The sequence below is a fragment of the Diadema setosum genome, chromosome 9 (genome assembly GCF_964275005.1).
Source record: "Diadema setosum chromosome 9, eeDiaSeto1, whole genome shotgun sequence".
NCBI lineage: Eukaryota > Metazoa > Echinodermata > Echinoidea > Diadematoida > Diadematidae > Diadema > Diadema setosum.
In genome coordinates, this window is record NC_092693.1 from 37418930 (window position 1) to 37491018 (window position 72089).

General features: G+C 37.8%; 2 protein-coding genes across 2 annotated transcripts; one reads left to right on the plus strand and one right to left on the minus strand.

The window, feature by feature from the left end:
- Positions 1 to 285: 285 nt before the first annotated feature.
- On the plus strand, positions 286 to 37396 carry LOC140232817 (b(0,+)-type amino acid transporter 1-like). The gene is made up of 12 exons (XM_072312932.1): positions 286 to 442; positions 1936 to 2083; positions 3934 to 4182; positions 4758 to 4883; positions 23887 to 23992; positions 24526 to 24570; positions 25435 to 25558; positions 26187 to 26290; positions 27019 to 27115; positions 31420 to 31569; positions 32228 to 32396; positions 36977 to 37396. Exons 1-12 carry the CDS (start codon positions 344 to 346, stop codon positions 37039 to 37041), a joined length of 1482 nt encoding a protein of 493 aa, XP_072169033.1. The 5' UTR covers positions 286 to 343; the 3' UTR covers positions 37042 to 37396.
- Positions 37397 to 54132: 16736 nt separating this feature from the next.
- LOC140233366 (uncharacterized) lies at positions 54133 to 60212 on the minus strand. The gene is made up of 2 exons (XM_072313472.1): positions 59989 to 60212; positions 54133 to 55732 (listed from the first exon to the last, which is right to left on the minus strand). Exons 1-2 carry the CDS (start codon positions 60210 to 60212, stop codon positions 54133 to 54135), a joined length of 1824 nt encoding a protein of 607 aa, XP_072169573.1.
- Positions 60213 to 72089: the final 11877 nt, after the last annotated feature.

Below are 72089 nucleotides of genomic sequence, written 5' to 3' on the forward strand. Positions count from 1 at the left end.
TTGAATGTTTTTGTTATTTTAAAGCAGCAAGAAAAGCTGTTTCTTGCTTCATTATCCAATAGGCGAGCTAATAGAGTGACTGAAGAGCTTAATGCTAATAGAAGCACAAATTACCTAAAGCTGTATTAGGAAACTCCTGTAAATGGAGATTCATCACAGTTGTGCAGATTTGTCAAGCAAATCATGGTATTTGGTCACTTCTTATTCTAAAGAAAGAAATGTCTTCTCTCTGCAGACTTGAGGGAAGTCTTGCATCAGCACGTACATCACATCCATAGAGGGAGCTTGAGTTACCAGGACAACACACCCGTGATCATCCAGACCCAGAAGACATCCCGTCGCCATGGAGATGCAAGAGAAGCAGGGCTTGAACGGAGAGGCTGACAAGAGCCGGGAGGCCGAGGCTGAAGGCAGCAAGGAGAACGTCAAGTTGAAGCAAGAGGTGAGGTTGAGCGCCCCAGATCATAAGCAGAAGCTTCGTGTATCGAGATTACCAAAGCAATCATTTAGGCAATTGTACATGTATGTAAACTTGGTCATGAAATCATTATGATATGAGACCAATGGTACCAGTATGTTCTAGGTGCAACAGGGTACCCTTCAATTTGGTTTCAGACAGGGAACAGGGACTTGGAAGATTAACCAAAATAACATCAGTATTGGGTTTTCTGCCCATCATTTGCATTTCTGCCCAGTCGGTCACAAATTATTGCATTGCAGCTTGGGGGGGGGGGGGGGGGGAGGTAAGGGATGAGGGGAACAATGATTAAGCCTCCTCCAAGCCCTTTATAAAGATTTGAGGATAATTTATGGCTAAGAGAATAATTAAACAGAAATCCAAACAGTCTGAAAAAAAAAGTTGTAAATGGTGTGATGTTTGACTTGGCTAATTACAAAATGTATGTTACTAACTGCACAGTATGGTACCTATCCATGATGATGGCTGCACTTTTGTCTTTCTATCATGGACTTCAGTATTTTACTAGGCCTGTAGCACTTTTAAGCAACGATATCTAGAATCCATGTGTGTGTTATTATCAAAGCTGGTGAGAAAATCAGTGGGAAGAAAGGCACCATTAAACCAATGGTCTCCCAGCACTCTCCCGAAGGAGACTGTGGTTTTAATTAACATTGAGAGTCAGTTGTAAACACGCTCTGCTTATTAGTGAGGAAAATATGAATCAACGCTACCATGATGACCAAGCTAGACCACAGGTGTTTATGACAGCTCTTGATCACATTGATGTATATCTCAGTTCGTGTTACTGTAAAATTCAATTTGAAAGCATTCAGTTGTCTTGCTCTGTGTTAAAATAAAGGAAAGTGATGCAATGTTTCAGGAGTAATTCATCTCATTTTATCCTGCAGTCAAGTTAAATCTTGTGTTGCCACAGACAAATCAAATACTGTAATTCTCTAGATGGATGCAGATTTTTCAACACTTCTATCAATTTCCCTCTAATATCTTTTCCATGGATGATTATTATTGTGTAATTTTTTTTAACCAATAGAATCACAAAAACTATCTATTCTAATATCAGGATCTTGTAGACAAAATGCTATAGTAGAACAAGAATTGTTTGTCTTCCTCTCTATATTCGTAATGCTGAAAATGTTGATAAGTTCAAGTCATTGTTGAAAACTTATCTGTTTACTCAACTTTAATTCTGTTGTTTTGTTGCTGTTGTTATATTGTAATGTGTACATGTATATAATGCTGTATTTTATTTCAATGTCATACTTCTTCTTTTTTTCCGGATTGATGCGCTTAGAAACATCAGTATTAAGCGCTATATAAATGTTATTCATTATCATTATCATTATCATTCATTTGCCTGTTGTTCTATTTTGAGTTTAATGCCACTGTATGCACATTGTAACTTGTGAATCTTTGTGTAACTTCTGCAACAATTTTCCCGTCTGTCGTCTGTCCAGGTTGGCTTGTGGAGCGGCATCGCGCTCATCGTTGGATCTATGATAGGGTCTGGTATCTTTGTATCGCCGAAGGGCATCCTACGTGAGACACAGAGCGTTGGCATGAGTATGATTATCTGGCTGCTCTGTGCCATGCTGGCAATGACAGGTGAGTTGTTGTTGTTTTTATGCCTCCGCCACGAAGTGGTGCCGGAGGCATTATGTTTTCGGGTTGTCCGTCCGTCCGTCCTTCCGTCCGTCCGTAATGAATTTTGTGGACAAGGTAACTATCGAAACCTGTTGAGGTATCCTAATGAAACTTGGCATGTATGTGTATTAGGGGGTGAAGTTGTGCCTATCAACTTTTGGGTGCACATGCTCAAGGTTAAAGGTCAAAAGGTCAAGGTCAAATACATAAAATTTCACTATTTCCACCATATCTATTGAATGCCTGAAGAGATTTTGTTGAAACTTAGTGTATACATGTATTACCCAATTAAGATTCTCTGGTGAAAGTTTGGGTCATGAGGTCAAAGGTCAAAGGTCAAAAGGTCAGGGTCAAATACATAAAATTTCACTATTTCCACCATATCTATTGAATGCCTGAAGAGATTTTCTTGAAACTTAGTGTATACATGTATTACCCAATTAAGATTCTCTGGTTAAAGTTTGGGTCATGAGGTCAAAGGTCAAAGGTCAAAAGGTCAGGGTCAAATACATAAAATTTCACTATTTCCACCATATCTATTGAATGCCTGAAGATATTTTCTTGAAACTTAGTGTATACATGTATTACTCAATCAAGATTCTCTGGTGAAAGTTTGGGTCATGAGGTCAAAGGTCAAAGGTCAAAAGGTCAGGTAAAAATATTAAAACTTCTTTTTTTTTTCCGTACCTTGGAAAATTGTTCAAGGTATCTTCATGGAACATAGTATGGTGTACTGTACATGTACTGACTGGAAGTGATTATCTAGAGAATGTAGGGTTCATGGGGTCAAAGGCCAGGGGTCAAAGGTCAAGTGCAAGACTTCAAAATTTTACTATACCCTCATATTTATGCAATGCCAGCAGGGTTATTTTTTTACACTTGGTGTATGCATGTGTAACCTAATAGAAATTCTCTGGAAAGTTTTTTTTTTTTTTTCTCTTTTTGCCTCAAAGGTCAAAAGGTCAAAGATCAAGTGAAAGTGCTGAACTAACTTTTTCCTCCATATCTCGGAAGTGACTCAAGTTACCTTGAAACTTAGTACATATTATGCATGTTCTACCTGAAAGTAATTATCTTATGAATTTTAGGGTCAAGGGCCAGATGAAAATGGTAACAATTTACTATTCAATTCAGAAATTGCACTTTTTCTCCACACCTGTACCTTGAAAATTACTCAATGCCTAAATGTATGAATGGGTCAAAGTCAAGTTAAAGTCCTTAAATCCCTAGATACATGCTCTCCTATTCATCCAATTAAACCTACATCAAGGAAGGTGAACATTCAACACATTTGTGACAAACTTGTCATTCCAATATTTTGCCAATTTTGTGAAAATGTAATCACACAGTGTCCACATGTACTATCTAGACCTATTGGGAAAATCATGCATTATGGCGGAGGCATACCAGTCGCCAAAGCGACATTTCTAGTTCTTTTTAATCTTGTAACTACAGGATCGATAGACACACCTGTGAATAGTCATTTCCCAAGGCAGGGACATGACTGTAGCTCTTACCAAATCCTGGTTAACATGAAGTGAAACACTGCCCTGTGTTCAAGTCAACTCTAAGAAACAGAGTTAAATGAAACAAATATGATGGTGAAAGTTTTGGTAGAATGCATTGGCAAGAAAAACTACACGTTGAAATGATTTTAAAGTTTTATATTCACATTCAGTAATCAGTAATATCACTCAAAACCTCATTTAAAAAAACGAAACTAAAACATAGCTCTCATGGTGTTGTTATGAATGTGTTTGTAAGAGATTACTGCTCCCATTTGAAGTCTTCATGCTCTTTTCCTCATGAAGGTGCGCTGTCGTATGCAGAACTAGGCACACTTATACCAAAGTCCGGGGCGGAGCACGCCTACCTGAACGAAGTCTGGGGTCCCCTACCGGCATTCCTCTTCGCCTGGACGTACACCATCGTCATCAAGCCGTCCATCATATCTATTGTGTCGCTGATCACGGGTACCTACGTGGTTGAGTCTGTCATGACCACCTGTGATGGCAACGAACAAATCGTTCTGATGAAAGTCTTTGCGGCACTCTCTATCGGTAAGCCTGAAGAGCGCCCCCACCCATGTTATATATCTCAACCCATTGAGAACGGACTGATATTGCTTTAACCCGCATTTCCCATAGACACCTGCCCGAGTATTTTCAGGACTAGTCTTCAATGGATTAAAGGACTCTTCTGTGAGGATGTCTCAACTGTACCCTGTCAGAAAGTGCAGATTGTAGCCCTTCTAGCATGGTTTGTCACCCAATTCGTCCTGTACCAATTTGGATGCAAGCTAATAGATGCTAAAGTGTTTGCTCATTTTTGCATGCATTTTCTTTGTTTCACTCTGTTATTGGGCGAAAATATCAAGTTGTTCAGACTGAAAAATATAGCTGTCTGTAAAGCATGCCATTCATTTATCCTCTTCAAGCGTTGATGCAGTGTGAATATTGGTGGTTGATGCTGCTTATGAAATGCCTTATTTGGATATGCGATCATATCAAAAGAGGAGATCTGATGACAAGTCATATGAGAATATTTATCATGTGCTATTGAATTATGACTGAACGCACTGAGAGATTTTTCTTCGTTTATGTGTAAAATCTTTGTATTTTGTTCCCCTGTGCAGGTATTATATGCTTCATTAACTGCTATAGTGTGCGGTGGGCCAACGCGGTTCAGGTCATCTTCACTGCAGCCAAACTATTTGCTCTTGTCATTATCGTCATAGTGGGCTTTGTGAAGCTGTTTCAAGGTAAGACATCACATGATACATCGATCTATTGAAAGGGATATATCTAGTCAGTCCCTTCCCAAACCGAACTGTTACTTGCAGCTACACGCCAGTGCCATTTGATAGTGTAAGACAACTGGGTTTTCTATTTGTCTTTGCACTCTAAAGTGAAATTCATCTCATCAGTTCCATGTCAATTTTTTTTTTTGAAATTGTTAAATAGATAATCTTCATGGACATTGGCCATGGCACTCATTACTCATAAGAGCGAGTCACTTTCCACACAAACACAAAAAATATGTGGCAAAATGTTATTTTTAATACTGGTATATCTACAGGCTTTGGAGCTTTTAATAGTGCAGACCACATATGGAGTATGTATTTGTCATTGTTCTTGGCTAGGTCCTGCACTCCTGACCTTCATTTGCATTTGAGCCCAATTCACCACTCTGTTGTGAAATGAAAAGCAAAATCTTAACCCGTTGAGGATGGTTTGATTTTGCTACAACACACATTTCCCACAGAAGCTTGCCTGAGTATACTCTGGACTCATCCTCAATGGGTTAAATTTCTGGCCTGTGTGTATCACTGCAGGTTCACCACATGCTACATGCACCCTTCTTGCTCCAACAAACTCATAATGTGTGTCTGTGACCATTATTTTGTTTGACTGCGTATGACAGCTGGGGGGTAGTGACTTCTAATCACTTTAATAGGTAAATGGACTGGCATCTTTGTAGAGCAATGCTGAGATAAGACAGCCCACGATAACCTGACTAGTGTTGCATCTGTGCTTTAATATCAGCCCCTTCCCAGGCCCTTCCATAATCCCTGTCAGTTGTTACGTATACATCAGTGCTATTTGCTGTGTATGACACCTTAGGGGGAAAGTATAGCTTTTTATGTGGTGATAATCATCATCGGCTCTACAATGTACGAAGCAATTTGGAGGTTAGACACATTGTAATATCTCATTCTGCCAGTTGGTATGCCTGTGTTTTATTGTTTTCCCCGAACCCCCAGTCACGTTTTTACTCCTCACAAGTGGCATATGATACATGTACGTATGAAACCTTAAGGGGAGAATTAGTGTGTAGTCATTTGATAATAAACCATGGCAGCTTTGCGAAGTAGTGCTGAAGTTAGACACCCATAATATCTCATACGGACGATTAGAATGTCTGTGGTTTTTTTTTCTGTCTTTCCCAACCCCCTGTCATGTTTTCTTTACCAGTGGTGTATAATACAAATAATATGTGTGAAATCCCTTTGAGGAATAGGGGGTCGTCAATTTGGTAATAAACTCTGGCAGCTCTGCCACGCAGAGGCAAAGTGAGACACCCAGTGGTACCATGGTTAGTCCAATAGTTCTTGGTTCTGTCACCACTCCATGTGCCCCCCACCCCTCATTTCTTTAAACCCTTGTCACATGGTACTCCACACCAATAACATGTGACATGCATGATACAATTGGAGATCAGATGTTCAGTCTGTTAAATGAATAAATAAAACATGAATAAAAACAGAAAATCTTCAGCAGAAATACTCATTTATAGTATACATTGATACTTGAAGCTTTTAATTCTTGCCCTGTTGGCCTACTGATTGCATTGATTCCTAAAGTAGTTCTGTTTTGGATTGCCTAGCTTTTGAGAATGAGAACTAGCTATTGTTGAACACCACTGTTATAACTACAGAAATGCCTGTTGATACTGTAAATGTGGACAGAATGTCCTCATTGTTATCCTTCTTTTAAGCTATGATGACCATATTCTATTATTTCAACTTCCCACCATTAACCGTTTGTTCAGGACTTATGTTTGATATGTTCACCATTGCAAAATAAAGACTGGAGCATATCTGTTGTATCAACATTAAAGCATTTGATGGATGTACTGGCAAGCACCATTAATGCATGAATAATCATCACATCGCAGATGCTTAAATATCTAAGTATGAAGTCAGAAACCAACATGCCTGTTGTCACAAACAACACTTTTCTACTCGTACAAGTGGAACTATGTACTGGCTCATTTAATCCTTTCTGTGCTCAAGGGACTGTATAGCAGTGCTATTGGATTTTTTATGCCAATCGGCACTCACATCACACAAAAGGCTAAGTTGGCATGAGTATGTTTTTATGTATAGCAATGTATACATGTTTTGTATACAAATACATACGTGTAGCTTATGTGAAGCTCATAGCAATGGTTGAGATGGGATTTAGGTGTTAGTGTGTAACAGGTGTCAGATTCAGCGGCCATTAAAGACATTGGAAGCCTTTGTACAACATCTGACAATGCCATGGCATTGACCTATAAAGTGACGCACACGTGTGCCGATGCATACACATCTCCACATACACACTGTATGGGGCTATTATATGTACTGCATCTGTACACATACAAGAAATATGATAGTGGAACCATGTTCATTAGATTGCCACTTCTGTGTCGTAACAGTTGTCATGATTTGCATTTAAGTGAAAAACAAATGTCAATATATATGAAAACAAATACACAGAAAGCAAGTTGCATTTAGATGAATTGATTCCTTGGTTATACAACTTTTAAATTTTCTCCATTAAATAGTACAATCCTCAAACGCATGACTTGGAATCTAACAAAGCCTGTAATGCAGCCATTCATTAGTTATGCACATGTATACTTAGCAAATTTTAGTTTTAGATTTTAAAAACTTAGCGGGGGGGGGGGGGGGGGGGATTCGAGAACCCTGAAAGGGCAAGAGGTTTGCCTGCAGTGGGCTAACATATATTTTGAGCCTCACCTACACTAATACCCCCCCCCCCAAAAAAAAAACACAAAAAAAAACAAAAAAAAAAAAACAAATATGCATCATGTCCCCCCAAAAAATTACAGATTTTCGCATTGATAACACCCAATATGATTAAACTGTCTAAATGCTACTTCAGAGTCTTAAAATATAACATTTTAGCTCTATTTTGCAGAAAACCCCATTCGATTTGGTTAAGCGGTCACAGAGAAATGCGTATTGTTCTAAAGAATGTCATAAGTCCGATTCTTCCAAGCAGGGACAGTCTGCACTTCGATGATCTTGTGTGTGAATACAATAGACAGAACTTGGACTTTGGAGGGAAGAGATTCCCGACATTTTCCACAAAATTCCTCATTTCTCTTTGACCACTGAAGCAAATCGAATGTGGTTTTCTGTAAGATGTGGGCAATGAGTTATAGTTTCATACCCTGAATTAGTATTTAGATTGATTCAATATTTGTAAAGATATCATTGCAGAGGTTCCCGTTGTAATTTTTTTTTTTTGACATATGGTATATACATGTATATACTAGCACTTATGCCTCTTAGAGATTTTCTTTATTCTTTTTTGTGCTACTTGTTTTCTTCTGTGAGCCAGTAAATTGTGGTTTTAAAATCTTCATTTATGAAGTGATCTGAAATGGTCAAGTACTCTGTCACTCTATGACTCCATCACACACTTTTTACTCTATGAAAATAATACAAAAGTACACTGTAATTCTCAGATATCAACTAGAGATTGTAATTTGTCATCACTGACAAATTAAGGTGATCCGATTTTTTTTTTAATCAATGATTCAAGTCCTGATCGCAATAGGCATGACCATGCAGGTTTCTCTGTGTTCAGAGACATTGGCCGTGTGATGTTTGGATTCTCATTTAGAAAAGGGAGTCATATCTGCCATCTTTGGTACCAAATCTGTATACACTATAACGAAGATACAGCAACAAGTACATATGACCTTTGACCCCACTTTGCACAACCTAGATGGCATCTGAGCAAAAAGTGGTTATTTTGTGAAATGATTCTTGTAACATGATCTTTGCGTGTGCAAAATATGGGAAAGATAAGACATGTATTCACCAAGATACAGGATGAAACATTTGTGACCTTTGACCCTAGTATACATACCCAAGATGTTGTCCGATCAAGTAGTTGTTATTTTATGAAATAATGTACGTGACATGAACTAAACATGTGCAAAATATGAGGGTGATAGGGGCTGTTTTTCTTGAGTTATTGCAAAGAAAGTTGCAGAAACATAGAAATATCTCAGTACATCGAAGATAAGCTTTAATTTCAACCAAGTATTTTAACATGATCCCGACATCATATGAATGAACAAAGGGCACGTAACGATAACGCAAAGTCTGAGTTACAACATATTAAAATCTGAGAAAAATTCACCGAAGGGTAAGTGAGCTAGTGCTCGATAAAGACAATCGTGTCAATATTAACATCTAGAAAAATTCCCTCCCATAGAGATAACACGTCATAACGAAGATACAGAAAAAAGTACATATGACCTTTCACCCCACTTTGCACAGACAGGATAGCATCTGAGCAAAAAGTGGTTATTTTGTGAAATGATTCTTGTAACATGGTCTTTACGTGTGCAAAATATGGGAAAGATAGGACATGTATTCACCAAGATACAGGATGAAACATTTATGACCTTTGACCCTAATTTACATACCCAAGATGGCGTCTGATCAAGTAGTTGTTATTTTATGAAATAATTTACGTGACATGAACTAAACATGTGCAAATTATGGTGGTGATAGGGTATGTTTTTCTTGAGTTATTGCAAGGAAAGTTGCAGAAAGAAAGAAATATTCCAGTACATCGAAGATAAGCTCTAATTTCAACCAAGTTTTTGGACGTGATCCCGATATCGCATGAAAAAACGAAGGGCACACTTAAGATAGCCCAAAGTTTCAGCTACAACATATTAAAATCTGGGAGAAATTCACCGAAGCATAAGTGAGCTAGTGCTCGAAAAGAACAGTCATGTCAATTTTCATTTCCAGAAAAACTGCCCTCCCGTAGAGATAACACGTAAACTGGTCAAATTTGACCAGGTTACATTCAATCCATTTTTACGAGGTGATGCCGTCATCTAATCAAAATTGTGTAATTACATTTATGAAAGAGCATTTCATAAGCTACAACATATTGAAATTTAGGTGAAAATTAGCAAAGGATAAGTGAGATACGCTCGAGCAAACTTGAAATTTGATGACGTCATTTTGAAAATTTACTTTTTTTACTTTATTAAGAAATTTGATATCTTTTAATCATTTTGTCAGCATAGCCAGCCCATGAAATGACATGTACAACTCATCAGCTTTCAGAATATGTCAAGAAAATGGGGGGTCACCGTCCATCCTGACGAGTAAAATCCGATTTAAAATTGGCGGTTTTTTGGCATAGTTGCACTGTGTATCCCCATTGACGCACGCGCGGAATTTTGAATTTGACGGGCCCGTATGACGTCATATTGAATCGGATCCACTTGAAACTTGGTATAAATATTCCTTGGCATTTCGGACATCCGATCCGTGTGAAAAAATTGAAAATTTCTATTTCATATGAGCTGTGCGTGCGAATATGTGCGCGCGCGTACGCGTCCGTCCAATTTTTTCAATTTTTCAAAAAATGCTCCAAATGGTCTGAAACGTGTGCAAAAAAATTTGGAGCTCGATTTGAGCATACAAATATTTCAACGCGCGCGTACGCGCGCGTTTTGAGATAAAAATGAATTTTGAGAATATGAGTAGAATTCGCATGACTTGAAATATATGTGACGTAAATTTCATTGAAATATTCTATTCCATTAATGAGATATGCATGAAAATGTGTTTTCATATAATGACGTCATAGTGACGTCGCGGTCGACTGATCACTATGATTTTACTTGCGCTGTCGTCTTTGCGACATGATACATATATGGTATAAGTTTGACATTGAGAGGCAATGCACTTTCTGAGCTAACCTCTGCACAACTTTTGAGGAGAAATAAAGAAAGAAACAAAGAAAGAAGAAAGATTCAGTACAGATACAGAAGGTGATCCGAGAGGATACTCGGATCACCTAAATATGATAATGCCTTTGTGCGATAGCATCGTTGGCAACAGCATGCATGAGGCCCATGATATTCTGTCGCTGTGGAGTCTCCCAAAATGTTTACATTTGGCCATGCCCTATTTGCAGACTGTCCGTGCTGGAAGAGTGATGCAGTGAAGGCAATCAATAATTGTCACATATCTCAGTGATGGTCCATGCATTACCGCTGCAACTGCTCTTAAGGTCAAGGTCAAAGGTCACATTTGCAGACAGATGTGTGTGTATGATGGGAGAGGGGAGAGGGGGTCATCTGTTATATTTGGCTTTCCATATCATCCCATGCTCATATAGGTTTAGGTGGTTGGAGAATTGTGAATGATAGACATATGTTTATTATGTATTGTAAAGATCAGATAGTTTGTGAAGTTTACAAAGCCAGAAGGATCATGTTCAAATAGAACATGATGTAGTAAGGTGTGTGTTAATGCATATCCATCTGTAAAATTTTGATTTTTTTCTATGTACACAGTTAGATTTGTAATGTTTGCATAACTCTTGATGATTGCTGACACATATCTGAGACTTGAAATGAATTTAGTTTTACTTACTAAGGTTAGTGTGTTTGAAATTTAGTCGCAATATAAATGAAATATGAGGTAAGTCAGGTGGTATCAATGTATGCGGACAAAATGACATTATTTTGACTTGCAGACACTTCTCTGTTGTCAAAAGATTCTGTGGTGAAGATTTCTTATGCACGAGGCCTATGTGTTCACAATTATTGAATTGAGTAATAAAAGATTCAAACATACATGTACGATATTGTACTTGCAGTCATGTTGTACTTCAATTCACTCAATTTTTTGTTCTTGTTTTTGTTTTGTTTGTTTTTTTGCCTAATGAGAACTGGTATTAACATCAGTTGCTGATGTCATTGATTGATGTCATTAATTATTGCTTGTGATATCAATATTATCACAATTGTCATGAAGAGCAAAGGCACTATCTTCGTAAAAGTAGTAACAGTACCAGCAGTTCCAGCAGTAATGAAAGTTTAAGTCCATGCTCTATTTAGAATGTGTATATTCACATTTGATATTTGCTTTTATGCATATTCATTTCTGAGAAGATGTAGAGCCCTCTCAAGCTCAAGATGAACTAGAAAATAACATCTAGGACAAGTAGATGTATGGAAATATATCTATATGGCCAGAGGTTTGTCAGTGACAGAAAAAAAAAAAAAATATTGTATCTTAGAGGGTAAAAAAAAAAGAAAGAGGAAAAGTGGTTTAAGGTTACATGGAATGAAAACAAATTGTATACAATATGTTCCCATTCCTGTATTTGAAAAAAAGAAAGAAAGAAAGAAAAGAAATGCCTGGAAGATGATATGCAGGAGACGGGAGATAAGTGGGAAGGGGAAAGTTAAGAAGAAAGATGGGGGAGAGTTGCTGGGATGACCTCGAGACAAAAAGCGAGGACGCCAGACAGAGAGTGATGAAGTGGGAAACAGGGTTGAACCAGGAGAGTACTTGACTCTCAGACAAGGGGGGGGGGGAAACTTGAGACCTCGCAGTCACATTTATAGTCATGAATTCAACACTTAATCCACGACCTGAACCAGGATACTGTCGAAACAGGCTGTTAGAGATGCGGTTTAACATTGCAGTGACAGAATTGGAAACAACAACAAAAACTAGACTCGGAATTTGTCAAGACTGACAAATTAGGTGATCCGATTTTTTTTTTTTTTAATCAATGATTCGAGTCCTGATCGCAATAGGCATGACCATATAGGTTTCATCTGTGTTTAGAGACATTGGCCGTGTGATATTTGGATTCTCATTTACAAAAGAGAGTCAGGTCTACCATCTTTGGTACCAAATTCGGTATAAACCAGGGAGGTACCTCCCTGGTATAAACTATAACGAAGATACAGAATGAAGTACATTTGACCATTGACCCAACTTATTGCACAGCCAAGATGGCATCTGAGCAAAAAGTGGTTATTTTGTGAAATGATTCTTGTAACATGGTCTTTGCGTGTGCAAAATATTGGAAAGATAGGACATGTATTCACCAAGATACAGGTTGAAACATTTATGACCTTTGACCCTAATTTACATACCCAAGATGGTGTCTGATCAAGTAGTTGTTATTTTATGAAATAATGTACGTGACATAAACTAAACATGTGCAAAATATGGGGGTGATAGGGGCTGTTTTTCTAGAGTTATTGCAAAGAAAGTTGCAGAAAGAAAGAAATATCTCAATACATCGAAGATAAGTTTGATTTCAACCAAGTTTTTTGACGTGATCTCGGCGTCGTATGAAAAGATGGAGCGAATACCGACGATAGCCCAAAGTCTCAGCTACAACATATTAAAATCTGGGAGAAATTCACCGAGGAGTAAGTGAGCTAGTGCTCGATAAAGACCGTCATGTCAATTTTCATTTCCAGAAAAATTCCCTCCCATAGAGATAACACGTAAACTGGTTAAATTTGACAAGGTTACATTATATCCATTTTCACGAGGTGAAGACATCATCCGATTAAAATTTTGATGAACAAAACTTAAAGAGTATTAAATTGGCTACAACATACTAAAATCTGGAAGAAATTCACCGAAGGGTAAGTGAGCTAGTCGTCGATAAAGACAATCATGTCAATTTTCACATCTAGAAAAATTCCCTCCCATACAGATAACACGTCATAACGAAGATACAGGAAGAAGTACATATGACCTTTGACCCCACTTTGCACAGCCAAGATGGCATCTGAGCAAAAAGTGGTTATTTTGTGAAATGATCCTTGTAACATGGTCTTTACGTGTGCAAAATATGGTAAAGATAGGACATGTATTCACCAAGATACAGGATGAAACATTTATGACCTTTGACCCTAATTTACATACCCAAGATGGTGTCCGATCAAGAAGTTGTTATTTTATGAAATAATGTACGTGACATGAACTAAACATGTGCAAAATATGGGATTGATAACCATTGTTGTTCTTCATCTATTGCACAGAATGTAGTAGAAAGAAAGAAAAATAAAGAAAAAATTATGTTATTTTATAGAAATTTGAAGGAGAAGCATTAAAAAATCAGAAAAAGATAAAGTTAGGAAGGGAGATTAAGACTAAATAAAGAAAAAGAAGAAAAAAGAGTTTGGAAAAAAAAAATAAAAAAATATTGGCAAGGGTGAGGCTCGAACCAGGGACCTTAGGATTACGAGTCGGATGCGCTATGCAATGACCTATTTCATGCTCCATAGGCCCTGTGTATTAAGCAAAATGACGCTGCATCGAAGCCACGTGCCATTTTCAACCAAGTTTTTCGACGTGATGCCGGCCTCGTATGAAAAAATGGAGGGCACACTTACGATAGCCCAAAGTCTCAGCTACAACATACTAAAATCTGGGAAAAATTCACCGAAGCATAAGTGAGCTAATGCTCGAAAAAGATAGTCATGTCAATTTTCACTGCCAGAAAAACTGCTCTCCCATAGAGATAACACGTAAACTGGTCAAATTTGACAAGATTACATTTAATCCATTTTTACGAGGTGATGCCGCCATCCAATCAAAATGTTGTTATTACATTAATGAAAGAACATTTAATAAGCTACAACATACTGAAATCTGAGTGAAAATTGGCAGAGGATAAGTGAGATACGCCCAAGTAAACTTGAAAATTGATGACGTCATTTTGAAAATTTACTTTTTTTACTTTATTAAGAAATTTGATATCTTTTAATCACTTTTTCAGTATCGCCAACCCATAAACTGACATGTACAACTCATCAGCTTTCAGAATATGTAAAGAAAATGGGGGGTCACCGTCCATCCTGACGAGTAAAATCGGATTTAAAATTGGCGGTTTTTGGGCATTGTTGTACTGTATATCGCCATTGACGCGCGCGCGGAATTTCAACTTTGACAGTCCCGTATGACGTCATATTGAGTCGGATTGACTTGAAACTTGCTAGAAATGTTCCTTGACTTTTCAGACATCCGATAAATGTAAAAAATCGGAAAATTGCTGTTGCATATGAGCTGTACGTGCGTATATGTGCGCGCGCGTACGCGTCCGTCCAATTTTTTCAATTTTTCAAAAAATGCTGCAAATGGTCTGAAACGTGTGCAAAAAAAATTTGAGCTCGATTTGAGCATACAAATATTTCAACGCGCGCGTACGCGCACGTTTTAAGAGAAAATATGAATTTTGAGAATATGAGTAGAATGCGCATAACTTGAAATATATGTGACGTAAATTTCATTGAAAAACTCTATTCCATTAGTGAGATATGATTGAAAATGTGTTTTCATATAATGACGTCACAGTGACGTCACGGTCGACTGATCACTATTATACATTAGATCTGTCGTCTTTGGGACATGATACATATATGGTATAATTTTGAAATTGATAGGAAGAGGACTTTCTGAGCTAACCTCTACACAAATTTTGTCCAGAAATAAAGAAGAAGAAGAACCAACAAAGAATCCGTACAGATACAGAAGGTGATCCGAGAGGATTCTCGGATCACCTAACAAAAAAAATACAAACTTTGCAGACGAAGCTGTCTGATGGTGCTTATTATGGATGAAGAAACACTTTTTAGGAATACAAGCAACATAGAAAATTATACAGTCACTATTAGAGTTTGACCTTGATGTTCAACAGTGTTAAATAGTTTATTCTAACACTACTGCCTATGGGAAATACTGAATACACCATGTATTTCATAAGGTTTTTATTTTCACAAATTTTGTTAGGTGCTTTTCACAAATTGATTTAATTCAAAAATATGAACTCGGATCCTGACACTAATGCAACGTGCACACATACATTTCTGCATCCATTAATATACTCCACAATCACTAATTTAACCATTCACTAAAATGTTGAAATTATACCAATGTATGTGGATGAAACAATGATGTCGTTTATTTTTGTTTTCTTCAAGGACTTAGGGTTGGGGTTATGGTTGTGATAGGGTTTTAGGTTTAGTTTTATATGAGGATTAGGATTAGGGTTAGGCTTAGGTTTATGTTTATGGGTAGAACTTATGTTTGGCTTAGCGTGCAGATACTGTATTTCATGGGAGCAATTGTCACAAGAGCACAAATGTAGTGGAACCTGTCACCTCAGCAGGTGTGATAAGGGCATGATTAACCCGTACAAGATGAGTCCCGAGAATACTTGGGCATGTGTCAATGGGAAATGCGTATTATAGCAAAATCAGTCCGTCCTTAATGGGTTAAGATGACCAACATTGATTTGGAGAAAGTTCCTGTCTCATAAAGTGATTTGATGTCATATTTATTGAAAGAAAACAAAGAATCAGTATAAATTATGGTCTTTAAACAGGAAGTACTCGTAGCATTAATTGAACGTGATAGGCTGCATTTTTTTTTTTTTTTTCATTCATGTATTCTCAAGCAGCGGCCTCAGATTTCACTGGAAATGCTATACAGACATACTGGTCGTCTGCAAATAGCCACTTTTGAGCTGATATTTCACTTATATGCACATTCATAATGACATTGGTTGACTTGTGTTATTTTCTGGAATTGTGCCTTTCTGAAATGAGGATGTAATTTGCTCACTTTACAAATCATTTATATCCACAAACGTAAAAATGTGCATTAATCATGAAATAGAATAAGTTTCATTTAGTGAGCGTGAAGGAATGGAATTAGTCAAGGTATTCACAAAGGAAGATGCGATCCAAATAATGGGAAGCTTATCTTCCATGTTTGCAGTCTTATGTTAGCCAACAGATCAATGACAAAGTGATACTCAATGTAATTATATGAATTAACCACCCCCCCCCCCTTATACCCAGTGAATATAGACCATAACCCACAAAAATGTCAAAGCCCCAATTTTTTGGTGTGTTTCATATTAGGATACTTGCCTAAAAACACAGTGGAATGATAGATATAAATATACATGTGTATGCATACCGGTAAGTGTTATGTCATTGAAATGTTCATACCTCGCATTCAAAAGATTCCAAATTACATGTGAATCATGTACAGTATGTTATACACCCTGTTACAGTCAAGTACTAAGCCTCAGCATGCGGATGGTGGTAGACGGAGAAGCAATCAGTGTACTCAAGGCTCTTGCCTTCTGCTTACTTTTATATAATGTGTTTAATCAGTAAATTTGTTGCATGTATGACATACTTACAAATTCAGCACTTTTACAATTGGTCTTTTGATCTAACGGCACTTTTTATTGAAGTTGATTCCTTTGTATGTAGTTTTGGGGAGTTTAGATATATTTTATGTGAACACTGAGCATTTACATGTATGTGTACCTGGACATTCTGATATGACATATACCAGGGCTGCCAACTCTCACTCATTGAGAGTGAGACTCACTCATTTTGGTCCTTTCTCACTCTAAAACTTTATTTCATTTGCATGCATTTCTATTGATCTCACTCATTTTGACTCCGAAATTATAGCATTGGCCTATGGGAGTCTCACTCTCAAGTAGTTTCCAATGTTGGCAGCCCTGATATACTATTTTCTCCCAAATGGCAATCTCATCACTTCCTGTTCTAAAAATTAAAACCTAATAATGTTTGACCCTGTGGGATTAAGAAAAAACAATCACACAAATTGACATTCACCTGGATTAGGATTTAACATTTATGAAAAAGAAGATGATTCTGAACTTAACTAAAATTCTGTAATCAAAATATTCAAAATCTAGTCATGCTATTAAAGGGGAAGGCTAGTAACTGATCAGTGGGAATCAGTGGAAATGCTGGGAGATGATTGTTCCAATCCTTATGGGATTCATTCAAGAGTTCATTGTATATCTATTGTTGTGTGAAAATGATTTGCTTCAGAATGGTCTCATATTCAAGTAATGTGCAGTTTAATGCTTCCAGGTTAGCGTCCCTGGTCAGTGACGGAGCATTAATCTGCACATTACTTGAATATGAGACTGTTCTGAAGCAAATCATTTTCACACAACAATAGATATACAATGAACTCTTGAATGAATCCCATAAGGATTGGAACAATCATCTCCCAGCATTTCCACTGATTCCCACTGATCAGTTACTAGCCTTCCCCTTTAAGAAGACAAATAGTTCTCTTTTCATTCGCTTTATTGATTGATCCATTATTTGTTGACTTGAATGGAAAATATGAAAAAAGATCTTTGTTCTTTTGCATCATTTTGTCATAAGTAATACAGGGCTCGACACTAACGGTGGCCCGGTGGCCCAAGGCCACCAAAAACGCACATCGGGCCACCAAAATTTCAGAAATGAAGACTTTGGTGGCCTGATTGGGCCACCAAAAAAGGACGGATGTTTGCCTTTGGGCCACCAAAAATAAAAGTTAGTGTGGAGCCCTGAGTAATATCACTGTATTACCAAATTGTGTACTTCAAATATAAGTGGATTAGACTCCTGATTAAAAATTCATTGTTTATGCTGTTATTTCCTTATAAATTATACTCTCCCCAGTCTATATCACTTGTAACAAGAGGTAGGTACATGTGCATGACAATTGTAGCTTTACAGTCTGTAAACTGATATGGCAGGGAAGATATGAAAATTAAATCTGCACTAGCCGTAGGAAGTCATTTAGTGAGAAATATGTGTGTTGGAATGATAACAGAATTTCTAAAGCAATATACACACACGTGTGTAAATGCATAAATGCAACAATGTATTGTTCCCTATTTGCAAGTAAATATTTGCAGCCATAATACATTTTGTGATAGATCAAAAGTCATTCTCTATCTACCCACCATGAATACAGAAAAAATGTGTACACCTATGGATATGGCAGGCTGTGGTGTTTTGGGGGGCATATCACATTAACTTAAAAGGGAACACATCCATTTAGTATAGGGATTCTGAAAAGTGGGACATTCAAGAACAAAAATCTGTTATTGTAAACATGAAGCATGGCTGATTCTTGAGCCCTCTGTGTATAAGTGTCTGCATTGATTTAATCGGGAAAAAAATCGGGAAGTACTGTTCCACTACGAGCTTGACCTTTCCTGATTCGCGTTTGGGGCTTCAGGGCCTGTTCCACTTCTTGGCTTTGCTGATGCAAGCGGCCGACTTGTGGGTGGGGCGGGGGAGGCGACAGACGTCATTCACCTTGGCAGGTTGCCAAGTTTTAGCATGATGCAATCCGGTACCAGCTGGAGTGATTTCCACACTCATTTTCCCAAACGGCTCGCTTCTACCTGCAACCTACATCTCACCTCTACTGGCGACCTACATCTCCCGTACAGTGTACACAAAAATTTACAATTTTTGGCTCACCTCTTTCAATATTTTAAAGTGGAAATTGAAGTAGTACCGTCTCACAAAAATCATGTCCTTGTATAAACATTGACATTCATTAATCTTACCAGGAATAGGCTTATATCATACTGTGACAAAGACTTAAAATGAAAGAAAAACAAATTGAACACTTCCACTCTTAATTAATCTTAATTAATTTTCCCTAGCCCTAGAGTCCATATTTTCATTTATTTTAACCTTTTTTATAACATCAGTTTCAGAGAAAAGAAGTGAAAGATGCAAGTGACATACATGTAGCTAAATTATAGAATAATCCACTGATATTTCAAGAGTAAGTGTGCCAGGTTAGTGCTTGAGATGTGTACCAGGAGTATCGTGTGAACCATTTTGACACTTACTTTCCAACATGAAAACATATGGTGTGTTAGTCAAAACTCAACTGCCACGTTGATTACTAGTGTCTCATGTTGTGACAACACACTTGGGAAAGATTAAATTGGAACCTGGTGTATAGTCTCAAGTGTCAAACAATCAAAAGAGAGAGAAAAAATCAATGTAATATTTTGTAACCTTATACATGGGAAGACTGGAACAAAACTTAATGCTGTGATACCTTGTGCCATCATCTGATAAAATCAGGTACCAGGTAGAAACATGGAATGCTTGTAAAATAAAACTTACACCTATTAACCTGTTTAAGACTAGTCTGCGAGTATACTCGGCCAGGTGTCTATGGAAAATGTGACTGTATAACAGCAAAGTCAGCTCATCCTCAGCAAGTTAAAGGACAGCAGTAAAGACTCAGTGCATTTGGAGAGCTTAGTAGAGCAGTCACAGTACAGTGGCCTGTGGTCCCATATTGGCTCATCTGTGAAAGTAGAAATCTATGCAAGTGTTGACACTTGCTTCCATATTACTACTGTTTACTCTCTGCAAATACACCCCTACAAGTGCAAACTGCTCAAAGAGATTATACCACAAGAGGGCGTAGTCCAGTGGGGAGGCAGCCGCGCGAGGGAGCTGCCATTTTGCGTTGTGGGAGCCGCCATTGCACGGATCCTGTACAGTTATTAATCAGTAGGTGGCAGCGCACTGTGTAATGCGCTCGACTTCAATATTCGGCGCAGTGACCTTGCATTGTTTTATTGTGACGTCACAATGGTCATGTTGAAGCGTCATAATGGTGCTGATGTTGTTTGATTTTATGGCGTGAGTGGGAATGTACGCGAAACAAACGTCATAATGCTCAAGTACTGTCTAGTCTACACCCAAGTTCCCACTGTTTATTTTGGGAATAACAAAAAGGTCTGGACTCTACCAAATGGTTCAAATGATATGATATCATCGTAGAAACTAATATTTAAACAATTAACCACATTGTGATTCTGGAAAGGAAAATGTGTAATGAAGAATAACATATAATTCCAGATATGATATGAGAAGATATGACTTGAACGTAGACTTAGATCCAGTCCGGAGCTGAGTGTGCGCTCCCTCTTCAATTGTGGACGCACTATTTGTACGCACGCGTATGGCGACTACTTACTCTATAGGTATAATCTCTTTGAAACCGCTTCATGTCACGAGGGCTGTAAGTTTAATCCATTTTTTTTATGGGAACCTGATAAGTCTCCTACAAACCCGGATAGGATTTTCAGATCCTGATAGACAACGGGTTAAGTGGGAATGATTCATTGCCTCGGCAAGGGATTCAGCAAATTTTGTCCAGTGGAGTCAAAACAAATTTTCGCAGACAAAGCATGATACATCTCCTGTTGACTTGTGCAGACAGCATTATTTCCAACCACTTGTGTGTCTGTCTGTAGTTCTATACAAGTTAAAGTAGTTCAGTCTTTCTCCACTCTTCTCATCCATCCATCATAAGTTGTCAAAAATGTTTCAACTCAAAAGATTGAGAATTCTCTTCAGTATTAATGGCAATGATGGTATTAGATTTGAATAGACTAACCGGTTGGTCAGTGGTCTGGTCTTAAAATACATGTATGTGATCATTTCTTGAATAAATATCCTCTATATGTTTTGTGTATATGTTTTATACGGTTCAGTAACAGTCTGACATTTGTCACTTTCATGGCCATTATTTCCTTGTCTTTCATGTTCTTTTCTTTACTGTGTTCTTTTCTGTAATGATGTGTTGGAGAGCTTATGTTTTATTCGTATTGAAATAACTTGTATCTTAAAATTTCATCTGTCATTTTAACATTAATAGCTGACAAAAATGGTGAGTGTCATAGCTGATTCCAGCCTGGATACAGTGGTCTTTACTCTCTCCTCTTTGCCATTTTTTTTCTCACCTGCTGCATTCACTCTTTACTCCAGCAAAATCTAGCAATAACTCGCTGCAATATATTTCTTCTCTTTCTATATTTCTAATGAGGTGATAGCATATCTGGGAAAAATATTATTATCTAGTGTCATTAGATGTATGGAATGATTTCTACTTAAAATTAATCTCTTTGCCTTTCTAATGATTCTTTTTATGTGGTTAAATCAGTAATTTTAAACACTATGCAAAGTTGTCAACTATAGTTGTATCTCTTTTAAAAGATGAAAGAATGAACGACATTGATACAAATTTGTATGACATTAACCGCTTACCTCTGGAAATCTTGGTACTGTGCAGGGATCTGGGGGAAATGGGTTAATGGCTTTCAGCATTCAAAGTGTGGGAGGTTTGACTAATATGATACATATACTGTATATGCCATGTATTTTATGGGTTTTTTATTTTCATGAATTGTGCGAGTTGGGTGCTGTTCGCAGAAATATTAACTGTGATCCCAACATGAATATAACATGCAGGCATACATTTCTCCATTCAGTACTGTACTCCACAATCGCAAATTTAACCATTCACGAAATTGTCGGGAAGTCCTAATTCACCAGACATATGGCATATACAGTAAGCATTTTGAGCAGTATAACGGGGAAAATGAAAGTGCTATATATATATATATATATATATATAAGAATAATATTGGCATTATTCTCATGATCACTAATTGGCACAATTTTAATGTAATGCAGTGATGGGATACATATCTAATAAGGTGCACTGTATCAAATCCTCTCAAAAGGACTCTTCTTTTTATGAAATGTTAAGGCATAAAAAGTAACAATCTTTGTCGTAGCCATTCGCACTTCAGTGAAAAGCATACACAACCACTTTGAAAATAATAAAAAGCACCACAAATTCAGAACTGCAAAGAATAAAAAGGTGAAATCAATGCCTTTTTTATGTTTAAATGCAAGTTTACATTTGGCTCTGCAGCCTACTGTACTGCATGCAAATGATGTAAGAATACCCTTTGCCAGTTTAGTTGCCTGTATCGTTTGCCTCCACAGGGAGGATCCCAAACACCGAAAGGAAGTCATGTGACTTAAACCGATATTTTTGCCGCGAGCATTCTCACCGAAAATTGCCCCAGCAAACTTCACGCAAGCTTGGATAAATTGCACCCTCGATCTATCTTCCGGCAATATGTTTTGGATTGTTTTTAGCAGCATTGCCTTCTGCTTTCAAGGAAATGTGATATTAGTAGTGTCACAATTTTTCACTGTATGTTTGAATGGCCTTCTTCTCTTTGAGTTGTAGGGGGATGTGTGGTTGCATGTTTACTCTTCTCCTTGTGACGCTATTTGAGAAAATATTTCCTTGAACTTTGAACATTTTAATTCTATTTCAATAGTCCAGGATCCTTTCACCACTCCCAAATAATCCTACATACCTTTGATATCTTACCTTAATCCTCTTCCCTTCTCGTGCAAATCACAACCAGGGCAAAGGTGTAGCCTAATTTTGAATTATTCCATTGCTGTAGTCTTTCCTTAAAATTTTCATTTTGTAATGATGCAAGCAATTACAAAATAAGTATCCCCATTTTAGCTGACAGCTGTGTAATTGTTGTGTAGTTTTCTATAAAGTAGGTAAACATTTCTAGTTTGGCACCTTTGATCTGTGTAATGATGGTTTACTTTAAAGGACAAGTTCACCTTCATTAACATAAGGATTGAGAGAATGCAGCAATATTAGTAGAACACATCAGTGAAAGTTTGAGGAAAATTGGGCAATCGATGCAAAAGTTATGAATTTTTAAAAGTTTTGTGTTGGAACTGCTGGATGAGGAGACTACGAAGGCTCGTGATGTCATATGAGTACAACAGTATAAAGAAAATGTAAAGAAAATTCAACATATTTTCACTTTTTTCGCATAATAAAAGAGCACTTGACTTGTCTCTTTCTAAAGGCAATGGGAATAATATTACCCACAACATATGTCAGTAACGAGTCAAGGGAATGCATACTTTTTTCAAAACATGGAATTTTGTGAAATTCTCTTTATATTTTCCTTATATTGTTGTACGCATGTGACATCATACACTGCAGTAGTCTTCTCATCCAGCGGTGACTGCACAAAAACTTCAAAAATTCATAACTTTTGAACGGATTGTCTGATTTTCCTCAAACTTTCAATGATGTGTTCTACTAATATTGCTACATTCTCTCAATCCTTATGTTAATGAAGGTGAACTTGTCCTTTGACAATACTTCAGATATGACTTACTTTCTTTCTGCCCCCCCCCCCCATTTCTCCCTCACCAGATTAACCCCCTCCCCCATCAGTTGTAGCATCAGCAGAATCATTTTCCAATAAACCCATCTTTCATCTGACTCCTCCTAACAAAAAACGAGACAAAACAGCAAATTCTACCAGTGCTCTATCTCCACCTCCCCTTCTGTTCAGTCCATTGAAGCAGGGCAACGGTGTTATTTTTCTTCTTTTTTTTTTATTTCACAGAGCAAGAAATTTTAACTGTTTTCTGTCATTACAATATTTTTGCAGGTGGAACGCAATATCTGTCAGCTAATACAGCGTTTATAGGATCGTCACCTAAAGCATTCTCATACGGAATTGCATTCTACCAAGGATTATGGGCCTATGAAAGCTGGTGAGTATCATACTGGAAGTCGCGAGAGATCACCATGAAATATCTTTATCTTTTTACGGCAATGACAGGCACAGCATGTGATATAGATCTTCAAAAAAAAAAAAAAATCATATTATTGCAACTGATATCTTTTCAGACTGGACTTCATTGGCATGCCATTGCTATCCTTTTATTAACCTATAGGATTTATAAAAGCTATAATAGGATATTTAAAAGAATAATATGACATAAGTAACAATATGTTGATATCTGTGTCATCCATAATGAAATGGTTGAATGTCTTTTTACAATGGAAATATGTTATGAAAACATGTTGTGTAGCTAAGGATGCAGCAAAGTTTAAAGTGTACGGAAGCAGAAAAGATATCCATATATGTATGTATATATGCATGTATAGATAGATTGATAGATAGATAGATAGATAGATAGATAGATAGATAGATAGATATAGATAAACACGTATCAACATGACACAGTATGAAAATGAGTGATGACTGTTGCGTAACAACTGTGCAAATTATCTTTGATTTCAGGAACCACCTGAACTTTGTAGCAGAAGAGCTGGTCAACCCAACAAGGTATGGATGGAGATAGATTCCCCAGGGCCCCATTTCACAAAAAGTTGATATGATAGCAACTCTTGCTTGAATGACAGTCGTCATGGTAACGACAAGAATCCAGCTTCCAGATTGGCTGTTGCTATGGGAAGTTACCATTCCAGCAAGAGTTGCTATCCTGGTATCTTTTATGAAATGAGTCCCAGGATGGACATTGATTGTGACAGCTAGAGTAATCATTGTGGTTATATCATGTCAAAGAATGAGTTTTAATATCTTGTTGAAAAGAATCTGTTATCTTTTGATTTTGATGAAAAAAAAAATTATCTTTGTCTTTTCATTCCCTTAACTTGTCTGAAAATGAAATTTTAAACATGTAAAAAGTGAAGAAAGGAGAGATTAGATAAACACAGGTCAATTAATATTTATTCTCATTGTAGGGGAGGAGTGCTGGGCCAGAGATGAGTGAAGACAAAAGTGTGAAAAACCAGCAACAAAAAAGAAGGGTGAAATACCTTGAAAATACCACAATATGTCTCCATACATGACTTTGCTTTAAAAAGAAGAAGAAAAAAGACTGACAATGCTCACAAAATACAGACTAGTATTCTTCATCTATTTGGAAAAGGTGAGAGAATATCAGGTAACCGTACAATTAAATTTTCATTGCATTTTGACTTCAGCAGTGCTGAATCTATGCAAATATTGTCTAATTAATCCAGCATTGTCTTTTTATAGAGGACATATGCATACAGTATGCTTAAAACATAGGGCTTACACTGCTTTATCCCGCTGCTGTCTTATAGTTGTGTTGAGAAAAAATTGCAGTCCTGGCATAAACTGATATGAGCCAAAACCATGATGTACTTCCCTCTTCGTCAACAGAAACCTGCCCTTGGCCATTGGCATTGGTATCCCACTGGTGGCGCTCTTCTACTTGCTAGTCAATGTAGCCTACTTCACCGTTATGTCACCTCAAGAACTCCTGGACTCCAATGCAGTGGCCGTGGTACGTAGTGTTATATTTGGTTCCATGGCATATGCTCCTGTGAGAGCTGCTCCCATTTACATATCTGCACCCTAAGTCAAACATAAATTCTACCCAGAAACATAACGCTAACCCTAATCCTAATCCTCACATCAAACTAAACCTAAAACCCTATTACAACCCTAACCCTAAGTGCATGGAGAAAATCAGACTGGAGCAATTGTTACAGAAGCAAATGTTGTGTCACTGTTATACTTATTTGACCACATGCAGTCCCACCGCATGACTCATGTACAGGTAGGCCTACCTCTACATCCACATATTAAAGTTGTTATTCCATTTGCCTGATTTTATTCAAGATGAAGTTTATATATTCATGAAAGTCTTGTGTTGGATTTTTTTTATGTAACTGTAGAGAAAAAATAACAACAAAAAGGTTTGCTCAGGGAGGGAGCCACACACACATTACTAGCACACCCCCATGATGTAAACTTTTTAAAGTCTGTAACTTAATCAGGAGAATTTGGTTTAGAGGGTCACATATAAATGTAGCAAGATAAGAATTTAACCCAAATAACCCACGTCTTGTGTATGTTTATTGCTTTCATCCATCGTTATGTCAACCTCTACCTCACATCTTTCCTCGCAGACATTTGCAGAGCGCACCCTCGGTCCCATGGCCTTCATCATTCCCATCTTTGTGTGTTTCTCCACCTTCGGCTCCGCCAACGGGAACTTGTTTGCCTCAGGGAGGTAAGGATGAAGTTTAAGCTTTGACCTTTTTTACACCAGTGAAGCTTGATAAGTGTCAGTGGCAGACCCACTCTTAAGAGTAGTCATTACTATCCATCATCTACTTGTATAAAGTGATGCCAGTATTGGCCATTATTTTTTATATTGATATGAAGACTTTCTGGATGAACACCTCTTACGAATAAAAAAAAAAAAATGTGTAAGTCCAGACAAAGCAACCTAGCCTCCCTACCTGGCAGGACATGAAAAAAAGAACACTATCTTTTACAATGTTTTTGTCTAGCTCAACGGACGGTTCTGCATCTGAACTATTCAAATCACACGTTGAAAGCATTGCCTGCTGCCCTCGCCGGGAAAGATATGAATATTTTTTCCAGTGCCATGTCATTAAAGCAATACTGCCATCTAGTGGCAGCAGAAATTGATATCAACAAAACCAAACAATACAACCACAAGAAAGATGATGTCCTCCACTGGAAGAAATGATTTTACTTACTCGTGACATTTTGACCTGTTGTTCAACAAAATATACCAACAAAGTGAAAAATATTGGTATGAAAGTTGCTCGTAGGGAACTATTATTGGCCTCAAATGCCCATAATGCATTGGCCCCTATGCAATTCCAGCAACAGGGATGATTATACTTAGAAAAACTTTAGGCACCTGAACACAGTAGAGAGGCAGTGTGTAAAACCAGCTGTTATTTTTACATTAACTGTCCTTTACAGATTACCTTATGCTGCCGCCAAGGATGGGCATTTACCCCAGATCCTCTCTTTCATCCACGCCAAGAAGTTGACTCCTAGTATCTCTCTCATCACAACGGTAAGCCGCCTGTTTTTACCTCCAGCACACTGGAGCCCAGGAGCCCAAGGTGGGCTGCTGTGATCCATTTTAACCTGTTAACCCGTTGAAGACGAGTCCTGAGTATATTCAGGCAGGTGTCTATGGGAAATGCGTGTTGTAGCAAAGTCATACTGTCCTCAACAGGTTAATGTCCTCTGTGAATTGGCCATCGTCTTCGAAGCTCTTTCGTGTGACTACAGGTGTCTGCTATTATAACAAAGTCCTCTGGGTTGGCAGTTTTTCTTTCATTATATAAACATTTTGTTACAGCTGAACAGTAAACTATGAAGATATATAGATGATGATTTTAGAACCTGCATTTCTACTTCATTCTAACAAGGTTTTTATCATAACTGGGAATCAAGTCCTGCAGGGCTTTATAGCTCAGGGGCCTTTATACACCAGTAGACATACAGGTAATGGGGGAGTGCCTGACAATTTGGATATGCTTTGTTTTGTTTTTTGCTTAATACCTTGAAGCTTGATATAAAGAGTCATCTGAATACATGCTTAACATGAAATTTGCACAAATTAATGAATTCTTGTATTGAGTTGTCTTTATTGCAACTGACTGAAAAATTGCCGTACATCGACGTAATTCAATAAGCATCACCAATTACTCAGTAATAGCTATGATGAAAAAAAAAAATCATTGGCATGCATAGAAATTTGTGATTGATAAGCAGACACTTACATCAGAAATGAAACTCATTTCACCTGAAAACGACAGCACTCCCAAGGAAATGATTTTAGCCCATTGAGGACTACAAAGCATGTAGCTGAGTTTGCTACAACACCCATTTCCCATAGACTCTCAGCCGAGTAACTCGGGACTCATCGTCAACGGGTGAAGAAAAGTGCATGGCGCCCTCACCATCATTCGTTGGGGGAAGTGGTTTGGTAGGTGGATGCTTTCTTTGCTGCCACCCCATTTGAGAGTTAGATTATGATTGACGCTTTATGGAGGACTCGCAAAAGTCTGTCTGAAACTAAAAGCAAGAAAACAAATAAAGAGAAACAAAATGGGGCTACTCTGTTAAGGCAAGCAAAACAATACAGCGCTGGGCTCATGTGCCTATGGATATCATGTGCAGAAAAAGACGTGAACGAGATAGAGAGTTTTGATATCTTTTGATAGAATAGTTTACTTCTGCAGGCTTCTCTCTCTTTCTCTTTCTCTTTCTCGCTCCCATCTTGTGGTGATATGATTGCTTTGGCGCCCTCTTGTGGTCATGTCTTGCAAATTAATTCAGTAGAGGACAGGCATGTACTGTAATTTGTAACTACTGGGTAGTTATAGTCAAAGTGTGGATATGATGTATTACTGTCATGGGGCTTTTGCTAGCAAATTTTGTGTGTTATCAAATCATTATACAAAATGGAATGACATAGTCTGGACAATAAAAAAAAATTTGTTTATGTTTTTGATAATGTGTAAGAATTCAGTGATGACCTCGAAGTGATATGTCAGAGCATATTAGAACTTTGTCTTTCTCAGAGAATGATCATGAAATGTCCATGTTCTTGGAAAAACAAATGAAAAAAAAAATATTTTGATGTATATTACAGTGTTTATTTTTGCAAAGAAAGGTGGTGTTAACAGATATTTGCAGGATCCACCACCAATGCAAAATATCTCGAAAATAGTTGCTTGGTTTTTCTTTTTGTGGAAATTGTGATTACTGTGAAGGAAGTTATGACTGCTGCCTCCCGTGTTCCTGTCTTCATCCTTTGTGCAGTGGGTTTCCTTTTGTGTGTGCGAGCCTGTCACGTTCATGACAAATCACAAATTGGCCTAAAGCGAAACTCCTGTAGTATAGCCCCCTCTTCTCAGAAGATCTTTAGTGATATACGTATTAGATGCACATCTAATGTTTAAATCTGTAATCCGATATGATCTCTCTATGGCAGAGGGTCATGAGTGGGAGGATCAGAAGCGAGAGTGCTAACAATCTGCACCAACACTTTATTAGCATGTTGTATCTAATGTCCAAGGGCCAAACTAATGTAGCAATTCAAAACTGGATTAGTTTGCAGATAGGATGTCTTATGGTTGTCTTGACGCTTATGTTTGCTATCATGGAGTAATAAATGGGAATATAGAAACTATCATCTTCTCAGAAAATGGTGTCAGTATCTGTTTCAAAGGCCTATCAAATCAGCCTCCTTCATTTTTAGTTTTGTGGGGGAGGTGCAGTCAGGCAGCTTTTCATTCAGCCATATTATGCTGGTATAGATTCATGAATAACCACACCATGATACATGAAGTAGTGAGGAAACTTGTCAGTTTGTGGTTACTGCAATGTATTGGTCTTCAGTTACAAGATAGAGCTACCAGCATATGATGCAAAGTGGAATTATGTGTTGAAAAGAGACACCTTGATGTCGGAGGGTGATTCATTACCTTGAACACATTCTGTTAATACAAGCAAACAGTCAACCTTGATTTGGTTGGATATCCAATATGATATCTACACTGTACCTAGAGTATTGTAGCTATCTCATGGTTGGTATCTCCTACAATGATTTGTGTACACTAAGTGTTGTTAAAGGGGCATTCCAGACAATTTATGTAATGAATATAAATTTCCTCGACCACTTACCACAGCGATGCAGATCTTCTATACTATCAATGCATATAATTTCACACCATGTACTACATAAATCAATAGTACCATGTGTAGATTTGTGGAATTTATTGTGGCCCTTGGGCTGATAAACCATTACTAAACTAAAAATTAAAAGCATGCATTGAACAAGGATGATGACATGGGATGCACACAGATTCCAGTAATTCATGGCAGTGTCATTTTGTTACAATTCAACTTGCTTAACAAGTTCACCTGTCTAGAATATGTTCATGCTTTCTTCTTTAGTTCTGCTTCCTTGAGCACCCATCATTCATTCTTACCTGAAGCTGCTATGACACCATCCTTGTTCATTGTGCATTCTTTTGAATTCTGAAAACATTCTTATTCATCATCCCAATCACTATAGATTCTTAAACTCTGTATTTAGTATTACCAATTTATAGATGTACAGGTGCATAAGATTCAAAATCACCTGTACGTCTCCTTTAATTACTGTCTGCTGTGTGGCTGTGTGTAACAGGACGAAACATCACTATCTTAGAAGTGCATTGTTGATAATCTTTGATTCATTCATATCAGTCCCATGATATTAGTAATCAATTTGTAGGGTAAATGTTTAAGCAGGGCAACAAAATGAATGTAATAATTGCATTGCAGTAAGGGAGCTGTCGTTTTAATTCTCCAGCAGTCTCAATGAACAGTTAAGTAGTCTGTTTTTAGATAGTCTATTTTATTTCTATTATAAGATATAGGGAAATATATCTCTGAGATGAAAAATGTTTTTATCTGAAATTTGACGTAGCATGCTTGGTATACTATGTGTAATTTTCCCATTTTGAACCAAAAATGCATTTTTTGACTGTTGGAAATGTTTGTTTGTTTGTTTGTTTGTTTGGTTTTACTGTGAATTATTATATTTTTTTTTTTGATCCACAAAGGTTGATCTAGCCTCTTTAACCCTTTCTGTGCAAAGTAATTTGGATAGTGTATCATTACTATGGGGACTTCAGTGCCAATCACATACTTGCCAACTAGTAAGATTTTATCAGATTCAGTAAGATTTTTTACGTTGAAAATAGCAAAATTAGATTTTCTGTCAGAGAAATCAGATTTTTAAAAAATATTTAGATTTACCTTTCATGTGTATTTTCTGAAGATTTATCCGAAAGTAAGATTTTTAACTTCAGTTTGCATATAAAATAAGATTTTTGCAATCCATGAGTAAGATATTTCATCTTGAAATTTTGGCAGGTATGCAATCAGGACTCTAAGCTTACAAAGGGTTAAATTTGTTTCCATTTTGGCTTCTATTACTACTTGCATACTGTACATGCCATATATTTCACGGATTTAGGTGCTCTTCGCGAGTTTAATGACATGAGAAAATATTGACTCTAACCCCGACATGCACGCATATATTTCTCCATTCTGTACTGTACTCCACGATTGTAAATTCAACCACTCACGAAATCGTTGGGAAGTCCCAATTCGTGAAAAAATATATTCACTATAAAATGTATGGTGTATACAGTACTTCATAGCATGTATAACACTCTAATTTACCATGAAAAGCTTTATTACAATAGAAAGGAATATATAACACAGATATGAAGTAAGGATACTTAGCAGTAATCAAACCTACTAGTTTTTTATGAATTCTGTGTTTGTATTTCTTGAACTGACCATCCACAGAGCACGATAGCAGTGTTGATGCTGATTCCAGGCGATTTCGATACGCTGATTAACTACTTCAGCTTTGCCACATGGTTCTTCTACTGCTCCACCGTCGCTGGTCTGCTGTACTGGAGATATAAGTATCCCGACTTAAAGCGACCGTTCAAGGTATGAAAAGTCAGGAGTCCGTGGGACCCTTATTGTGACATATCCTTCTTGCCGACCTTCAACATCAACATTCAACAACATCAATAACATACCTGTAGCTTCATCCCTGTTTGATAGTAATTGTTGACTGACTGTGTGTTGAGAGTTTGACTGATATGCAATCATCACCTGGTTTTCAAAGTAAAACTTCTCTAAGCTAAATTATTTCTTGTCAGTGATCAGGGAAAGCTATCTCTGTAAAATAATTCCTTAAATTTAAATGGGGAACTTTTGATTAAAATCAAAACCCTCATCATTATGAGTAGTGATCTAAGCAAAGATAATAGACAAAAAAAAAAGGAAGACAAAGTCACAAAAGTAAAAGTTATTGCAAAGTAAGAACAATACAAAACTACAATTTGTAAATTACATGGAAATATAAGAAGTGCAAGTATTTACATGGGAGACAGAGTTATTTGCAGTCTGACCATCTTTTTGTATGTCCTTTTTCTATTGGTGCACAAGATATGGCTAGAGTCATGTGCATAGATTGACAGTTATTATTATTAGGGATAAAGAGCAGAAGATGCTGTCCTGTGTATCACATTTCCTTGTGGTCTCTAAGAGTCAAACTTGAGACTTATCAACACTTCCTTACCCTTTATGTCATTCAATGCAGGTACCCATTATATGCCCAATCATATTCGTGTTTGCGTCGGTCTACCTCGTGGTGGCGCCGATCATCAATGAGCCGTTAATCGAGTTCCTCTACGCTTTCCTCTTCATCCTGGCGGGACTCGTTTTCTACTTCCCCTTCATCAAGTACAGATACTCGCCGAAATTCATGAGTAAGTTCTCACCCTCACACCACCCTCTGTAGAACGAAGGGCAAATGAAATCTCGCAACTGATTAAAGGGATAGTACAGTATAGGTGGAGATGAGAATTGGGCTTCTAACTTTTTGCAAGATGCGAAGGAAACATTTATGAAATAATACAGAGCATACCATTTTAAGAGGAATTCAAAGTTTATTTGATGAAAATCAGGTTTGGAATGACTGAAACATTAAAAAAAAAGTAAAACAAAGCGATCGTAATAAAAGGTGGATCCCACACTTTTTTGGAATCACTCTGTTTTTGATATCTCAGCCATTTCAAAACCAGTTTTCATCAAATAAATGTTGAATTCCTCATTTAATTACATACTCTTTAATATTTCATAAGAGGTTTCTCATTATCTCACCAAAAAATGTTAGAAACCTGAAACTAGGTCTCAACCAAAACTATACGATCCCTTTAACAAATTGCCCTACATTGGCATAGTACATAAGCACTAAATTGATCAGTGTTTTAGTCATAGCCATGACAAAAGAAATCATGGACATACATTCTCAAGCCAGGACTTCTTCAAGCCCATGATTTCTGTGGTCATAGCTTCTACTAAAACACTTATCAATTCAGTGCTTATTTACATCAATGTAGGGCACTTTGTCCATCAGTTGTGATAAAAACAACTTGATGGAAGAATGTCATGAATTTGAATAAATGAAATGTTTGTGTGAATGAAAGTGGAAGATGAAAATTAGTGGTGAGCTAGGAAAAGTGATGTTGCAAAGGTTATGACACTTTTAATGCCAATCATATTTTATTAGGTAAGAAAATGTAAAGGGTGGTTTAAGCTTGTTTCTTTTTTTTAGATAACATTTTCCTGCCAATAAAAGGTTTTTCTGTATCTATCATATTTATGCCTCTGCCACGAAGTGTTGCCGAAGGCATTGTTTTGTTATATTTTAACATGTTAAGTGTTTTATGATATAATATCTGATTAGTGAATGTTGTTTTGTTATGGGGGTGGTGAGATGATAGAATTAAACCTTTGTACCTGTCATACCTAAAACACACCAGGTTTCTCCCAGATCTCTTCTAAGGATGAAAAACCTTGTTAAACCAATGTTACATATAATGCATTCAATTTATGATGATACTAATCTTATAATTTCCATGCCAATATCATACACACTTTCTGTCAAGACTCTCTGACATTTCGAAAAGATGTCCCGCCTTTTTTTTTTTTCTGTAAGACTCATTAACATCCTTGTTTTTAGCATCATTGGATTTTAGCTTGTTAATGTCATATTCTTATCACTCGATCTCCACACAATTGTTCCACTGGGCATTACTTTGAGATAACTGGGGCATTTTTGGCATCTTCTCATGGAAGGGAAACATTACTCGTTATTTCTAATGGACACCACATAAGTGGTAATAATGATGGTGACGATAATAGCATCCCCTATCAGAAATCCGATTAATGTTTTGCCAAGATTGTCACAGCCAGCGGAACAAAGTTGCAATCAAACCTCTCAAAGACAAACTAGTAAAACGTACTCTGTCTGTGGCTTGACAAGATGCCAGGCCCAGCAAGCGTTTCCACTTGGAACCACAAGAACCCACTTTTGGTGCCTATGATGTCGTTTGGCATGGCACATCCAGGGGTTTAATGGGTGGTTATCAGCACTGCTGACCTTTCAAGTCTGTTGTGTGCATCGAGAAGAAAACTTTTGTTGTGACAAACAATGTCAAAGTTCTGTGCTGACCCTGTCAATTTCACTTCTATCAAAGAAGCTTCAAATTCACTTTGCAAACAAGTGTTAGCTGAGTACACTTTTTTTTTGGGGGGGGGGGAGGGGGGAGGGTGGAGGGGACCAAACTATAAACAATGCTGAAGTAAATTGCAGTTATTGTTTTATTAATAACATCATAACTTCATTATCAGTCAAGGAAAAGATACAATTACTATATTACATTTTTGTAATTGCTTGTTGTAAAGTGTGTAAGAATAGTGCAAGCAGTTTGCCAAGAGATGTGTTTGATTTCATGTTAAAATGATTCTTAAGATGGCCCATCCAATAGGAATGAAACGATGTATGAATTTTTGTGTATATAGTAGTATCTACCCATGTGGTCAAGCTGACACTTTACACAAGTATAAGATGATGACATTTGAGTGGGTTCAGAGGAATTGATTGAGAGTACGCACAGGGCTTTAAATCTCGATCGTTTTCTTCGGTACAAGGCCAACTTTGTTCGTAGTTGTTCATTGCAAGCCAAGCAAAGTGCATTTAATGCCCTTGTTTGTGGTTTTGTTTTACTGGACAGCTGCCATTCTTAGTGTATATGATCCAACAGGGAAGCAAAGTTTTGAGTGTGGTTCAAACCTGACCAGGGAAAACCCCAGAGCATGCCACTTCTGGAGAATTAGTTTCATGTGTGATAACATCTGTAGTTTGATGTAGTTTTGTGTTGGATTAGCAAAACCACAAATGAGTCTCTTTTGGTTGAGAGGATTGTATACTGTATTAAAGCAAGAATGAGATGTATGCGGAAATGTGGAAAGTCTTCAAGTGTTCAGATTTACGAATAAGGGAAACAAATGGTGACATGGCTCAGTCGGTAGCACATCTGCCTTGCAATCAGATAGATTTGGATTCAAGTTCCAACGAGTCTAGTACCCTGGCTGCGCATTTTTTTTTTTTTTTGGGGGGGGGGGGGCATAATCATACTACTTTCTCTAATAAGAGGCACAAACACTGCCTTGGATAGGACATGAAAAGGAAGTCCTGTATGTGAAAGAGTCACGACTTGCACACAAAGAAGATCCAACTTCACTTCTTAGCAAAGAGAAGGGTGCTAACCTAGTGAAGTGGTACTCCCACATTGGTAAATGGACAAAGGGTGGCCATGCCTTGTGGTCCTCCCCAGGTGATTAGCAATAGTTGGCGAACAGTAAAGACCAGGCACATTAATATTGTGCCATTTTAAAGGCATAATTTACCATTTGCAGATGAAACAAAAACCCAGTATTAGTGCTTCAAAATAGTTCTAAAATGTGAGGTAGGGATAGGCACAACCACTGTAAAAATTTGAATCCGTATAATCGATGTTAAGTATTGTCAAATACACACAATGTGAACAATAGTTATAAAAAGAATGCTTCCAGACTAAACCGTCTACAGTTACGGTTTATTGAGAAAAATACTGATATCTCCTTATATTTTAGGCTTCATTGCGAAAATTAAATATGGTAGGATGTTTTGCGATACAACAGACTTGTACATATGCATCAAATGTGGTATCTTGAGCATTTTTAAACCACTGCTCCCAAAGGTAAACTGGACCTTTAAAGAGGAGAAGAAATGAAACAAATGTTACAGTTCAAGTTTGTTAAAAAAAAAATTGGACAAAATATAAAGCATGAAGGAAATTTGAACTTTGTTTTGTCAGTCAGAATCACACATGCAAATTTGACAAGACAATGATGTTATCACCTCACAAATCTCTCGATGTCTTTTTTGTAACCAAAATGTTGAACTCTCCAACAATTCCTCTATTATGAGCTATCCCGAACAAAGATGACATTACTGTTAATTTTTGCATATAACAAAGTAAAGTGGATATTCTTTGTGCAGATGAATATAAGAGTTGTGAAGATATGAGGGGAGGGGAGGGTGTTAAGGGAAGAAGTTCAGTGCAGTTTTGTGTAGGCACTGGTCTCAGTTTGGGGTGTGTTTATGCATGTTCTCTCCACTTCTCTGTGCTGTCTGACCACCGGAACAGGATGTGGCTTGATAGTAGATAGTTAGCACCAAACCACTGCACTTCTGTCTTTACTGAGTGATCTTTCCCAGGAACTGGAGTGATTATTCTGTTTGCATTAACCACAGTGAGCAAAGGCTGTAAAAGGCTGAATTGCACATCCATTTTCATTAATTAATTAATTAATTGATTATTTTTCCATTTCCAACAGAAACATAGATATTTTACAGAAATCAAATACAATTCACGAATTGAATCACAATGCATAATAAAAGATAAGTTACAGAATGTTGTCAAAGAGAACACACATAAAACAGCCTCATAGATTGTGCCACATGGAAGGTTGTCATTGGTCGTATCAATTTGCTGTTGATTTTCTTTCTGAACGGATCACAGAATGCATGTTTAAGGACTGAATCTTTAAACGATCAAACTGTGAGAATGCAGCCATTGCATGTTTACTTCTGGGCTCCCATCAAAACTGCTAACATTGTGTTTTTTTTTTCTTGTTTCTGATTACTTTGAATTCAATTCATTGTTTAATGCAACACAGAATTGCCAAGGCAAACCAACATTTTGATGATGTATAGATTCGGCAAACACATTAAATGTGGATGCTTGTGTTAGATCAAAGATAAATATTTACACAGCATGTTTGCCAGAGCAAGTGTGTGCTTTGGCAACCAGAATAATTAAGATTTTTTTAGCAGTGTTTGTGATGAGAGATGAAGGGGGGGAAACTGGGGGAAAGATGATTTGGTTGCTATGAAGGGTCTTTAATTGGTAAGGATCTTTAATTGGTTACCTTGGCATCCTTCTCATTGTTTGCTCAGATCCCGTGACCCTTTGGCTCCAGAAGTTGTTCATCGTCGTGCCAACGGTAAAGAGGACGCAGTGAAAGAATCGCCTGACCGAGACAACTCACAATCATCGTCATTGCCATCGTCATCAACGGCATCATCATCACCCTTTGCAACACTTGCTATACGAGGTCACCCAAGATAGCTCATGGACATGTCAAGGACACCTCAATGTGAGACTGACCTTCCCCTTTAGTCTTGTCTCAAGGCTGGAGTGCACACTCACACCACTTTCAGTTGACCGGGTCTTACTAATTTTCTCTTCCGTCAAAGAGGGCCCAGTATTTTTCTTTTAAGAGTTGTGCAGATGCGATCAATTAGAATGTGCTTAATAGCCATAAAATTGTAAGGGTGGTGGTACAAAAGTGGGATGGTGAGGTTGAAGACTCGGCAAATACTAAAAAGTTATCATGAGTTTGTTTGTCTCACTAATAATAAACTTTATAAAAGCTGCTGGAGGCATAATTCCACAAGGAAGTGAGAGTGAAAAAAAAAATCCAGAATATGTAAAATGTGCTGTGAATTTGTATCTATATTTGACTCTCATTTCTTAGAAATGGTGAGAAAATAATAACCAGCCAGTCCTTTCTGTATACATATTAGAGAGCATGAGGTTAATGAATATATTGTGTCTGTGTATAGATTACCTTTAAAAGGTATGCCTGTTGATTTGTTTTGTTTTTTTATGACTGATATTAAGCTTTAATATTGCATGTCATTAAGAGCACCAAATGATTAAAACCTTGTTTCGTCATGCTGTTACAGTGATCTTTTTCTCTCTGCATTCTGAAATGTAGAGGATGACACTTATGTGAGCCAGATTTCTTAAATAATAATAATAATAACAATAATTTGAATCTATCATTTCCATCTTAGGGACTTGTAATATATTGAAAAGTAAAACATGCTTACTCTGTATACATGCTATGAAATATTTTAGAGCAATAAATCTTCTCCACAGTCAATTTGACCAAGAGTTTATTTGATATTTATTTGTATTAACCAGCCTTGATAGAAGACTAGTGGTAGAGCACGAAATAGACGAACACTAACTGAAATCAAATATTGCTCTTTAATGAAATAAGGTTCACATCTGTGACTGGAGAGTTATTTTTCTATTCTTCTCTTTCTTGTTTTTTGTGTGTAAATCTTTCAATAATGCTACCAAGTAGCTGAGCTGAAATTCAAAGACAGGTTTGGTTGTATACTTGAACTTGTGGTTCAGTGGGTGTTAGTATATAAGATATTGGCATTCATAAATGTTAGATAGAAAATAGATGTTTACCAACACCCTGTTGTCGTGGTTTTTCCTCATTCTCAAATAATATATTGTGCCAATTCTTATGGTCATCTTTTCCTCATGTATTTTCATTTATTTCATGATCTCTGTGTTCTACATAGTACACAGAATGGTACAAGCTTAAAAAAAAAAAAATCTTATGTAAGCCATATTTAGGGAATACACCTTGTTAGGGAAGGCAACTTGTATTCTACATTCTGTTTTATGTATTCTGGCAAAAATATACCACCACCAATCCAGATCCTGTGGGTTCATGTCTTACTTTGCAAGCAAATTCTGGAGCAGTTTTGCTCTAATTATGCTTTTCCCAACCTTCTTGTTTTGCTACAATACAAATAGAAGAAGCCCCCTAACATGCAGAAGTTTATAATTATGTGGATGAGGAGTATAAAAGTTGTATTTGCGGTGAAAAACAAAAGGTTCACATTTGTGCATGCGTGCGAGTTGTGTATGTGTTCTATTTGTTTGTATGAGAAGTATTGCTGAACACTGATGTGAGGATAGAAATTGTTCTCCCCCCCCCCCTTTTTTTTTTTTGGGGGGGGGGTCACTTTTTGCATATGCATTTGTGATCACTCGCTTAACTTCAGAAATTGTTATCATTGTCTTTGTCGTTACTACTATAATTTTGTCATTGTTATTATCATTGTCACTATAAGTAATATGTTCATAGTATGAGTAGTTAGAGTTAGAGTACAATATTGCAACTCTCAGTAGTATAAGAGCTAATCTCATGTTTTGCCAAAGAGTACCGTTTATGTGATTTCACAAGTGGTCCTTATGTAGTAAGTATGTCTCCATTAAATGCAGGCAGTTTGTGCTTAGGGCCTTGGCATATTTAAACAGTATTGTTAGGTGCAACTCTTATCACTCTCAAATGGGTACTAAACAGAACTTAGCTAAACAGTATTTTGATATATCATCTTGATTAAAAAAAAAATGTATTTGTGTTAAGTAGAGTTTAAATATTGATTACATATTTGATTCCCTGCTTAGAGGAGCCTGTTTGTTGCTTTGCTTTCTGTAAGGGAATTTTAGCATCTCAGTAGTGACTCTGGATCCTTCTGGATAGGAAAGATGTTATTTATGAAAGTTATTAGAAACCGGCAATCTTGCTGGAGAGGGAGTCATGCATTAGGAATACACGAAAGGTCCATGCCATTATCGAACACAACAAGATGCCATGAACGAGCAGTGATAGTGGCAGGCTGTTGTACAAGTCTTACATCATGCTGTGCGCAGCTTGATGAGTTAGTCTAAGAATATATGAGTCAGTTCAACAGCACAGAAAGGTGTAAACGTGCCGTATAAACCATCCACTTCCTCTAAAAAGCAGGGTTTGTTCAAATTGTTTTTGCTGTGGTTTCCTCAAGGAAAACTTTGAAAAGGGAACTACAGTAAACAAAAAATTTGACCCTTTCCGATAAAGGCAGAACATTGTTGCCCGTTTGACACCTTGGGCTTTAGATCAGCCAACGTGGAGAGCTTCTTTCTTTTTGTTTGTCGTGAAAGTCTTTTGTAACTGGTAAGAAAACCTTAAGGCCAGTGACTTTAGTTAGAAGTGACCTCCCTCAGAAACAGTCACAAAAAGTAAAGGCAAACATCATGCAGTGAATGGTGTGACTGTCCTTGAAAAAAGAAAGAAAAATTCTCTCTCATTTACGTATTACTATTAATGCCAAAAGTTGATGTTTTCACAAGAAATAGGAATAGAATTGCAAAATCCTCTTAGGATGGCAATATCAAGCATTGTGTAAAGTTTCAGATTTCAAATGAGTGCCTAAGAACAGAAGCAACAGACTTACCATTTTAATAGTGTAATTGGCATGTACAGAGTTTCTCCCAAAATTGCACGCACTGAAATAGACTGTGTTCTTTTGAGGTTATAGAGAGGTAAAAGTATAACAAGGAAAAATAGTTGGTTTGTATTGTCAAACCATGAATATACTTAGTTGAATGAGGGATATTTCCTGCAATATTTCACGAACTGTCCTAGGAAGGAAATGATACTCATATAGTACTGTTTATCTAAAACTTTTTTTTTTTTTTTGCTTCCATTTGTTTATATTTCACTTTGTCCAGTAGAGGAAGTACCATGTGGAAAACTACTTTCATGGAAAGTGTAAATAGATCTCCTCTGGCGACTGAACTTTAATTTCCTGTTCGTATAAGTTCATGTTTAAGGTGTGTCAGGAATTTTGCTGTTTTAAAGCAGGACTATTTGGCAATGGAATGATTTCCTGAACAAAATATTTTGAAGGAGGAAACTTTTGACCTTTTTCAATCTTATTACAGATAAGCTCCTTTTTCCTAAGAAAAAAAAGAGAAGTTAAAAAGCATTTTTATGTCTAATTTTTTGGATTGATATTTAAAGCATTTTTAATTCAAATTATAGAATGATATATTTGTACTTTAGAGTGGTACATATTTATAACTGACCCACCGACCTAGCAAAAATAGCACTGTCTGTGTGATTCTCTGAGTTAATGTGTAGATAGCCTGCAGGGGATTGCCTGATATTCTATTAACCCATTTAAGGCTGTACATTGAGAACATGCTGCAACAGTGTTGTGGAAAAGATAAAAGTATAAAGCATATTATAATGAGCCAGTTTGCCCTCACAGCAGTCTTGTATGACCGCCTTGTCACCGGCAGGCCTGCTCATGAGGCAGTAGGGGGTTGAGCTGCATTAGGGGTGTTGCAAAGTCAAAAGCTACACTGTAAGAGGTGTCTGAAGAGTTAGTCGGCCTTTAGCATCTTGTGGCTGGTAGTTGATCACCTGTGGCGGATCCAGGCCGAGGCGCACCAGGGGCACGCCCCCCTTTAATTTTTGTTAAAACAAAAGAGATAAAAAGAAAAAATGGGGGGACACGTACACCCCCTTTAATTTTGTAAAGGCACCCCCTTTTACGGAATTCCTGGATCCGCCCCTGATCACGCGTGATGATGCAGGGTGTTTTGGAGTTTTTATGTCAAGTTGTTGAAAACCAGGAGGGACCATTTGCTCATGAGATGAGGTGCTGAAATGATGTAGTGTGGAGATATAAAGTAAATGATGTTGCATGTTTTGTCTCAAGTATTAGGGACAAAAGTACTGCAGTAATGAAGGCAATATGAAATGAATGCAGAATTAGGAGTTCTCAATCTTATTGTAGGTATTGCGCTAGAGCTCTTGTCTACCAGCGAGTAGTAATTGCACCTAGTTGTGCACAGAGCTCTAAAACTTTACACACAGAGAATACATGTAAAACCTTGATTTATGTTCAACATTTTCTTTTCGGAACTTTAAAACATCCCATTTCTTTTTATTTCTTACCCAAATTTCAAAGAGTAGATGTATGTTGTTGAGCTGTAGGACCCAAGCTTACTTTCTTCTCTCCTTTTATTTGTTAGTTTGATGTTGCGACAGCATGTTCTTCAAGAAACATTTGCTGATAATTACACAGGTAAGGAAAATATCATGCCTGGTCATAAATGTATCAGTGTCAGCCAGTATTATTTTTTCTTTGGTTAGGTGCCAGCAGAGGAAGGTGGCATATGTCCAATGAGGGATCCTTTCCATAGGTCATACTCTCATAAAATGAAGCGGTACTCTATTCTGTCTTCAGTGTTTCCTAAGTGCTTCCCGGCGAATGCATATTGCAAGCCAAGCGGACGCATATTGCAAGCCAAGCGGACGACAATTGTGTGTTTCTCTGCACTTGAAAGTGACTTTGATGTACAAGTTGAAGGATTTAAAATGTAGTATGAAAGGAGGAGCCAAGTTTCAGGTGTGAAGGACCATCAGTGAGAGTGGTGTTTTATCACATCATGGAATGGCATAAAATTTAGATAATTGGCTGCTTTCATATATGATGGGTTAAATTCAAATGGGTGGATCTACGGGATGAGTAGCTGAGCAAGTGTATTATTATTGCGTATATTTCAGTCCATGTAGGATGAAGAATGATAATGTATGAACAGCTGAGAAGGGAGACATTTTTGAGGTAGGGCCTACTTCGTTGCTTCAGTCATTCGGAACTGGTCTTGGATTAATTGGAGTGAGGAGTTAATGGTTTGTTGCAAATTTGCTCACAGTGAGAGATGGTTGGTTTGGAGTAGTGTTTGAGGCAAAATGTCTTTGTTCTAACGACATATAGACCTTGGAGAAGAAAGCAATTAAAGAGTTTGATATGACAATGACATGATTGAAGAGTTTGACTGCAAAAAGGAGTTAAGTGTCATTTTTGAACATTTTGAAGTACATCCATCATCAGAGAAAAATTTCCAGCATTTTCTCTGTTTTTTTAGCAACTTTAATTGCAAACATCTCCAACTCTTTTAATTGTTGAAGTGCCAGTTTATCAGGGTTATCATGTTCCATGTTGAGAGAATGTGCAGTGTTTTTGGTTCACATGAAGTCTTGTGGATATCATGCTGTATGTAGAAAAAAAAATGCATTTCATTGAATTGTCTTCCTTTTTCCTAATTACATATCTTCAGATGCAATGTATTCTCATCCCCAGAGAATGAATTCTTGGCAAATGTGTCGTATTTGATATTGTAGTTTCTGTGAGTAGTGTTTTTTTTTTTTTTTTTTTTTTTTTTTTTTTACAGCAATTGCTCAAGGGGGAGGGGGATGTCAGATTTAATATTAACTGATGCTGATAATCATTTTAATAACCCGAAGAAAAGTTGCATGTAATTACAGTGTACCAAGAAATTTCTCAAGCCAGCGGGCAAGTATGCTGATTAATTACTGTGAGTGCTGTATGCTTTGTTTTATTAGGGTACTGCAAAGTAAAATAAGAAAAGCAGTACTGTGGCACAATATGCCTCCAAAGTAGATACCAGTGCTGTTGGCATTTTAACTGTGGCTATTTAATTAAAGAACTCTGAGTTCTTTAATATGCCTCCAAAGTAGATACCAGTGCTGTTGGTTTTAACTGTGGCTATTTGATTAAAGAACTCTGAGATTGAAGCAGAATTAGGTAAATGAAATAGAAACTTCTTGATTTATACAAGAAGTAACTAGCAGACATTAAATACTGAAAACTAAGTATGTTTTGGAGTTGCTGCATAACATTTGGTTTGTAATCTACCACAAATGGAAATGGGAGCTAATGTGTCATACTCTGTGTTTTTGTTTTTGAAATGCCATGAATATAATGTGCATACACATGTACCTTTATCTGACTCTGGCCTTTTCATAATTATTGTTTTATACATCCTTACATTAATTCCTTTTTATCTATCACATTGACATCTACACTGTACTATTTTCTGTGTGAGCCAGCGTTGTTACACTTTGACATGGTATGGCCATGAACAGACAAACACTCATTTTGACACTGTACTACTGCTTTCTGTGACTTCATGATGTATTCAAATCATGGTTTTTTCCCTGTTATAAGCTGATTGTATATGCTTATTTCTTAGAAACAGTAAATTTCAGTGTGTACGATGCAGACTAAAATCTGCACTTTCAATTTCCGCTGCCATGCAAAATGTGAGAAACTTCCAGTAGGCTTTGATTTGTGGTGATAAATCTTCTCGATCGGAATATGCAGAAGAATTGCATACAATGTGAAGTCTGTATATTGCATGAGCTGAAGGTATTCTCATGCTTAATACACAAAGAGATCTCAATGTTTTGTGACTGTTATCATGAAAGTTACAAGTGAACAGGTTACAAGTTCAAAAATGTATACTATGTGCAATGGGTTTCGAAGGATTCTCTTTTTTGTGAGCCAGTTAAGTTTCAGTTTATTCTTTGCTTTAGTTAAAGTAAAAAGCTCTTCATTCTTTGTGTATATTCGTTTCTCTTACTGTATGAAAAACTTGAGGTACACTTTTTCTTTGTCAATCACGCCATAAAGTATATCAGTTTTGTGGTATTGTAAATATTGTACAAAGCATAAAGTGGAAATACTAACGCTGAAAGTTATGAATATTTTCAGTTCGGATTCGAGGAGCTTTAAAGATCATAGAGTTACTACTGGTAGATGTAGTTGAGGTATGGTGTAAAGAGAATTTAAATGTGAAATAATGTACATACCCATCCGCATAGCAACAAAGATTGAGCATGCAAAAGATCAGGCTTGTAGGCAGGGATCTGATATTGGAAGCCCTCCCAGTATTTGCGAAACTTTGCTGGCATATACAGTATATGTACAGTATGATAGTATTTGAATACTACAAGTGCAGGCCTAATGCCAGACTGGGCAGCTATGGTGCAAAGTTGCAGGGTTCTTTGCATTTCCGTGAGATTTCATAGAATGCCTTTGGTGTCTTGAGTACACCATGGTTGAATTGTGATGACGTGTTTACACCATGTGCAGTGTAATACTTCATGCTACATAGATACCCAACTCTGCAAGTGTGCCCACTACTGCTGAATTGTTATGTGATTGAAAGCTTATAATCGGAAAAAAAATGTCCATAAATGTCCAAATGTCAAACTAAGTCTAAGAACCATTTCTTCAAAGAGGCAGCAGCACCTTACATATGAAAGGTATCAATGGTATAGGGAGAGTAAAGAAGCACAAGAGTTACAGGGATGATGTGACTGAAGATGTATGAACACACCCTGATAGTCCCATCTGTGGCTTATCGTGTGTCTGACATCGGGCTGGAAAATATCACAGTTAAAGCCTTTGTTATGCAAGATGATAAGTGTGTAACATGAGATAGTCCCGAGTATGAGGTGTGTTGCCTATTCAAGCGACAATGCAATACCAACAGAAAACTTCCACACATGCACAGCAGTAGTGATGGAAGAAGTGTGACTGATTAAAATTCTTTGTAGGATAGCTGGACATTTTGAAGTCCTGTGTGAATTTAGATGACAGAATAATTATGTGTGTTAAAGTTCAGATACAGCTGCAATTTCTGGGACAGTGGAACCCCGTTATAACTTGGGTCAGATTTTACAAAACCCTGTTACCACAAGTCATTTCTACCGGTCACAACTCTGCATGATATGTATTTCAAGATTATTTTGATTACCCACCCTGATATAAGAAGTGACTCGATGTAACAAGGTATTTCTCGTGAACCCAAAGTCCTTATAATGTGGTTCCACTGTAGTATGTGCTTCTACATGTCACTGTCTATGAATATCATTCCTGTGAGTGTACAGTCAGTTCAGTGTGACAATGTACCTCGGTCTGCTTATTACAGAACGTGTCCAGAGACTCGTCAGTAATGTGAAATAAAACAGGGTTTATCTTCTAACTCAAATATCATCACATCTACCCAAGTTATTTGCTTGTGTCCTTTCCTGTGTCGAATGTTCCTAATGATGCAGTTTGACAAGTGATAACTGTGCCTAGCTCGTCACGTTGTCATCATTAAATCTTTGTGATGTGTGAATGCTGTGCATGTGTTTGTTTGGATCACAGTTTGTTATTCCGAAGGTTCAGCATATTTAAGATTTGTTAAACTGAAAATGAAATGCTTTTCATTATTCCGAAAGTTCGTTAATCTGCAAATGATTTCGTTAGTCCGAAAATGAAATAATATTCATTTAGAGACAAAATATAGAGTTGTAATGAAAAACGTGCACACACACCCACAGCCACACACACACACACATTTTTGTTTTTCATTGATATATCGATTTAATTCAAATCATGAATTAACCCTTTCTGGGTGTATGATGAACAAAAACAATACAAATACAATTACACACACACACACACATTCACCCACAGACATGTATAAACACACAGACAAACAAACACGATACACATACAATCATATACTTTGTAATTGTTATTGACGGAAAAAAAAAGTATTTTTCCTCCGGTCCTCCGCCGTATGCGGCCCCACCCCTCTTCTACATCGTCAGGATGTGAACTATACGTGACGTAGGAAAAAGGTCACTCAAAGGCAGGAAAAAACTAGAAATGTCGCTATGGCGACTGGTATGCCTCCGCCATAATGCATGGTTCTCCGAATAGGTCTATGGCACAACGTCTTGACAATGTGTGATGACAGTTTCACATAACTGGCAAAATATTAAAATGACACGTTTGTCACAAATGCATTGAGTGTTCACTTTCCTTGAACTATAGGTTCATTTGGATGAATGCCTACACTGTCTAAGAGTGCACATATTTGGGGATTTGAGGATTTGTACCCAACTTATGACCCTTTTATAAGTTCAAAGACGAAGTGAAATTAAGCACTTTCACTTGACCTTTGACCTTTTGGCAAGAAACTTCCAAGAGAATCTGTATTGGATAATACATGCATACACTAAGTTTCAAGAAAAAATCCTGCAGGCATTGCATGGATAAGAGAGAAATATTTGACATTTTGATGGAATGACCTTGACCTTTGACCCCTGACCTTCGATCCATGACCCCTACTAAATCCCCTACATGATCACTGCCAGTCAGTACATGTATATATACTAAGTTCCATGAAGATACCTTGAAATATTTGTGAGATATGGAGAAAAAGTGAAATTTTAACATTTTCACTTGACCTTTGACCCTTGACCTTTGACCTCATGACCCAAAGCTCTCTCTGGGGAATCTTTATTTGGTAGTTCATGTACACACCAAGTTTCAAGAAAATACCTCCAGGCATTGCATAGATATAGGGGAAATAGTGACATTTTGAGCATTTGACCATGACCTTTTGACCTTTGACCTTGAGCATGTGCGCCCAAAAGTTGATAGGCACAACTTCGCCCACTCATACATATACATGCAAAGTTTCATTAGGATACCTCGAACAGTTTTTTAGATACGCTGTCCACAAAATTGATTACGGACGGACGGACGGACAACCCGAAAACATAATGCCTCCGGCGACACTTCGTGGCGGAGGCATAAGAATACATGCGTGTAGTAATCATCGCCTTTAAAGGATCCTGCGTGCTCCCCTGGTCACGATAGATTAGAACCTTGGCACCCTTATAACTACTCAACAGAAGCGATGACCCACCCTCCCTGACTTCGCATCAGATCAGTCAATTTTTGGAATAACAAACCTTCTTTTCTTTTCGTTTTTGAATAACCAACCTTATTCTATTTTCTGATTAACAGACTTTAATTCATTTAAAATCAACGAACCTTTGGAGTAAGGAACCTTATTTCATTTTAGGATTAACGAACCGTCGGAATAAGAAACCTTATGTCATTTTTTGGATTAACGAACCTTCGGAATAAGGAACCTTATTTCATTGTCCAGTTTACATACCTTCGGATCAACATTACAATAATTATAATATTTTGATTAATGAGCCTCTGGGTAAAGGGAATGTGTAACCTTTAACCTTATGTCAATGTCTCGCCCTCATAGCTAAAAACGTAGGCATCATTCTGATGCTTTCCCATTTTCATCCAGGATTTTTGTTTGTTCTCTAAACCATTTCATTATACCGACAAATTCCGAAACACTAGAAATGACAGCCTTACCTGTTTCTCCTTGAAAGCAGTAGTTGTACTTTCTTCATCTACAGCGTAAAATCAACGAAACGAATAATAGTTGTTAGGTATATGCAAATTTCCCGTTGTGTTAATCGCGTATTATTCTTTCCACAGGACATTTCTTTGGTGTTGACACTAGAACTGACTTCGAACAAACGGTTAGTTAATCACTACAAGCTTTGAATGTGTAGCCGTCCGTCCATATACTCTGCCAAACTTAAAGGGATCATATAGTTTGAAACCTAACTTTAGGTTTCTACCATTTTTTAGGTGAGATAATGAGAAACCTAATGAAATATAAAAGAGTGTGTAATTCCAAGAGGAATTCAACGATATCTTTGTTTTAGTTTGATTTTGGCTGTCTCAGCCATTCCAAAACAGAGTTTCATCGAATAAACTCTGAATTTGTCTTAAAATGGTATGCTCTGTACCATTTCATAAGTGGTTTCTTGATATCTCGCAAAAATTTAAAAGCTCATTCCTCATTTCCACCATGTACCATCCCTTTAACCAGGATTTCAAAGTAAATGTTTACCGTACTTGAGTTGTAGGTTTGAGTAACTTACGTACATAATGTATGTATGCGCATTTCGAGAAATAGTTTGCGACTTTGTTAAAATGGATGAGACAGTATTGGTAGAGATGAGAATTGGGCTTTTAACTTTTTGCGAGATATCAAGAAACCGTTTGTAAAATAGTGCAGAGCATACCTTTCTGTGAGGAATTCAAAGTTTATTTGATGAAAATTGGTTTGGGAATGACTAAGACGTCTAAAAATAAAGTAAAACAAGGTGTAAGGAGATACAATCGAACGGAATGGGACAAAAACAAAATTAGTGGAAGAAAGGTAAAGGAAGAAGGAGAGAGAGAGAGAGAGAGAGAGAGAGAGAGAGAAATGAGAGATGGGGGGGGGGGGAGGGAGAGGAAAGATAGAGAATGCCTAGACGCTGAACAAGAGAAATGGAAGAGAGAATTGATGAGGTGCTTCGAACAGCTGGTGACTGCACGCAGCTGTGTAGAAATTATGCAAATAACATGCCGTATTTCATTGCCTAGTAATGCCGTTTTTCACTGCGTAATAATGAATTAAATAACTGATGATGACCCTCATGTTTGCTGTAACCTGTATAGGTAATGAAAATAAATATCTCAGCTAGAATTTAACAAAAAAGATTTCAAATTACGCTTAAAAATGTATAACGATGAAGAATTCTTTATTTCAGGACCTAATGAATTCCAAAATTTAGGGCCGATGTATATAAATGTGTTCTGAGCTAATAAGGTTCTCAAAAGGGGTAAGTGAAACTCATTAGACCTCCTAGTAGGATAATCATGAAAAGATTGATTTCGTGGAAACATTGAATTAAAAATATTGGGAAGAGCATTTGTGTTATAATTGAACATGAACTGGCCCAGTTGAAAAAGAAACAAATCTTTAATTTTTAAAATCTTATATTCAATGAACAATGAATCTGAATGAGAACGTGGCGAAACCCCACAAATAATACGAAGTACTTTCTTTTGTAATAATAATAGTTTATCTAATAAAGTTTGATGGGCGCTACCCCATGCTAAAATTCCGTAATTAAGATAAGGTAATATTAAAGAAAAATACAACGTTAACAAAGACGACGATGGAATGTGAAACTTAAGTCTGTTGATAATACCAATATTTCGTGAAATTATTTTACTTATGTTGATAATAATGAGGCCTCCACGAAAGTTTATCATCCACTGTAATACCAAGGAATTTTATGTGGGATACACGTTCTAATTGAGTACCATCAAACATAAGATCTGTGCTTAATGTTTCTATGGATTTACTAAAAAGCATATACTTAGTTTTCTGAAGATTAAGTGATAATTTATTAGCTCTTATCCATTGAGTCACATTTTTCAATTCAGAGTTGACGGTGTCAATAAAGTAACTGGGTCTTGATGGGAAAAGAAAACATTTGAGTCATCAGCAAAAAGTATAAATGAGAGAATTTTCATCAAATAAACGTTGAATTCCTTTTAAAATTACATGCTCTTTCATATTTCATGAGAGGTTTCTCATAATCTCACCCAAAAATGCTAGAAACCTGAGGTTAGGTCTCAACCAAAACTATACAATCCCTTTAAGGCTGTAAATCGGTCTCCGTTCTTTTCCTAAAGCATGTCGAAATGAAAACATTTTCGGGTCGAGAGTTTTTAAAGAAAAAAATACTTTAGGCTTGAGGAACTTAAAAGTAAGTTACTGTTGCTTCTCATAACAAAAGAGATCAAAAGAGATATCGAAGAAGTATGTCCCGTTAACTTTGTCTGCTTGTTTATTTGTTTGTTTTTGTTTTTGTTTTTGTGCACTTTTATGTCCGTTGTGATATTGTTACCATAGTTTGTCCTGAAGCACATTATAGGAGGCCCTCTTTGCCAAGATGTGAAAAGGTTGATGATTGTTGTGAAGGATATGATCATATCTTTATATTAAAGTTGTGAAGGATATGATCACATCTTTATATGAACGTTGTGAAGGATATGATCATATCTCTATATGAACGTTGTGAAGGATATGATCATATCTTTATATGAATGTTGTGAAGGCTATGATCATATCTTTATATGAATGTTGTGAAGGCTATGATCATATCTTTATATGAATTTTGTGAAGGATATGATATGAACGTTGTGAAGGCTATGATCATATCTTTATATTAAAGTTGTGAAGGATATGATCATATCTTTATATTAAAGTTGTGAAGGATATGATCATATCTTTATATGAACGTTGTGAAGGATATGATCATAATTATCTTTATATGAACGTTGTGAAGGCTATGATCATATCTTTATATGAACGTTGTGAAGGCTATGATCATATCTTTATATGAATGTTGTGAAGGATATGATCACATCTTTATATGAACACATAATATTAGAGAGATTGTGAGAGGTGTCTAGAGGAGAAGACGTAAGAGTACTTGTGCAAAGTTCACTGAATGGCCTGCAGGAAAATAATGGAGATTGCTGGACAGAGAGAGAGAGAGAGAGAGAGAGACTAAAAGCATATAACGTAACATATGCCAATGTCCAACAAACTGATATGTACCAAAAAGTATATGTGATCAATTATAAGGCATATTAGGCCTACACATATCTCTCTCTCTCTCGTATTCTCTGTCCTCTCCCCTTCCCTCTCCATCTCTCTCTCTCTCTCTCTCTTTCTGAATAAGTATATATATATATATATATATATATATATATATATATTTATATATTCATCAGTGTATTTATTAATTTATGTATATATTTATATATTTATATATTTATGTATATAATCGTTTTCCAGTGTTTCTTCGATTGTTGTTGTTTTTTTTTCCTTCTAAATTCTGCCAAAATCGACAGTCGCGTGAGTTGACAATCACATTTTCTCCGGTTCCGTGCGTATCAACGTAGGCAAGGTTTGCGGTGTAGTATATAATCATATATAATATATATACGTATATATATATATATATATATATATATATATATATATATATATAATAAATATATCGCACTGCATGTATATAGATACATTACATGATAAAATAGGGTTTGAATACATACAAGCACATAACACACACGAAGACTGCCAATCTCATCATTTTTCAATTTAGTATAATATAACATGATATACTGCTCATCCAACAACGAAACAGTAGCTACTGAAAGACAAAGTTAGCACAGGTGAATGTGACAATTCATTTTCTAGTAGGCCATAAAAAAATCTCTTCACACGTAAATGCATGATATCATTACATCAATGACACTGAGCGCATGATTTGCTTTGGCTTTTTTCCTCTCTTAAGTCTATAGATACTTGTCCTGCGGGTGTACATCAAAATAACAATATTGCGGGGGGGGGGGGGGTTATATTATTTTCTCGCTCCGTTGACGACAATAGACTTCATACCACAGCGTCTAACGAAGAATTTAATTTTTCATGCCGCATCCGCATATTGTACAAGCATGCCATGTCATAATTATTGTGAACCAGCCTAGTTCTTGGAAAAGGAAAAACACGTCAGTAGATTCTGAATAATGTAGATATTTGCCATTCGATGTGACCTCAGGATTCGCAAAAAGAGAACATGTGTTTGCTACTACCTTTTCCCATGAACAATGAAATTCACGTAGCTAAGAAGCTTTAAAAATCACTCCGATGAACAATTGATAAAATTCATTGTATAAACCTTTCCTCAAAACACCGCTTTTCAGTGAATTATAGGCACACACATATATATACAACTTCCATCTGGCATATATTTGTGCGTCAGCAGTGCATGTTTTACAGCATGTATCATTGATTCTCAACTTCTATAGTTATTTTAAGTTATTATATTTTCTTTCGAATACAACACACTCGAAGATAGTGATAACAGGTTGCCTCCATAGAACGATTGTATAGTTATAATACTTAAAATTTGGAACAGAAGCTCAATTTGCTTAGAATATTTCACACAATTATCTTTCGTATTTGTGATAGATCAAAAACTGTGTTTGTAACTGATTGACAAATTGCCCTACATCGACGTAAATAAGCACTGAATTGATCAGTGTTTTAGTAGTAGCCATGATAAAAATCATGGGCGTACATACTCGAGCAGGATTCGAACCTACGACCTCCTGATAACCGGACAGGCGTCATCTCCACTAGACCACCGAGCTTTCGCCCGACAGCAAGTGTTGGTTCTAATCCTTATAGCATGCAGCGGGTACTGCTTTGTTATTCAAATTCACGAAATTCTTCCGTCGAGATGTTTTCATTGCAACTGATTGACAAATTGCCCTACATCGACGTAAATAAGCACTGAATTGATCAGTGTTTTAGTAGTAGCCATGATAAAAATCATGGGCGTACATACTCGAGCAGGATTCGAACCTACGACCTCCTGATAACCGGACAGGCGTCATCTCCACATGAATGTGAAAAACTGTGTTGTTGTTGCATTATTATCTTTGAACATTAAATACAGACAAAGCAAACATAACTTTATGAGAATCTTTTTTTTTTTACCCTTGACTATGTTTTCATTTATTCGTAATGATAATCTTTTTCTTTTCTTTCTTTTTTTTCTTCAAAACTGCGAATAAATGTGAGAAACTGTGATTATAAAGTGTGTGCGCTTCATTACATTATGATGAATAATTAGTCAAATATCGGTCAGAGAATGGATACATATAATCTCCTTATGTCGTCATTTGTGATGTTCTTCCATGGGCTCGACATGATATGACATTAGAAATGTGTAAAATAATGATTGTACCTGATCTAAAATGTGTAGGCACGTAAGTGCTCACAATTAAAGCATATTTCAACTGTGCGGTAAATCTCCAAGAATACTTCACGCCACAAACCAGAGTACATCAAGTAAGTCACCATCTCATGTAGCATTTGCTACGAACCTGTTTCAATTCCTCGATAACTACTGTTTAATTAAGTGTCTGAGTGAATACAAGCATCTCCGCATCATGTTCATACACATATTTCTCGTTCTATGAACCATGGAAAAAAGGAAGCTTTTCGCTATCTGCAATATTAAAATTTTCCCCGAAGTTTGGCCGGGTAGTGAGTTGAAACGGGGTTTTCCCCTTCTACAAAAGCGTTCCGACCCGGGTGTGATCGCTCTGTGAAACTATTCGTGGCAACCTACTTCTTGTCTTGGTACGTGCTTGAGGGCTATAATGAAGGATTTCATTTCGACATGCCATGCATGTCTTCATTAATAATTCTGACAAATGAATAAACCGGATCTCTGTCATTTTCACTAACGGACGATGGAAATTGGAAGAACACTTCGAGCTTGAAGGCGTTATGAATTATTAACTAAATTGTCAAAAATGTATAAGTCTGCCTGCTTTCGAAATTCTAGTCAAATCATTGCATAAAACGGGTATGGGAAATATCTGAATGAAAAATATTAACAATAAAACAAACACATAGACAAGCTCACCCAGGCTCCCCTATTGCAGATCATGAAAGTCGCACTTGTATTAACGAGTCTTGCCGGTATAAATGTACTTTTGAATACATTCATAGAATGTGTCTCACGGGAGATGGTGTAAGAGCCAGTTTTTTAAAGACCTGTTGAGCCTACAGAAGAGTATGAAACCAATCTACTGATTGCTGTGTTCCCAGCCCGTGCCCGACATTGCATCCGACATTTTGCTTTACAATGTGCAACACACACAGCAGCAGCAGTGTGTGATACCTCCGTCCATACCACGACATAATCATATACTAGTATTGCATCCATTCCTGGCCACGCGTACCCGAGAGTTAACATAAATAGATAAATAAATAAATATATCTGTAATCATTCATGACTAACTCATACGAACAGAAAATGACCAGAGTTGTATTCGACTGTTCCAGAATAGCCGGATTATAAGCTCTTGTTGTCCATGAAAGAGCCTGATCCCGTCTTTAGTGTCTGTTTGATTTCATCTAGGTAGCTGAGGCTCCTAGTTCTTGTGGCCTTCGGTGGCTGTCTTGGAGAATCCCTCCGCAGGCTGTCAAATGATATAATATTTGCCGGTGTGTTAGCGTAGGAAGATGTTGCCAGGTTTGTCAAGCTCATGTTGAAAGGTCGCTTTGAAAGTAGCGCCTCCGCCCTTCCAGTTACGGGGACGGCTTGTCGTGTGCTTGTTGCTGGAACCTCATTTTCTTGTGAAGTCGCCATATTATCTTCATTGGTCAAGGTGTCAATCTGAGAGGTTGGATGTCGCTTGCCTGATACCGTTACTGGTGACGCAGTTTGAGATGAGTCCAAATGTCTTTGACTGCAACCAGGCAATAGACTCGTTGCGCCATCTGCGGAAAGGGAAGAACATGATGCCATCGCGGAGCGAGGTAAAGGAGTAGACCGCTGCTGTTCTGGCTCGCTCGCCGAGCTTTCCCGTGTCGACGTCGTTGGATTCTGAACGGGGGTCACAAACGCAACGGATATAGATCCACTGCTACTAGGACTACTGCTGGTACTGGTGCGAACTTGGTCCCGAATAGATCTAGTCACAGGAACGAGAAATCTTACGGATCGGGGCCTGGCATTCTCCCCCTCGTCTCCAACGTGGAACATTCTGAGCTCCTCGGGGCCAGGGCTCTGGTTATGTTCCACCTCCTGTCGGCTGGGCCCAGCCTGAAGAGTCTGATTCAGGGGGTGCACAAGTGCCTCGTTAACGCTCATTTTGGCATAGTTGTTCAGCACAGCATTGTTTGCTATCTTGGGCCAGTTGCTCGACCTTGGCGGGGCTACATTTATGTTAGCACACGGTCTCAGCCCAGAGACGATGTTCTGCTTTGCAAGAATTGTGGCATGATGCGACGACTTTGTGGTGAAAGTCCTACCATCTTCAGCATCAGGAGTACCGGCGGGGACGTCTTTGACACATTTGTTTCGCAGTCGATAAATAGCTAGCAGAGACGAGAAGAACAACCAGACATTGATGGACCCGAAAAACATTAACGAGGCGAAGAAGAACGCGACCACCGGGACAGCCATCACCAGAGGCGTTGAAGTCGCCAACGCAAGACTGCCGAACATGATTGGAATCACGAGTCTGACAACGACGGTTATTACGGCCCCAGCGACGAGGTTTCGGCGATAGACAACCATCAGTGCGGTGGGTTTCCCGCTCGTCTCACCCAGCATCTTCAGGAGACGGGAAAATTCTACGCCAGGTACGCTCCCTGTACAGATTAAACCGATTGCACCGAAGAGGGCGTTCTGCCGGTAGGACAGAAACACACAGTACACAGCAACGGCGACCAGATGATGAACGAGATCGATTCGGTAGTTCTTTAGGTGGCTGTGCAGCAGGGTGTCCTGACAGATGCGGTAGATGTAACAGCCAATGGCCACCGCGAAACCTGTCCCCGTCAGGCTGCTGAATGTCCCCGTGAACGGGTAAGTCACGACGTCGCCGCTGCAGAGGATCGCAAATCCAACTGACGTGAGAACGGCGCTCTGGAGTACGTCCAGACAGCTGTGGGTGAAAAGAAATGCAAAATAACACACTGTTACTATATGATGGGTCCAGTTTCATCAATTGATGTTAGTGTCACGGTGTAACATAAGTGACCATGCTCACGCTCAAAAGCACAAGATGGAAACGAGTTTTGCTCTTGTGCAAGGTATATCACTATGTAATCACTTTTTTTTTTTGGCGATGCGCTGATAGAGGTTGATAATGACAATGAAACAGCTATAGTGTTGGCGTTTGTAGGGCTGCCAACTCTCACTCATTGAGAGTGAGACTCACACATTTTGGTCCTTTCTCACTCTAAAACTTTATTTCATTTGCATGCATTTCTATGGATCTCACTCATTTTGACTCCTAAATTATAGCATTGGCCTATGGGAGTCTCACTCTCAACTAGTTTCCAATGTTGGCAGCTCTGCGTTTGTTCAATAGGAGGTGAATCATTAGTATTGTCACATTTATTTTTAGTACTTTATTATTGAAACATACAGTAGTTGTCTGTGACAAAGACAACCATGTGAGCCGTAAAACAGAAACTCTGTACAGTATACATTACACACCATACACACTTATGTTATTCCTATTGATTTCATGCAAAAAAGGGGGAACTCGCCAGGATTGGTGTGTGTAAGATAGTATGAAGGAATGTCATCGTCAAGTGTGCCAATTCAAATATGACGTGATGACTATAATACCACTCATGTGTGAAAACATTTTGACTACTACGTTTTACAACTACATTATCTTATTCATTTGAGTGCGATGTTCATGGCATCGCTATTACTTTTATTCATCTGATTTTGTCGTTTTCTCAACCCATTTAAGCCAATCATATTATGGTGTCAAATTGCACACTGTTACCCCTGTATGTGCTTTGAGTGGCAATTTGCTCAGTAAACCCTATATCGTTGTATACACGCTGCATGCCGAAAATCTCATTAGGTACCGAAATGGTTTACACGCCGAAAATTTGACTACTTTATTTTACCCAGTTTCCAGGTCATGGTTAGTTGTTATCAAATTAATGTCCAGCTCTTCACTTTGTCTCAAACCAGATTGATGCCGCCGACTTGTGAAATGTGGACATACTATCACCATGTTTCATGATTTAATTTGATTTCATTTTATTTTATTGACTCTTTCGACCCCTTTCGGTGTATGAGAGTACAATCGAAAGCAACAACAAACAATAATGCACACATAGCATAACATTATCACATAATCAAAACTTTGATTATAAGCTACAATAAATATGAGTACATTAACCAGGGGCGGATCCAGGAATGCCTTAAAGGGGAGGCGCCTTTACAAAAGTAAAGGGGGCGCAGGCCCCCTCCCCCATTTCACTTTTTATTGTTTTAACATTATTGTAAAGAGGGACGCGTACCCGGTGCCCCCCCCCCCCCCCCTCTGGATCCGCCACTGTTAACTAACAAGTATAATAAAGATTTAGAAGTGAAATACACATGAAAATTATGCTTACTGGTCATACAACTCAGTGGCGGATCCAGAGGGGGCGCAACCGGCGCACGCCCCCCTTTATTTTTCGTTAAAAACAAAATAGATAAAAAGAAAAAAATGAAATGAAACCCAGAAGTGGCACAAGAAATATTAGTTGCGCCCCCGCCCTTTGCAGAATTCCTGGATCCGCCCCTGCTACTTAAACTATAGTTTACGATGTACAATGCAGAACATATCAACGACCACAGCTCACCAACACTCAAAAGAATATTAAAAAAACCCATGAAAGTCCTCCATTTGATGCTGTTTGAGTATTCTATATATACGCTTTTAACGGTTACACGAAACGACACAATTTTATACTATAAACAGATCAAGTTCTTGATGCACAAATTAATATCGTATTATACGCAAGGATTTACGGAGCGTTAAACTTATGGAAATGGTAGTCCACGTAGTTGGCTAATCATGCACATAAGCGCAGGTGATAATATCTTGCTATTGATCACCCTACCCCCTCCATGCGTACATGTAACTATACAAATAAGTAAACAGTTAGTTTCTTTGACCCACGTGATGATGAAACAGCACATTATAGCTCCATTTATCTGTTTAAGAAAAAACAACAACATTCAAAGTGACCAGAATAAAGCTATTGTCTTGGACGATGGACGCCTGGCTGACCCCAAGGAAACGCACCATTCTTGTCTTATCAACCAACTTCCCACGCGGATGTTGACTGTTTCTTCTCTTCCTCACTCAACACCCACCCTCCCCCCCCCCAAAAAAAAAAAAACAAACAAAAACCAACAACAACAACAAAACACACACACACACACACACACACAAAAAAAAAAACCATACAAACACAAACACAAACAAACCAAAACTACTGTGTATAAATAAAGCCATCACACGTGAAATCAACGCCATTGTGGGAATCCCAAGGAATTTCCCGTCCTCTTTTTATGCGTATCTATTGTCCGGTAAAAATGTGGTAACACATATTTTTGTTACGTACGTGATATTCGCAACTTCCAGGAAGACGGAACAGGAATTTAAAATATGCACTAGGAAGCATGATAGGTAATGAAATTATGAACTTGCGCAATAACGAGAGGGAATATTCATAACACTGGCAAAAATTCTACTTATAGGCTAAAATAGATATATTCATCATCAAACTATATCATATTCAACAGCAATCATTACCCATACAGATCATTTTGCGCAATATTCTAACTTGCAATGGGATATCGTACAAGGGCTGACGTTTTTGTTTTTGTTTTTTCTGAAACATACAGTTCGGCGAGCGGAAGTTTAGCAACCATATAATGTTTATCAATGTTAGCATGTGTTTTCAGTGCGATAATAGATAAACACATTTCGATGGAGTAAAGTCTATAGAGATAAATCTGTTCAAAATATTTTCTTTCAAATAAGGGCCATATGATATCATGTTTACTCAATTTGGCTGCTGACATGAGATATCATACACAAATATTTTTCTTTCTTGTCTTTACGATTTCTAATACTATTCGCAGTTTTCCTAGATCCATCAACATTTCCCAAAAGATAGTATTATCTTCAGTGAATTATTCCAATAGTATATAGTGTGTGATAACACTTGCCAAATGCTTGACGAAATTCTCTCACTTTCGCAACAAATGCAATTTTATGTAATCTGTTTAGTAGGGACTAATCCCCTCCTGAGGGTATGTAATTCTGTTTCGGCCAGATTATACTTTTGCGAATCGCAAAATAAGCGCCATGCGCGATAGCATCTCAAGACAACATTTTCTTCCTTGAGCAACGGCAGGTGATATGCCTTTGCGAATCATCAGCATGGATAAACTAGTTACAGTTACCAGTAGGCCTAAATCTGAGCCTGTTCGATGAAGGTAATTGCAGACCATCTTATTGACCTTTTTACTGAGGTATTTAATGAATTGGATATGTTTTCAGAAAAACGGACTATGCTTTATATATCCATGCACAAGAATCATTATAGAAAATTGGACAATCCGTTCATCAGAGGTTAGGAATTTTAAATTCAGAACTTTAGTTCTGGCTAGGAGCATGTGGGGTCATCGCTTGAAAATGTGGGTAATGATACGATTATAACAACAACAACAAACAAACAAACCAACCAGCAAACCAAACAAATCAAAATAACCACCACCGTTAGTATTCACGATTTAGGAGTCTGGTTAAGGATTGCAGGGGTAGATGGAAAAGGTATGCAGGTCTAAATTGAATGTTGGTTTAACGTATTCTAAAAAAAAGTTTTATAACCCTTAATATTTCAATGAATGCTATAATCTGTCATGACTATGACTCAGAAGAACCTTAATCCCTGTCACCAATTTGTCGCGGGTATCTGCTTAATCATTGCTTCAAATGAGCCCGATGCAATTATTATCATAACATAATGCTCCGCTTTCTCTGTTAGGTCTGTTTAAATGATATCATTAAAACGATTGGGTTAATGCTGTGGATAAAGAAAAAAAAATGATATTCGCAGTTAGGTAATTTCCAGCTGAAAAGAACCGACGAAGACCAAAAAAAAAAAAAAAAAAAAAATCACAACACATCAGGGCGATTAATAGACGGCAAAACATGTAGTCTATGACCTCATGCTGTTCTCGTGAACTCAGTTGAGAAAAGTAGATCATGTGGGAAATACAATATATGAGTGTATATCTATTAACAAATACATAAATAAAACTCAATACACAAGTAGATGAATAAGCACGCACACACATAAAATAAAATTCATTCTTGTAAGATCTACTTACAATCGAGGAAGTCTCCAGGGCTCATCCTCGCCAATCTCGACTATCGACCGCCATACGGACCTGTCGTCCAGAGTTTCCCGCCACATCACGAGCAGACGATCGACCAGCCCCTTGGAAGTGAAGAAGAGCAGCGTGCAGACGTTGATAGTGCAGGAAATGCGCAGGAGGTCATTTGACTCCATCGCACAGAAACAAGCACCGAGCAGACTACGCACCAAGAGCATCGGGATGTAGAACCCTCGCGGAGACTATAGCCTGCCGGTGTTCCAGCTTCAAATTTTCCAGGAGGAGAAGAAAAGTTCGACGCCGTTGAATTAAAAAAAAATAATAATTACCCTAATTGGTATGTACATAAATGTTCCAACACAGTGCAGAGGGATTCAGCTGATGATGCTTCAGCGACATTGACTGCTTGCCTAGAATGTCAGCAGCACCTATAGCGTCACACTGATTCCTTCAATGAAGCAAATAAAAACGTAGCCGGTATACCACTGTCAAGGGATGATGTCGCCGTCTAACTTAGCAACAGAGTGCTCCACAGCTGACAGACGTGTGCCCTCATTGGTAAAGATTGGCGCTCGTATCAGCGAATCAACAAGCAGACGACGATATCACAGCATGAAAGGCACAATATCTACGGCCACGTCCTTTCCAATGGCCATATAATGCCATAACAGCCAAACAAACTGCGGTTACCTGGTGGTTAGACTCAAATAAATTTGAATGCCCCTTCACTCGTGAGGAGCCCGTATAAAAGGGGAAAAATAGTCAAGAAAAAAGCGGGAAAACACCCTTTTACGGTGAAACCATGGTACAGTCCATGCACTGCACAAAATCCGCTTTCATTCCTATTAGAGAAGGTACACATTTTTTGTCTATTGATCAGAGCGACGTTGTTACATCACCACCCAAGACTGGGTGGGAGTAGGGGATTTCCCACATTCGCGAGACAGTCAGTACTGATTGTCTGAGCAAATAGTAGTCTTCATTCCAGACCATGGTGTAATGGTTTTGGGTTGTATGCTGTGCAGGCCAGGAACACTCAATGGAGTAAGTGGGTTACGCACCATTTTTTGTAGATCAGGGTTGCGAGGTATCGGGTATTGATCGAAAGACTCAAGCGAAGAACACATTTCTCATGTTAATCTGAAATAGACAAATTAAATAAATGCCACTCTTCAGGGGCGAACCTAGCTTTTTGCTAAGTGGGGGAGGGACCCATGAATGACAATTTTATTTCTCTCGTCCAAATCGGCGGACACAAAAAGAAAGAAAGAAGGAAAGAAAAAAAAAAAACCTGTCTTCACTGGCATAATGTTAGGGATAATCATTTCCGTTGTCTTCTGAAGGAGGTATATCATTATGAACTCTTCGTTAAGCTGAAAGTGAGTGATGTTGCTGATGGGCTATATAAGGTTGTTTGTGTGTGCACGATTGGTTCATACACTATGTACCTACATGTATACATTTCATTACATATTTTTACAGAAATAATTATGATGGTCGTTTGGTATACAAGTAAAGTATTTTTCACTTCAATTCTGACAGTCAGTTATTAAGTTGATATTTTTTCTGTTTTCTGCTCAGAGGGTCTCGAAAGCAAAACTTATAAATATTCGATAATCTGTGCCTTAAATGCCCTACCAAAATTAATGAATGAAGGCTTGTCCTGCCTGTAAACAGTGAAACGATATTGTTGTCGTCTTCAAACCATGTATATCTCGTTGTTGTGATGCGTGATATATGCTTACCTTTCTTTACGTGCAGTAGCATTACGTCAATGTATTATAATTTATTACTTACAGACGCCACATTAAAGCGACCTAAATCCTTGTATATAATGATGTGGACATAAGGGGAGCTCTAAACTTGCAGACGGAAAACTCGTTCAACGATGTTCGAATATAATTATCTGACATAATTATTCTTATACAGTATCGAATCGTATTAGAAGGTCTTTCCTTAACAGCTCACTTCTACGATATATACCTGTCACGCCAACTTCTTTTTCTCTTTCGCCTATACAGGCATTTATTTCAACATAATCTTTCCGAAAGAAAATACAAATTACACGTATACGTGCATGTCATCTTTTAATATAGACATGAATGACACGATTTTATATTCAATTTACTGTTCACATGATTATTGTTCACACAACTGTATGATCCGGATTTTGTATAAAGCTTATTTTCTGAAAAGAAACAAATTGTTGCGCACTGTCTGGGGAAAACGCAGCGCCAATCGAAGATATCGATTCTTAATACATGTATAACGATAGTGGGAAGTTCGTTCTCTGTCTTGCTATAGGTACTAATCCCATAAAATTTCCCCCTTTGCGAGTAGCATCGTAATGATGGTGTATTTCTCCTAAAATAACTGTACACTGAGGAAGTGATTTGATGGTTTTGAAGACACAAGAAGAACTCATTTTATGCCTTGCTCATGTTTCTCGGTTGTACAAATGTCACTTTGCGTTCGCCCTTGAGAAAGAAACCTAAACAGAAAAACAGAAAAACCAAACACAGAGGCCCAGTTCTCTTTAAACTTATTTACGTCTGCGCAATGGCACGCCTATTGGCAATACACGTAAAGTCTTGAATAGAGTATCATTAGGTGTTTACCCAGTCATTTTCGTAAGTTGTGCTTGCTTTTGATAAACGCATTTGAATTGGCTTTATAAGTTCAAATCGTGAAACAATTACGTCATGTCAAAGTCGAATTGCAATAATTCATTCTCTCTCTCCCCCTCCCCCCCCCCCCCCCCTTATGACGTATAGCGTTAATCAGTGGCGGAACTATAGAGGGGACACACCGGGCGGGCACCCCCTCTTTATATTTTTGTTAAAACAAAAGAAATAAAAAGTAAAAAAAAAAAAACCGCACGCGCCCCTCCCTTTAGTTTTGTATTGTGCGAATTAGATCAATTTAACAAAACGTGCATACTACGTTCAACAGGATATTCTTAAATAAATTCGAAGACTGGAATAACGGTACTGCGTACCAGCACAAACGTCTTTCGCTGAACTGAAAGAACAATAAAGACACCTACAATAATGATGCGGTAATGTTCGATTGGCATCTTTACAAATTCGACTCGAATTCGAAAGGAACTTGAACCACTCTGTCTGACCAAATATTTCGAATTGAGTGCGCTTAGTAATGATGATATAAAACAACAAATAAGTGTGTTATAATAGGGTGTATTGCTTTTTTTTTTTTTTTTTTTTTTTTTTTTTTTACTGTAGCGATGAATTAGTAAAACCTTACAATGGGGGGAAAAAGGCGTTCCGATCCGATTAGTCTGCTAATGTCTTTACGTTGAGTCAATGCAGTCGCAGCTCCTGGTCACTTATTTAACTAAGTCTCTCTCTCTCTCTCTCTCTCTCTCTCTTTTTTTTTCTTTTTAGTATTTATTACAATGGTGAGATCTGCGACATCATTAAGTCGTCATTATTTTATCACACAACTATCAGACCCTATCTGATACCTTACATGAACATTGTTTACATTGGTCTCAGCGTATAATGATCACACCATGATACGTCACAATCTTATTTGGTCTATGTAGTCAGTTAATCTCTTTGATGTGCCATCACCGTCAAAGACCTAAAGAGAATAGTCTCTGTTTTTTCTTTCTTCCTTGTGCATTAACTTATTTTTCTATTGGCGTTCTTTACCTGAGGGACCCACACTATACAATCTGTGTCTTTCTAGTGGGTCCCTCAATTTTTAACAGTTTGCGTATTCATTTTCATCACGTCATTTTTCATGACAATGTATAATTATGATCAGGTTCCACAATTATTGTATACTCTTCTCAGTTTGCTTTGTTTTGCTTACGAAACATTATTCTCTGTTACCAAAAAATTGAAATGTCTGTTTTCGTGGAGAAAAAAAGAAAGAAATAAAATTTGAATAGAACTGAATTGAATTTTGAGAAGTTCTGAGCAATAAATGCCTCTATGATAACGCGTAACCGATTTGCATGATTGTACGGATTGCACGTGCTGGAAGGACGTGGACTTCATAGTTCCTTTAGGAGAGACGGTGGTAGGCTTTGCTGTTTTATGTTGGGGTTTTATATGTTGCCAGGCACTTGGTGAAATATCGCAGATAGTGTAATTAAGCTGTATTTTTCTTCCAGGATTTGCATTCGTTGCCTTTTCACATTTATGGGTCATCCTTTGGAAACAATAGGAAATAAATCTAACTCTCTTCCCCCCTTCTTAAAACGTTTGCATCGGATTTCTTATTATGAGTAAATTGAACATGAATTTTAATATGATGAAAATAATAAAATAATAAAATGATGATGATGATGATGATGAAAAATATAATAATAGCAATAATAAAACACATAACATGTGTATATGTGGGAGAGAGAGAGAATCTAATAGATTATAGATATAAAGTTGATATTCTAGCATAAATTTGAACGAAATGTCTCGGGTTCGAATCCCGCCAGATACAATCAACCTTATAAGTAGATCTACAATCATGATATTTGCACACTTCTATCAAAGCCTCTTCAACTGCGTGTACAGGCTCCGAACAAGAGCCTATGCTGGTGTCAAAATAATGGCAGCTTTAACATAGGGCCTTTTGGTAAAAGCTGCCGGTGTTAAAGGGGACCTCCGAAAGATTTTCAGACTTTTACGTTTGAACAACTATAAATTACTTATACTGGGTACAGAGTTTCAGAATTGATAGTGACTGGGATGAGGATTAATAATATTTTCAAAATTTATAACAAATTGCAATGAACAAGGATGATGACATGGCAGCCTCACATGGCAGCCTCACCATAAGAATGCATGAGTTGGGGCTCAATAAAGGAAGCAGGACAAAAGAAGAAGGTATGCAAAGATTTTACACAGGTGAACTTGTTAAGCAAGCTGTATATGTAATGGAATTACACTGCTACATTTCTGAAATATGTGAGGCTCCTATGTCATTAACACTGTTCAGTGAAATTTGTTGAAGATTTTCAGATTATTGGTTTCTCTGCTCAAGGGCCACAATAAATTCTACAAGTCTACACATGGATCTGTTGATTTATGTACTACATGATGTGAAATTATGAAAATCGTCTGGAATGCCCCTTTAACACGAAAGAGGTCATCCCGCAGTAACCGTTTGTATACATGATGAATATCCTGTCCATAGTTCCGAGTGTGAAATATGTGCACATTAAACCTATCGGCACCTCAGCAGCTGGAAAATAAGACCATTATCATTATATAGTATATGCAGTTTTGGTTGCTTTGCATTGCGCTTATAGCCTACCTCTCAAAAGAGTCCATCTTCCCCTTACCTCTCATGTCGTAAGATACTTGAAGATTTGAACTCAAGCCATTATCTGTCAGCATTATAGCATTCGTTTGTTTCAGTTTCGAACATGCACATCGACGTTTCCCTTTCTTCCCTTTCGCATGTCCATAAAACCTTTATTAAAGGAAACCAAAGCCCAAATATCAATGTGGTTTGAGTGAAAGCAGCAGTATTAGTAAAAATTATAATCAGTGAAAGTTTGAGGAAACTTGGACAATCGATGCAAAAGTTACGAATTGATGAAATTTCGGTGCCGTCACTACTGGATAAAAAGACTACTACATGTATAGTTCATAACGTCATTTTGGACAATATAAAGAAAATATAAGGAGAATTCCACAAAACCTCATTTTTAATGAAATTTACACATTCCATGGACTTGCTACTGACATATGCTAAGGGTAATATCATTCCCTCTGCTTTCTGGAAGAGGTAAGTAAAGTGCTCGTTCATTATGCTACTCTCTAAAAAATCGAGTGAAAATAATATTCACTCTTAATACAAAAAAGAGTGAATTTAGAGTGAAATTGGAGTGAATTTTGAGTGAAAATGTTAATTTTCACTCGTTTTAGAGTGACCTCAGGGATCACTCCAAAATCTTCGAGTGATTCACATTACCTTTGATTGCATTATATTGGATACAGACCAAATGGACTTCAAACACACATTTGTTTTCAACTCTTTTGCAACGTCGACAACTCGGTATGAAATAAAATACAACATGCGTATTTAGCGATAGCAACCGTGGTTTGGATAAAGCTTCTATCTCCATTATGAGGTGAATTATGGATGTTCAAATCGGATATAACGTCGTAATAACTCGACCAGTGATCCCCTACTGGTGACGACTGGCTTAAAAGGCATAGACACTATCATAAGGATTTTTTTTTCACAAGACACGCTAAATTGACCCTTTCCTCCTGTGCTCGACACACAAGCATTCATACATCACTGCAATGATCTTCAAGACTTGCTATAAGTAAAGTGCGTAGAGAAAGGAAGTAATGTATATAGCCTGCATCACTCTATGCCACAGTATTTCTAGATGTTTTTTTTTTTTTTTGTGTGTGGATGCAAATCAATTTCTTTTCTTTATTTTACCTTGGACGCAATGTTTATTTTTTCCCGTATGGATTCATGCGGGGTCTTTAATGCTTTATGAATGCGGCCGAAAGCAGGAGAAAGGTTCAAAGCTATATCATTTCAATAATGTCATTACCGCATACCCGCATGAATACACAGAGCGAAGACAGATTAATAATGCCTTCAAAATCCATGTGTGCCCACGGAGTCGTATGTCCCTATTTTTACGAAGGGAAAATCCCGGCTTCGACGATTTTTTTTTTTTTTATTCGCTTTATCCCCACGATAATTTTCTTCGGCGTTTCAAGACATGTAATCTCCATCATAAATTTTGTGCATTCTTTATTTTTCAGTTGATAACGCAGCGGCATGTGGTCGGCCTGTCAGGGGTGTCGGATTGGTCGATGGCAGTGACAGCAGATGGCAGACCTTGTTGTGGAACAGCTTAGGACATCCAGTCATAGCTTTAATTAGAGCACACACACATACACACACACACACACACACACACACACACACACACACACACACACACACACACACACACACATAGTCATGCACATGCAGTGGTACTATGTATCAAGCAAGAGAAATAGAGAGAAAAAAGAAAAGTTTATTTAAATACCACTAATTCACAAGGGTTCCCAAGACAAGCGTTTACCAATACAGACATCTTTTTTTAAAAAAAAAAAAACTTTTTTAATCATTCTTTGATTCTTGTTCGAAATCAAAGTCATATAAAAGACATACTAAACATTCATGTATACGCCATGTACTGTAAAAATTCGTTATTCATACAAGAAAAAAAAAAGAAATGAGGAACTTCTTGATATCTTTTTTGTCTTCTCGTATTCTCATTAAGACTTCATGAACTGTGAGGCCTTTCTACCTTTCTTACAATATTTTCATCACTATCTTTACTATCATCCTTATGTTTACTGTTTAATTATTCTCATTATCATTATTTCATTGGTTACAGAAGCCATCGAGAAAGTTGAACTGGTGTGTGCATGCCTAAGACAAAGTGACTTAAGCATATCACACTCCTCATAGGTTATACCCCCCCCCCCCCCCTATGGGAAGACGGGGGGGGGGGGGTACCTATTCGTTCTGTTGACATAGTCTGACCATGTAGCTATCTTGACTTGTAGCTCCATCCATGCATCCGAAAATCTGGCTACCGTTTCATGAAAGTTGTCAGCGCTGACAAGTTGCCAGTCTCTGGCAATCACGATAGTAACAGTCAGTGACCAGAGCATCTCAGTCAAACAGAACCAAGGATTTTACTGGAATTGTCAGAGACTGACAACTTGTCAGAGCTGACAAAATTGATGAAACACCCCCCCCCCCCCCCTCCGGGAATGCATGGAAAAGTTCTCTCAGAATACTAGTAATCATTCCTTATTATCTTTATCTAGTCTAGATTATGGGCTGTTTTATAATATGAACAGACGATTTATGGTACGATGGGGCAAATCTGTCCATCCGAGGAAAGGGATTTTCCCTTAACGCATGTCAGTCGCATCGTGCTATGACAATTTAAACACACACACACACACACCTATACCATAAATAAGATAATCCAGAATCCAGAATCTAGACTACATTATCCTGGTTTGATTACCTGTCCGGGTTCCCACAGTCTTCCACTGTTGACTGTGTCTACAACCCAATTTTATTCTTCCTTTATTCTACTATATTTTTATCTTGTCGATCCCCGATATACACGAACCAAAATAAAATAAAAGAGAGAGAGAGAGAGAGAGAGAGAAAAAAAAAAACAAACAAGTGTCCGAGGTACTTTATTCCGTCCGACCGTATCAACTTGTCAAGATTTTAGGCACATAATACAATGTATTTGTACTTGACACAGTATACATACAACACGTGTAACAATTGCTCTTGCATAAAAACCAGTTTATTTCGATTTTTGCAGATGCAACAGCTTAGATAGTTTCAGTGTATGTATACTTATGGATGTGTTTTTGTGATAAATATATATAATTTATCTATTTATTCTAAGAAATTTATTCTGAAAAGCGGATACATATACCAACAACTCGTATAAGTGGCTAGGTAACTCGTGAGATAAAACACCAAACTTCTTTGCGGAAGGGGTTCCGAGAGGAACTTTGTTCCGAGAGGAACTTTGGAAGTCCGATACTGTATCATTAGATCTATTTTTACCTTTGTGTGCGATTTGAAATAAATAACTTACAACTGTACATACATGTCTTCATTATGTGGGAATCATTTCATAATCTTCATTTATTTATATTCCTTCTTTCAATACAACTATACATAGGAAAATAATAAAGCAACATTTTCCCCCAATATAGAGGGCTCGTGTCCGTCGTCTTGTACTTTTATTTGGTTGATAGGAGTGTGTGCGTGTGTGTGTACGCCTAGTTGGCTTGTACTGTACTGTGGAAGATCTCTTTCATAAAGCGCCCCGGGATGCCCCGGGGATGAGGCTGAATACCCTGTGGAAAGCAACGGTCATTCAAGGACAGATTCACCCCCCCCCCCCCCAACCTATGGATGGAATGAAAAGTAGGAAACATCCTGGTTGCACGAACAGGAGGTAATGTATCTCCAGGGCAGCCTCCAAAGTTGGTCTTGGCTCCCGAGAGGAAGGTCTAATTAATAGGAAGGCAGCGGAAATTGATGAGTTTGTAGCAAGTATGAGGGGAACCTATTCTAGGGGTGAGATCCCAGGGGATGCGAGGGCTTCATACTTCCTGGATTTTGCTCGCCGAGTACCCAAGGTTGAAGCAAAATCCGTGACTAGGAGGATGTAGACTGAAGAAGAGATACGTACGTCGGTTTTTGTAGGGGAGCCTGGACGAGCTACAAACGCTATTCCTGCAAATGAAACAGCGAAGAGCGAGGTCACGTCAGAACTTCGCCATTGGTTTGGAGCGACGATTTAACAACCTCTGGAAGTGGGAGGCCGAATTTCATGCAGAACCCTACGCAATTTCAGTAGAGCAGTTCACTGAAGGTCTGGAAGATTACATTTTGCCATTTCGCTTTTCTTATGGCGTGCCAGGAAGAATATCGGACTCATGGTCCTGAGAGTGCTTCTTGAGCAGCTTTGCAAGCAAGGCAGACAAGACCGCCGGGTCCCTCAGCATAATCTCCTTTCTGGCAATCAAAGAGATTGGGAACAAGATTGTTCGGCCCATATGAGAATTGGTTCCCACTGCTGCTTGTGATAGTCGTACCCTATGTGGACCGACACAACCATGAGAGCAGCGAGGACTGGGAAAGCGGTGAAGGACATGGCAAAAAGTTCATGAGTGGGGACAATTAACTAACCAACGGGAACAGTTTGAGGGCCCAGAATATCTCAGTTCATAGTTGCAGTGGTCCTTTGGGAATTGTGCACCTCCTATTTAAATGGACCCAGTCATGAGACACACAGTGGTAGAACCTCAGTCGGCTCCCCGTCCAGTCGACACCAGTGTTCCAGTAGTCCTATCTAGAGATGTGACGCTCACTCATGCAAAAGATGGAACATTCAATGATTACTCCATCATGTCCATATCTTGTTCGTTTTACTCATCATATTATTGAGACCAGTTGCACTGTATCAATTATAGACAGAGACACAGACCCTTGCACCTGCCGTAGTATGAAAGGGCCTGGAACCACATCCAGGACTTGGAGCAGAGTTGGGTAGTTCGAGAAAGTCAAAGTCTAAGGGTTTCTCTTTTGTGCAAATAAAAAAAAAAATCTAGGAAAAAAAAAAGAAAAAGAAAAGAAGGATTCATTCCCAGAATGGAGGAGTTTCTACAGGAAAGGGATGGTGTACTTGTTTTTGTGTGCGTTACCTGACCAGCGGCTACTATCAGGCCATGCATCCTTCGGATATCACTTGAATAGATACAAACTATGACAAACTGAACTCCACACTCACAGAGGACCTGAAGTTAGAGGAATACTTCTGCTACTGGCGCCTTCGAGTCCCAACCTTACCAAAACTATAGTCCCTGCTTTCCACCTCGGCGACGAACAAGCCGGGACAGAACTCAAGGTTTCCTGCGGTAAGCTCGTGAAGAGTGAACCATTCCTCGCATATCTGGGTGTCACACCAAACCTCAGTCTGACCCATCGAGAGCATTTAAAGAGGGTTACTGGAAAGCTCAAGACCAGAAGTAATATCACCCCATAATTAGCAAGGAACGACAGGGGTTTTGATGCGCACACCATCCGAACTGCATGCCCAGTACTTACTTGCTCAATTGCGGGAGTACTATTCCCTAGTCTAGGTCGGGGGCTGCCATACCAATTAGGTCGACACATTCCTAAAGTCTTCAATGAGAATCGTCTCTGGCACACTCGAGTCAACAACTATCTAGTGGCTGACGACTCTATCACACATCGCTCCCCCTCTCTACCTGCCTAAATGGCCTAATATACGGCGCCAGGCGATGATCTACAAGACTGTTATACAGTACTCTAAAACTCCAAGCCTGACCTTCCCCATTCAAAAACATGCCCCCCTAACACGTGACTGAAAACTCGCAAACCTTTCTGGCAGTCAACAAAGAATGGCAAAGATTATGGGAAGGGGCTGAATTTCCTGTACGAGACCTTGAGGACCCCATACCCAAAACAAGGCAAGTGCCATAATGTGTCTCGCCCATTCGCGTACAAGAAATTGTACGCGAATGGGATATAACAGATAAAAACAAGGAAAAGTAGAAATTACGCGGTGCATAATATATGTCCCCGCCGGAAGTAGCATTTTGTAGCAAATGTACAATACAGGTCAAAAATCAAGGTCAAAGGTCAAAGAAGTCAAAGGTCAAAATTCTGTGTAGAAGTTTTGAAGCCCTTACCTAATGCCATCACATAAAGCAAACGGAATCGAAATCGGGTTAGAAATGGCGAAGGAGTAGCATTTTGTAGCAAAATGTACAATACAGGTCAAAAATCAAGGTCAAAGGTCAAAGAAGTCAAAGGTCAAAATTCTGTGTAGATGTTTTGAAGCCCTCACCTAGTGCCATCACATAAAGCAAACGGAATTGAAATCGGGTTAGAAATGGCGAAGGAGCAGCATTTTGTAGCAAAATGTACAATACAGGTCAAAAATCAAGGTCAAAGGTCAAAGTCAAAGGTCAAAATTCTGTGTAGAAGTTTTGAAGCCCTTACCTAATGCCATCACATAAAGCAAACGGAATCGAAATCGGGTTAGAAATGGCGAAGGAGTAGCATTTTGTAGCAAAATGGACAATATAGGTCAAAGGTCAAGGTCAAAGGTCACAACTGAAATTCTGTGTAGAAGTTTCAAAGCTCCCATGTAGTGCTCTCATATAGAGCAAACAGAATCAAAATCAGCTCACAAATGACAGAGAAGTAGCAAATTGAACATTTTGATCACACATGGACGCACACACGGACACACGGACACACACACGTACGGAGCCCGTTTCATAGTCCCCTGCTTGAACTCGTTCGGCGGGGACAAAAAAAGAGATATAACAGATAAAAAGAGATATAAAGGGCAAAAATTTATGGCAAAAAAGAAACGTGCCATAAAAACTTAACATTGGGCTCTTAAAGTTCATTGACCCATGCTTGTGACCACTGACCTTGTGGTGACCATCCACTCCCCAAGGGACATCTACCATCCAAGTTTAGTCACAAATGGAGTTATGGATCACAAGTTATGACCC

Excerpts from the sequence above, each read along its gene's own strand:
- LOC140232817 (XM_072312932.1), top strand. The coding sequence starts at position 344 with ATGGAGATGCAAGAGAAGCAGGGCTTGAACGGAGAGGCTGACAAGAGC. Across the intron at positions 24,571-25,434 it reads GAGCTGGTCAACCCAACAAG|AAACCTGCCCTTGGCCATTG; the intron begins GTATGGATGGAG and ends CTTCGTCAACAG. Across the intron at positions 27,116-31,419 it reads GTATCTCTCTCATCACAACG|AGCACGATAGCAGTGTTGAT; the intron begins GTAAGCCGCCTG and ends GACCATCCACAG.
- LOC140233366 (XM_072313472.1), bottom strand. The coding sequence starts at position 60,212 with ATGCTCTTGGTGCGTAGTCTGCTCGGTGCTTGTTTCTGTGCGATGGAG. Across the intron at positions 55,733-59,988 it reads CCCTGGAGACTTCCTCGATT|CTGTCTGGACGTACTCCAGA; the intron begins GTAAGTAGATCT and ends TTTCACCCACAG.